This window comes from Sinocyclocheilus grahami, unplaced genomic scaffold (assembly GCF_001515645.1).
Source record: "Sinocyclocheilus grahami isolate Dianchi unplaced genomic scaffold, SAMN03320097.WGS_v1.1 scaffold1653.1, whole genome shotgun sequence".
Classification (NCBI taxonomy): Eukaryota; Metazoa; Chordata; class Actinopteri; order Cypriniformes; family Cyprinidae; genus Sinocyclocheilus; species Sinocyclocheilus grahami.
This window is the reverse complement of record NW_015506832.1, coordinates 90,381-162,469: the sequence shown is the minus strand read 5'-3', so window position 1 is coordinate 162,469 and position 72,089 is coordinate 90,381. Positions and strand designations below refer to the sequence as shown.

General features: G+C 41.9%; 2 protein-coding genes across 2 annotated transcripts; both read right to left on the bottom strand.

Moving 5' to 3' along the window:
- Window positions 1–12: 12 nt before the first annotated feature.
- LOC107571806 (F-box only protein 30-like) lies at window positions 13–6,082 on the bottom strand. Its single transcript, XM_016258184.1, has 3 exons — window positions 5,908–6,082; window positions 2,649–5,036; window positions 13–1,602 (listed from the first exon to the last, which is right to left on the bottom strand). Exons 2-3 carry the CDS (start codon window positions 4,986–4,988, stop codon window positions 1,399–1,401), a joined length of 2,544 nt encoding a protein of 847 aa, XP_016113670.1. The 5' UTR covers window positions 4,989–5,036; window positions 5,908–6,082; the 3' UTR covers window positions 13–1,398.
- An 11,522-nt stretch (window positions 6,083–17,604) lies between these two features.
- fndc7b (fibronectin type III domain containing 7b) lies at window positions 17,605–70,723 on the bottom strand. Its single transcript, XM_016258183.1, has 58 exons — window positions 70,673–70,723; window positions 70,520–70,541; window positions 68,862–69,122; window positions 68,402–68,662; window positions 68,042–68,311; window positions 66,163–66,423; window positions 64,726–64,998; window positions 64,369–64,635; window positions 62,337–62,597; window positions 61,993–62,253; window positions 59,853–60,116; window positions 59,496–59,756; window positions 58,543–58,803; window positions 58,163–58,423; window positions 57,791–58,051; window positions 56,223–56,489; window positions 55,865–56,125; window positions 47,252–47,506; window positions 46,706–46,966; window positions 45,952–46,212; window positions 45,563–45,826; window positions 43,822–44,079; window positions 43,427–43,690; window positions 43,080–43,340; window positions 41,656–41,916; window positions 40,080–40,343; window positions 39,352–39,612; window positions 37,904–38,164; window positions 37,564–37,824; window positions 37,201–37,461; window positions 36,854–37,114; window positions 36,342–36,605; window positions 35,903–36,166; window positions 35,092–35,352; window positions 34,527–34,784; window positions 34,189–34,449; window positions 33,799–34,065; window positions 33,420–33,683; window positions 31,125–31,382; window positions 30,742–31,002; window positions 30,337–30,597; window positions 29,935–30,195; window positions 28,985–29,251; window positions 28,564–28,821; window positions 27,735–27,995; window positions 27,351–27,611; window positions 26,999–27,256; window positions 26,514–26,777; window positions 25,470–25,730; window positions 22,637–22,897; window positions 22,299–22,559; window positions 21,903–22,163; window positions 21,550–21,810; window positions 21,044–21,331; window positions 20,849–20,901; window position 20,810; window positions 19,967–20,032; window positions 17,605–18,465 (listed from the first exon to the last, which is right to left on the bottom strand). Exons 1-58 carry the CDS (start codon window positions 70,721–70,723, stop codon window positions 18,188–18,190), a joined length of 14,118 nt encoding a protein of 4,705 aa, XP_016113669.1. The 3' UTR covers window positions 17,605–18,187.
- Window positions 70,724–72,089: the final 1,366 nt, after the last annotated feature.

The following is a 72,089-nucleotide window of genomic DNA, read 5'->3' as shown; positions in this document are numbered from 1 at the left end:
AGTCAAAAACCACATGCAACTCAATCAACAGCTGTACTGGCAATTCACCTGCTTAGATCATAAACAACAACCTAATAACCAGAAAACAGACTTCATATAACAGGGCTTCAGTAATACAATATATGGACTGAATTACACACACACACAAAAAAAACCGCTTCATTTTGATTACATGGAAATGAACACAACATTGGGTGACACACAATTTGAGAAGCCTAAAACAGCTCCTGACTCGTAAATGCTGCATAGCTTTCCATAAACCGTTAAGGTTAAAAGAAACACTTCTGTGGTGGTTCACTAGCTGCAGATCACACCTTCAAATATTAGCCTTCACAAATTCTCACAGCACTCATTTAAATGCAGACAGGTTAAGACATGTCACACATCACATATATGCAAGTTATAGAGCTCTTCTTTGTACTCAAATATAGTATTACCCAAGCTTTTCCTGCTCACTCAATAGGAAACACAATAGCAGAGCATCTGTTTACTCCAGGTTAGTGAGGATAGTGCGGATCAGAGTGCAGACAGCCACAAAATTCAGTAAAGTGCAAATATTGACTCTAAATGCTGATATATGGTTGGCATGCTGATATTGATTGATATAGTATTGGAGAATGAATTCAAATAGTTCAAGGTGTTTTAGAGCGTACGCTTCAGTACAACGAGAGCGTCCAAACAAATACATTTGACAAGTCCATTGGTGCCATTTCTGGATGAAGTCTTTAAGAGTGTGGCAATTGTAAAACTGCTGTTAATGGAAACCTCCTTTCCTATGATAATGTGATAGGAAGAACAGCTCTCTTACTCTGAAACCCAATATAAATCCAAGCCCTTGAATTCTTAAGCATGACAGCTGTTCCCGGGTCAGGGTGAAGTGCACCTGTCTGCGAGGTCACCATAAAATGGAGCAAGCCTGAATCATCCAAAAATAATCATAGAAGGTGTCCTTTTTCAAAAAGTATCTTAACCAAACCATGCAAATATACTATAGTGTGGATATGTACTGACAGGAACCAGAACTCATTACCTGATAATCTTTACAGAGATTATCTTGCTGTGTCTAGACAAATAAATAAAGTGCTATAGGTTGAGGCTCATATAATCCCACTGAATTAAGCCTTGTTTCACCAATGTTTACTCTCCTTTAAACCAGTCCTTGGTCTTGATAAAGAAAGCATGCTGTGTCAGAGGAAGCCAAACCATTCTTCTAAGAGAAACCATTAGCATCACACACCTTTAGACCAAATTATTCTTTGATATATTAAAAAAATAATCTTAGCATCAAAACAAAAAATATTTATTTTCCTTTTATTTACAGTGATATTATATTGTAGATCGAAGAGGTTAGATATTGTAGTGTTTTAGTTATGTTTTGCAAACTAAGTTTCTGTAGCGTTATGATACTGGTTTGAGAACAGATCGAAGCGATCTGCCGTCTCGCGTTAGCTCTCTGGTCGTGCACATGCAGGGCAGTGGAACCGCCTCCACTTGTCGGAGGACTTCATTGTATGGGCAACGTTTCAGGTGGTCTGCCATGCTAGAGATGTCCGCAAACTCCCACCGGTTAACCGGGCTAAAGGCTGTGCTGAAACGCCAAACCTGCCGGAAAACAAAACAGTTACTTGACTAACAGCTTAACAATCATTTAATGGTAAACGTGTTATCTGTTTAGATAGTTTCGTCCACTGAGTTTGGAAAAAAGAGTACAGTCAGAAAGAAATAAACAAACTGTTTAACACATAAAAAAAAGAAAAAGAAAAAAAAAAGATATATATATATATATATAAGAACTACCTACAATCACAGAAACCATCTTTGGGGAAAACATTAGTTTGAAGTGTAATTGGATTTTATGGTTTAATTAATTTAATTATTTATTTTTTGGTAATGTCCAATTAGTTTACATGAAGGCCAGGGTTTATAACCTATACTACAGCCAGCCACTAGGGGCGATCAAAATGTTTTGGCTTCACTTTTCAGGACATGTGTTGGGCACACTTGGGGTGTGTCTCAATCAGCTCCCTAGTTCAGTAGTCATGTGCACGGTGACTTTCACTCCCTGAAAAATTCCACAATGCACAGAAAAAAAAAAAAAAACAGGGAGCATCAATGCTCACTATGCTCCTTTACCAGAAATTGTCACACTTCTGAAGCATGAAACAAAATGCATGAGCCAACGCAATAAATATGAGACACAATATAAGATTTGAAAAGACAAACCTTTTTTTTTTGTATATTTCAGCATAAACACACTAGCTAGACAGGTAGTGAACACATCTAGTTAACATTTATAATTAGTATTTGGCTGAAATTTTGTAAGGACATAATAGAACATATATAGTACATTGCAATAGAACAATGTGTTTAAAGAGCATAAAAATAATATCAAAAAGGTAGGGGTTCTGCCTGTTGTTGATTAATAACTACGGTGACACTCTACAATGATGCATGCTGACATTGTACGTAGTCATGTCACTGGAAATTGAGTAATCACTGTCCCCATGTGTAGTGAGCAAGGGGCCATACCAGATGATGATGATGACCAGATTTGTATACACAATATACTGATTTATGAGCTCGGGAGCTGATTGAGATGCACCCTTGGTTTAACATTAGCATGCTGCTACCTTTTAGACATACTGTACCTTGTCTTTTATCTGCCAGGTTCGTCTTCCATCCAAATATAGCTTTTTTTCCCATTGTACCACCACCATGCCACGAGTCTGCAGCAGACTAGCACAAACATCCCTCATTGTACGGGACACCATTGACAGCTGACATAGGCTAAAGCCATCCAAAAATCGGGCTACATGTTGAAGTACTTCAAACGGCAATCCACTAAGGTGATCGCACTTGGGTTCAGTCACAGGTTCCGAGATGGGTTGCACCCCGAAGGACCTGAGGTGACGGTCGTGAACAACCTTCGAGCCCTGAGTGGATGGGCAGAATCTGCGTTGGGAGTATGTGCAGCCATAATACGCTAATGGACAACGGTGCTCCATCCAGCCATTGAGTCCAGAGTGGATATCTCCATGAACATTGCGAAAATGTGACAGGAACTCTTCTCGACGGAAGAGCTGGCCGCACTCAAAGGTAAACATGGAGCCCTCGCGTGGAGCCCAACTTGGACGAGGCACAAGCTGCTCCAGCGTCAGATCAAGCCGTAGAGTGCAAAATGGACTCGGTTGTGAAAGGCGTGGTGCGGCTCCATCGCAAGCAGAAGCCGATGGAACCTCGCCGACCATCGTACTTGTTGCCAAGATGGCAGCGGGGAAACTAAACGTCTGGGTGCCGAAGTCAACACGTGCGCCCCCAAACGCATAGACCGTGTCGGATATCCTCCGAGCTCGTGGCGACTCCTCCAAGCAGAACAGAAGAGCAGCTGCCGTAAAGTCAATTTCGCCAAGTCCCATTGGGTCATCCATTGGCTCCTGATCCAAATCCGATGTGTCCACAGCTTTGTCCTCCATTTTGCAATGTGGATTTCTATGAGGAACAACTTCTGTAAACGACCCCTTCCGTCCATTAAGTGCAAGTGGCATAAAGTTGCGCAGCAACTGAAGGTTTTGGAGTTTCCTCTCAAAAGCCCTGTCTTCAAAATCTAATGCAATCATAGGTAGTGCATTGTCTCTCTGGACGGTCAGAGTCTGAGCATGTATAGGTTGCTGCAGCAATGGGGCTTGTGATCCAGAGGCCTCCTGGATCAAGAAAGCATGGTGATCGTGTCTGATCTCTGGCCTATGGGGAATTAATGGACCAATAAACTCCCAAGAACCTTGGGACTCTTGGTTTTGATGGTGTTCGGTGGTCGATTCCATTAAGTGATCTACAATACTATGAGAGCCGTTACAGAAACCTTGCCTATCTATGTCTTCCAACATGACTGGGCGACACTCACCTGTTGCCTCATGAGCAAGAACATCTAAAGCGGTTTCTCCAGCATGAATTCCCCCAACAGCCCCAGTCTCACCATCAACCGCCGATGTAACGTCCTTCACATCAACATCTGCAGACTCCAAAGTTTCTGACTGACTGGGCCTGCCATTGCCGTTTAGTATCGCGCCGCTAATTGGCTCGTTGCCTTTGACAGCATCTCCTAATGCACCGAGAGCAGAGGCCAAACTCCTGCCAAGTTCCATGAGTTTCTGGTGCTGTTGAGGCTGTAGCTCCTCCTTTTGGCCATTGACTCCGCTAGCTATTTTATCACAGCTGAGCCCGACGTCTTCTCTCATCTTCACCTTTTCATGCAGTTCCCCATTGTGTTTAGTAAGTCCAGCTGATGCATTAGTGGTTGTACAGTCTGCTTCTGAAGAATTAAGGTGGATCAGGACGTTGAGAGCTGCGGCCAGGCTTTTGGTTGTCTCTACCGTGGTTTGGTAGAGCTCCCCGTAACGTTCTTCTTTTAGACCGTTAATCCCATTGGAAATCTTGTCTTTCGAGCAGCCAGCCGTAGGCTCCATCTCAATGGTCTCCACCTGCACACATGGCGGCTGAGCATTTGAGACTAGGCCAGGCTTTATGTTTTGTCCTGCTGTCCGAGTCTTTTTCTCCGGGCCACTAGTGGGAGCCAGAGAGACGAGTTTGAGTGACGCTAACATGGTGCGCTGGTCCTGAAGGGCAAGCGCCATGTCAAGCTGATCCACCTCCTCTGCTTCTTGACTCAGTCTCTCATATGTACGATAAGCTTCGTCGTTTACTGGCCACCTATTCCACTCCATAGTGCAGCACACCACACCTGCAGGACACACCTCAAGGTGCTCTGCCATCTGGCCACGGGCCAGTGTAAAAGGGCATCCAATGCTTTGGTTAAGACATGGCACCCTTTCAAGCGGGCACAGCAGCTTGTGTTCAATAGCCTTGCAGCTGTGGAAGACGGCACCACACACAAGAGGGCAGCTGATGAGGTCACAGGAAGTGCCGGGTTCAGGTTTGACCATGCATCTTCTGCTTATGCAGGACACGCAGTGAACATGAGGCTCCTCCATTATTATAGATGACAGCAGCAAGACGTGAAAGAGCAGGAGTCTCAACCACTGCAAAACAATGAAAGAAAAACTGAGATAAGATTCTCCAACATGCAAGCGGTGTAAGTCGATTTTTACAGAAAAAAACGTAGGGGCATCATCTTGTAAATGTAATATTGTAAATCTTAACAGTTTATTGTCATATTATGAAAATTCATGTGGCAAACAGACATTACTTTAGCAGGGATGTGCAAAACTACATATTAGCAACACTGAGTAATAGGTGGGTTGTTTGCACAGCTGGTAAACTAGTCATTAATGGCACGGCCAACAGACATCAACAGGCGCAAAGACAGCACAAGGACACGTTTTAAAATGTTTAAACACAAGCTGGACATCCATAGTGGCTGTCATTTCTCTCATTGATGTTTCTTAGCTATGTAGTGCACACTAAAAAGCTTTAATTTAATAGTGAAAACCCTTCTTGAATTCCTGGCAGGCTCCCCTCCAGCTTTAATGCGGTCTTGCTTTTATCCAGCACAGCTTTCCTAGCTAGCATAAACAAAACTGGCCCACTTGACTCATGTGCTGCTACTGTTCTACAGGTCTTTGTGGCAATGACACCACACTGCACCATGAACCAAGAAGACAGCAAGAACCTTCAGGAGTTCATTAAACTTACTGTTAAAGTTGCCCCAACACACATTGGTTTGAAGGTTTACAATAAGTTGATAATTTGGCAGAACTGAAAACCTTACAAAAACTTCATGACACTTCATATAGTACAGAATGAAGTTAAGAAGTGTCCTCAGGATTATGGTAGTGATCGTTATTTTGCTTAAGTTTGACTTTGATTTACTTTATTCTTTTCTGCTTAGGTTAGCCTGTTAGCTAGCTGAACTTTCTACCTTCGGTCTACATAAACGGACTACTCACTTACCCACACGCTATGTCAACTAACTCCCCGCGTTACTCACTCACGCCCCTCGCCTGTTTCTTGCACTTGTCCGATTTTACGGTGAAACGGGACACTTTAAAACACTGCTGTATGACACCGTACACAACCATCCCGTTCGTCCAGAACCGCTCCATCCGGCGGGACGCGCGCCGATGACGGCATCACGCACAACCGAGCGTCATGACGCTGGGGTCTATTTTGACTCCAGAGGAGTATCTGCGGTGGACCGCGACAAACCAGAGGACGGTGTTTAACACTCGTCTGTGTTAGGAAATCAACACATGTTAGTTTGACATTCATTAGACATTCGGGTTGTTTGCCAATTAAACTCTTTGCAGCTTTTATGTTTTGAGCCCAAACTAACTCCGATAGACATAAATATATGCCCTTAATGTTGCACAAGGCTTAATTTCTAGGAATTAAAAAAAATATATAACCATTTAAATTAATTAAACAATTTAACTACGTGACATTATGATATAAAACCAATACTAAAATGTTCGGGAAAACATACCTGTTATCGCACAAAGCTCCGTTTTTGGAATTACAATTTTATGTTTTTTATAATAATTTTACTATTTTTAATGTATGCAATCATATAAATCCATTAAACGACAACACCATTTAATCTAAATGTATGAAACCAACTGTAAAATATTCAGAATATTATTCCCTTTAATGCACAAGTCTTGGTTTTTCAGATTATGCCTTTATTGTTTTTATATACAGCACTGAAACCATATTTTTCATATGTTTTATATACTGTATCCACTTAAATGAATTAAACTCTGACACCGTTTGAGATAAATGTATCAAAACAACTGTCAGGGCTAATTTATCTATTGAAAGCATATGAAAAGTAGAGATGCAAAAGCCCTTAAAACGGTGTCAGAGTTTAATTCATTTAAGTGGATACAGTATATAAAACATATGAAAAATATTAAATATAAATATAAAATATACGAACATTTTAGTATTGGTTTTATATCATAATGTCACGTAGTTAAATTGTTTAATTAATTTAAATGTTTTTTTTTTTTTTTAATTCCTAGAAATTAAGCCTTGTGCAACATTAAGGGCATATATTTATGTCTATAGTTTGGGCTCAAAACATAAAAGCTGCAAAGAGTTTAATTGGCAAACAACCCGAATGTCTAATGAATGTCAGACTAACTTTACCGCCGTGAAATACATTTGGAACAAAAACATGGCAGGGACGCAAGTGGAAAAAGGGCACTTAACCTATATTTATTTTAATTTAATTTCTAAACAAAACATTAAATATATTAGGGCAGTCATTCTTGAGAAGTGGGCAAAACAGGGTGCAAGATTGTAGAAATAAAACCCTGTACTCAGACAAATGAAACTACATTTATGTATCTTATATGTACTAAGCTACTGAGCTATGCTTTGACACAACCTCCCAACTTTTCTCTTTTTTAACAAAATGTGCTTTTTTACCTTGGACTGTGTAATATAATTTCAGCTTTATCTTTAACAGCATTCAAGATGTTTTTAACATTTCAAAACACATTCTGGTGTTAGCAGACACATTACACTTTCACATGTGACCGACAATTCCACAACAAATATAAAATATCATAATGAAACATTATCAAAATATTCAACTGACGGAGTTAACACATCTGACGGAGGTGCCACAACTGACGGAGGTGACACATCTGATGGAGTTGACACATCTGACGGAGGTGACACAACTGATGGAGTTGACACATCTGACGAAGGTGAGACAACTGATGGAGTTGACACAACTGACGGAGGTGAGACAACTGATGGAGTTGACACAACTGACGGAGGTGACACAACTGACGGAGTTGACACATCTGATGATTATTAAGTGTTGCTTTTGATAAAACAAGATATTTTTCATCATTAAAAAAACATTTTAATCCATTTTATTGCATATGAATGATTGAACCCTTCTCTGTGGACACACAGTTTTAGATGTAGTGAGAGGACATTAAGAAACATAGATTTGGTATAATAATGAGAAAATTAAATTGAAGGTGATAATTGTGTTAAATACATTCTATTATTAATCCCTCGTGACATTTAAAATTGAAAATATTTTTATTTTTAAACCTAATAGCAGTTACCCTTGCTGGATCTGTTTTGTCCCACGTCTCAAGAGTGACTGAGGGGTGTGTGATATTGACAAAAAATATATTTCTCAATATTTTCTGGGATTTTACCGATAACGACAATTAGACAATATTTTGCTGAGTGTGTTATTGTGCTGGTATCTTAAGGACTACCGTGCACAACTAACTCCTAAAGTTTGTGATATTCTTCATATTCTGTGTGGTGATCAGTTCACAGCAGTGATAGAAATTTATCTTTTCCAACAAGTTTAAATACATTTTTTTACCTTTTATGGGCATTTTACCTTTATAAAGCCATTTTTTCCAAAATCATGTTTTCAGTCAAATTCTTAATTTGAATCAGTCAATTAGAATAATAAGTCATTTGGGCTGTTACCAAGCAAATTAAATCAGTATTGACTAAATTAATCTTTGCAATGCAGAGAAAACACAGAAGCTGCATCTGAAGTGTCATTTAGATGCATTTACACACTGTTTAATGCAGGACATGAAGGCATTTAACCTGCAGTTACAAATGCATAAACACGGTTTTGATATTTTAAACATAAAACGTTGAATACTGATATTTGAAATTATTTAAAAAATATTAAAAGATACATTAAATGTGAAATTAAAGCTGCCAGTAGGTGGCAGCAAGTCACTGTTAATAAGTGAGTCAAGTTATCAATTGGAATTATATTTGTTGGCGAAATAGAGCAAAAACAGGCTATATTGTGTCTAAAACGTAAGTGTCTTAATATGAAATTCTTGTTTATTGAACTGCTGTATAAAATCAATATCACATTTGTAATCACGCTGCTTTTTGGTGGAAAACACGTCAGTCTTCGCGTGATACTGATTCATTATATGAAATTATATAAATATATACATTTCTGCCCCCATATCTTGAATTTTGTGATCATTCTAAATGCATTTTAATAAACTGAATCATGCAGTGAAAAAACGCTCACTGGTATAACCTACTAGACCTATTTCCCTTAGCTATTTACCTATTTTACATGGTAGCTCTCTCATGAGTCATGGATGTTAGCAAGACAAATTAACTATATTTGTCTTTTGGATAATAAGCTGTAAATTTGAGGCACAGGTAGCTTAGTCTTTTGTTCATCACCACTCAGCTCCACACCAAGACAAACGACTGGAAAGGGAGGGAGGGCTTCACTTCTGCAGGGAGTTCGGTTACAGAATGCAGTTGTCATGCCCATAAACAACCGTACTGTGTGTAAACGTAACCGTATTAAGAACTCAAATACAGGACTGACAACCGTATTCTGCTGCTGTGTGAACGTGGCCTGTATGTAGTCAGAAGGCGTGTTCGGCTTGAAGCAGCACTGTGCAGACCGATCTCTGATCAAAGTAGGCACGAGAGCGATTCAAAAGCATAAGAGTCATCAGCTATAGGGTTCTCTTTGATGTCAAACACCGATCGGTCTGCGCAGCGCAGATGCATCTCGAACAAGCCTAACTAAATTTAAAGTCCCACTGTAGTGAAAAAGTTTTTTATGTTGTGTATTTGTCTATGTAGTGTTAATATGCTTTTAGACAAACCATGTGCAAATCCATTAATCAACACCATTGCTGAGTATTTTCTCCTTAAAACTGTAGTTTCCCAAAGGCTGACCCAGAAATGCGGTTTGAAACAGCCCTCGGTTTGCTACGTCACAATCCAATAACCAATCACGTCAAGGGATAGATTCCTATCACTAGCATGCAAAATATACCAATACCAGCACAAAACCAAAAATGAATTAGAGCAAAAAACTCATGAAGCTGTGGTTTAATGTAAATTTAGAACCGCTAACTTGCATTATAACCCGTGGTAACAGTGTAAAAGTAGCCCGGAGTCAGACCCACCTCTCCCGCATCGGCGTCTGCACGTCACACGTGTATGTATGCTCGCGGGTGCGAATTAACAATCTCAAACGGCAGCATTCGAGTCTTCAAGGCGTTTTAGGACACAACATCGTCAAGTAAGTAACTTTAACGAATGTTACAGTATTCAATGTCGTTGTCCGCTAGTAAAAACATAGTTTTATCAGTCATTATCCGTGTATGCCATTGTTTTGCATTTACTACAGTTCAGTGGATCAGGAGGCGCAGGCTGGTGTGTGACTGAGTGGAGGCGGACTAATTTGCATATTCATAGCTCCGCGTATAGTAAATGTTACATTCAAGCTATTTTAAGGCATGAGAAAATTACTTTCACAAGAAAAAACATTTAATTATGTAATTTTGATGATCAAAGATAAGTTTTAAGAGATAAAATATTTGACCACAGGGGGACTTTAAGTGACAACCTTGCGGCCGCGGGGCCCTCCCCTTAAGGCGGGGCCCTAGGCAACCGCCTGTACCACCTGTTGGACGGGCGGCACACTTAAAGGGGTCATATGATGCGATTTCAAGTTTTCCTTTCTCTTTGGAGTGTTACAAGCTCTTGGTGCATAAAGAAGATCTGTAAAGTTGCAAAGATTAAAGTCTCAAATCCAAAGAGATATTCTTTATAAAAGTTAAGAGTCAACCACACCTACTTAAAACGGCTTGTTCTAACACGCCCCCACATATCTACGTCATCATGTGGAAATATTAGCATAATGCCACCCAAATGTGCACGCAAAGAAACAAGGCGTGGTTTCAGGAACAGCAGTAGTGTTGATGCAGCCATGTCAGCGAGACGCTGTGTGTTTCAGTGCGAAAGCAAAAACACTTTATTTGGCCTTCCGGAAGTAGATGCAATTAGGAATCATTGGTTAAGATTTATTTACAACAGAACAGCACAACCCAGATGTTCGAATTTGTGCAACGCATTTTATGGACGACAGTTTTTTTAACCTAGAAGAGTACAAGGCTGGCTGCGCACAAAGGCTATTTCTAAAAAATAAAATAAAATTCCGACTTTGCTATGACAATCTGGCGCTTCTGAATCAGCGACTGTAAGTATGTTTTGTTATTAGTTTAAGTATTTGCTATTGACTGTTCAAATGCGGAGTTTTGCGCAACACAGAGTAACGCGTTGTGTGTGTGTGTGTGTGTGAGGGGAACAGGGTCACATCACAGGAGAGTGAACTGTCTGTCACGCGACTCTGTTCCCCTTTCGGGCTTGAACTGATGGTAAAACTAACGACATTATTAACTGTCTTGATATTTACTTGGAAAGCTGAAGCTCGTGATTATGGTAAGGGGCGTTACATTTCCGACGGGTGCTTGTGGTGTTCGGCCAATCACAATGCACTGGGTCAGCTGGCCAATCAGAGCAGACAGGGATCTGTCAAAGGAGGGGGCTTTGTTGAAAACTACATTTTTGAGAGAGGCGGGGCATAGAGGACCTACAATAATGTACAGTATTTGAAAAATAATGTGTTTTTTGAACATTAACATAAATCCACAGTATGTTGGATTTAGTGTTATTCACCATCCTTACCAAAGGCATCCATCTCCAGAGATATCCCCATCTTTTTTTCTGATTAGTTCACGTTTAAAAGATTTATAACATAAAAACCACACATAACACAGCTGACAAAGTAACAGTTGACAGGTAAGAATGAACTTAGTATCCATAAAGCACACATATTATAATACTATATATTATAACGTTAATAAATATATATTATATTATTATAAAGGTAAATGAAGTTTTATAATACTTCATGACACATTATAAAGTTGTAAGGACTTATACAATAACATCATAACACTTTATCAGTCATGACTAAGCAGAAATAGATATATGCCAAATCTATAATATTATATAGGTTTAAGTCAATCATGAGGAATTCTGAATGCTTTATAAACCTTGACAAATGTGAATATAATGTGTATATAATATTATGGATACAGAGTTCATAGAAAGTGTGGCCGTGATTAGATCAGTTAAGTTTATTCATTGCTTTCCATGGTTTTAGGTGATTCCTATGTCATTTCTGTGTAATGACAATAGTTTGTGAATATTTATTTTTATCAACAACACTCAGTGGGAGCATAAATTGACACTGAATTGCCAACATTGTCAACCGTGTTAATCCTTGTCAACTGTGTTACAGCTGATGGGTAACACAGTTGACATTATAGCCATCTAGGGCCTTGTGCAAACTGCTGACCTTGGACTAGTTAGTACATGACCTTGATTAACTTTTGTTTTTATATTCTTTCTCTACATATTTATAAATATAACATGTGACGCAAGTTCACCAGAACATGCAGATAAAACAGTTGACAGTCAGTTAATCTACTCTATGTGCAGACAATAATCTAGATAAAATATTGAAGAGGAGAAGTTATGACTTTCTTAAAATTTCCCTCCAAAAAAGGAAAATACGTCACATGATGTTGGACATGTGACTTTGGAACAAACCATTGCTGATTTTATAGGGAGTAACAGTTGACACTGATTTCTCGCACATACACAAAATTGATGATTTAATGTAGATGCATGAGCAAAATATTTTTTAAAACACCTTTCTGATAATTTAATGATTCTTTTGGACAAATATTTATAAGAAATATATACAGAAACATGTATTTTAGAGCTAATCTGAAGAGCAAAACCTCACATTTACCAAATCGGACAGCACAAAAACAGCAAATTCCAGTATAGAATATGCCATTTTTGCAAGTTAAAAGATGGATATATTTTTATTAAATGAATTAGAAATGTCCCCTGATATAAAATTGATCATTGTTTGAAGTGAAAAGTTATTGAAAAATTTGTAAAATTGATAATAGAGTCCATGGACATGACATGGAAGGCCTACCCCTAATTATAGAATGACTCGGTTCAGCTGGTACCGTTCTCTGTTCAACCAGCTAAGCTTTTTAAATTTCTTAGTTAATTTCTGAGTTTTATATTAAAGCATGTCAACATATTCTGTTACACCAAATACACAAAATAATGATCTTTAAAATAGCATCATATGACCCCTTTAATATTTCGGTAGTACAACCAAACAGCATAGATCATTCTTAAAAATGTATATAAAAGAATGCACATGCTCAAGTGTCTACGCCTATAAGCTCTGCTGTATTATATACCAATGAAATTGGGGGTGGGCGACATGTTGCCCCGCCCCATCGTCCAGACTGCACTCTGGGGCTACTCAAAATTTCCCTTGACCACATTAATTTTTCTTACATTTAATCACCTAGTTCTCAACATGAGAATATCCAAATGTAATATTTGTTCCCTAAAAATATAGCAAGATTTCTATCAAACGATACCGACCTTTTGACTTTCCTTGCTACAGTCTTGGAGTTATGAGTCATTATTTTTGTTTATGTCAATCAGAAAAAACAGCACCTTTAGTGAGGCAAAATGCCTTCAGGGCTTAAAGGGTTAAAGAAAAGTATCGTCCTTCATAATAGATGGGGGCCACAGTACGCCCATTATGAAGCCCCAAATTCATAATTTCAAATAGATAACAGATAACCTCAAAAACTCTGGTGAATAGACTCAAAAACCTTCAAACAAATGTGTAATTGTTAGGGTTCTGGACTGTCTGTGTGTGTTTTGCTCCCGGTGACCCATAGGCGGAAATAAAAATATGATTAAAAACCACGCTGTGCATTGTAAATAACAATGTTTTATACTTTAATCAATTGTAAGTAGTAAAACAACACAAACGGGGCAAAAATTAGATTTAAGTTTAGAAACATTTTGAGTCTCCCCCTCCCTTGCCTCACTTTGGTCCAAATGCCTGATTTCGTCTTTTACATCACCTACACACACACAAGTCCGGTGAGAGAGAACAAAGCCAATAGTTGAGGAAGTCCAGTAAGTAGGCTGTCAAGGCTAAGTTCTTTACTTAAACATCGGATGAAGTGATTAGTTTCTCTTTAATACAGCCAGAGCCCACCGATGCAGGTGCGAGAGCCGGCGACAATGCCAGCCACGAGGTAGAAAGCCACGGACGGTGTGAGCAGGGAGAGGAGCTCCGCCCCCTGCACCGCGGCTGAGGGTGAGCTGAGTATGGCGTGGCGAAAGTGCCAAAGCGAAGAGGAGAGGGCTCAAATCCCAGAATCCAATCTAGAGCGCCCTCCAGTGCCCGCTCCTAGAAAGCGCCCTCCAGGACCAGCTCCTTGTAAGCGCCGTCCTGTTCCCATGTTCAGCCTAGAGAGGGCTTCCGATCCAGAGTTAAGCCCTGAATGTCCGGAGACTCACAAATAGTTAAGCCCTGAATGACCGGAGACTCACAAATGCCCACCCTCCCACCCACTCCTGCCTCCTCCACCGCTGTCGTCTGGCAGCTCCTCTGCTTGCCCTCAGCCAACCATCATTACTGTGAGAGCTCCGCGGGTCTGCCATCCTCCAGCGTCGCATTGGCTGGATAATCCCTCACCTCCGCCTCAGCCCGTAGACCCAGCGGCTCCACCTCGGCTCCTAGCTCCCTCGCCTCCACCGTCACCCGTCGATCCACCAGCTCCACTGGGCTCCCTTGTCCCTCCAGGTCCACCTTGGTCGGGCGTCGACCCACCATCACCTCAGGACTCCGCTCCTCTGGCTGCACCTCGTTGCTCCGTCCCACCGGCTCTATTGTGCTCCTCTCCCCTCCGCCTCCGCCTCCGCCTCCAGCCTCCGAGGCCCGGACTCCACCTCGGCCCGTAGACCCAGCGGCTCCCCCTCGGCTCCTAGCTCCCTCGCCTCCACCGTCACCCGTCGATCCACCAGCTCCACTGGGCTCCCTTGTCCCTCCAGGTCCACCTTGGTCGGGCGTCGACCCACCATCACCTCAGGACTCCGCTCCTCTGGCTGCACCTCGTTGCTCCGTCCCACCGGCTCTATTGTGCTCCTTCCTCCCGCCAGCTCCACCTTGGTCCTCAGTCGCTCCAGCTCTGCCGCGGATCTCTGGGCCTCCGCCTTGGTCACCAGAGCCCTCATCTCCACCCTGGCCCCCCGGATCCTCGGTATCCCCCTGGCTCGCTGGCTCTCCGCCTCGGGCTCACCTGCTCCGCCGCCATTGGTCGGCCCCCTGGAGTCCATGGCCATTCCTCCTCCATGTCGGCTCCACCGTGGACCGTCATTATGGCTGTGGCCTGGGTCCAGCTAGACTCCTCCTGCGGTCACCAGAGCCCTCATCTCCACCCTGGCCCCCCGGATCCTCGGCATCCCCCTGGCTCGCTGGCTCTCCGCCTCGGGCTCACCTGCTCCGCCGCCATTGGTCGGCCCCCTGGAGTCCATGGCCATTCCTCCTCCATGTCGGCTCCACCGTGGACCGTCATTATGGCTGTGGCCTGGGTCCAGCTAGACTCCTCCTGCTCCAAGCCCCTCCTGTCTCCTCCCTCCTTCGTCGCCTCCCTGGTCTCTGTCTGCTGGCCCCCTCCTGGGTGTCCGTCCTCCTCCGGAACCACCTCCTTAGTTCCCACCCATTCCCCCCCTCTGTTGTTCTACGGTGCGAGGATGCACCTTCCGGGAGGGGGGCGATATGTCAGGGTTCTGGACTGTCTGTGTATGTTTTTCTCCCCCTGACCCAGTTATCTTCGTGTTAATTTGATTATGATTCCATTCACCTGTGTTCCCCTGATTGCCCTGTGTTTATTAGCCCCAGTCTGTGTAGTCTTCCTTTGTCGGTTCTACTTGTTGGATGTTGTGAAATTCCCCTGTCATTCCCAGGATTAAAGACTGTTTATGTACTCCACATCTCCTTGTTACTTGTTCCACGCTCCTCCTAGTACAGATCGTGACAGTAATCAAACATGTGGGACTTCATTCATGTTTCATTTGACACAACATTTGTCCGTAACACAGTTGACAAAATAATGAATCAATTGTTAATTTTCATTAGCATATTTAAAAATTCATTAGAGCTTAAGCTTGCAAAACAATTAATTTAGCACATTAAGGGGATATATTATTCAACCACCTAATTTATTTATCAAAAAAGAATACAGATTTTCTGACTTTTTGGCTGACATGAACTGTACCCCTAAATATAGAATGACTCAACCCGGAATGACAGCTCAAACGATGCAAAGTTGGATAGAATTAATTACGTGCTGAAGAGCTGACGCACCATTTAATGTATTACATTATTAAAAAAAATGTTCCTTGCAGAAATATATGATATATTGTTACATCACTAATGAACACCAGCAATAACAATGATTGAATTAACCAATCAGTCAATGATCTGTTTATTCACAACAAATTTGTGAACAAAACAGATTTGTGTTATGTGTCAATGTATTTAAATATAGCTTTATATCTGTGATTGATTGGGTGTTCTGACAAGATCTAATTGGGTTTTTGAAATAATATGGTAAAACATGTATTTTATCTGGCAATATGTAATTTGTCTGGAAACAGCTGCTACAAACCAATAGGTTTTCTTGCTGACAGTGGGACATTTTAGTTCAATATTTGATGGGCTGTTGAATATATTAAATTTTTGTTATGGACAATTTATTGTTTATATTTTACTGCCCTTGTAACAGAAATTTTAATGCAACATTTGCATGTAGATTAAAAAAAAATCATAAAAATATAATACGTTTGATTAGCATCCAATCTTAGTTTTAGCTTTCCTGTGCTGTTAACAAGGTGGATTGCCCACAGAAAACACTTATGGGGTTAAAAGGACAACACCTGTAGTGCATGCACTTACATACATCTAAGCAATTATAATGTGTCATTATTCTGTTGATAATCTATCTATTTATTGGCTATTTTAAGTTAGCATATGTATTTTAAGTATTTTAGGATCACCTGTGTACAGAAGCATAGTTATCAGCAAATATATATAAAAAAATAATAATAAATAAATAAATACACAGGATGATTTTCTCATTTCTAATTAAGATGCAGGATGATATTTTATGTGAGGGTCCATGCTCACCTGTAAAGACCATTTGTGGAGTGCATTACCTCAAAATATTTATTGGTATATACACCTTTCAGATAACCATAAGTTTAAATAAATATATCACAGCTAAGTCCCAAAGTCGACAAAGGTTTTGAAAAAGAAAAAAAAAATACCTCAAGTATTTCAATTACGCATTAGGTGGCTCACTTTACCTGAATTCAGCCTATAGCAAAGCATTGCTTCACATTGTAACTGTCAAAATTGACCCAGTTTAGTTGCTGCAATAATATGTCGTCCTTGTGGTTGTCTGGATATTTTTGCTGGAGAAAAGCTGCAACACATTTTTTTGAGAAACACTTCACTTCAAATGATTTACTTGAAATGGACACTGAGATAATAATGCTAGGTAATGATGATAATTAACATCTTCAACATTTTTATTTTACAGATAATTAAAACAGGTGATTTAATATTTTTTCATCAATCATGCTAACTTTAAATTATTCAATAAATAATATTGCATTTTTTAAGTGTACATTTTTATTTAAGTTAATTTCAATTGTATTACAATCTCATGCACTTCTAGGGCTTTATGGCTGGGGGAAAAATCTTAATTTCAGATTGTTAAAGAAAAATCATGCAGCATGATTTTTTTAGAAGAAAAAAATGTTGCGTTATACTTAGGTGATTATAAGAAAAGATGAAGATTCTAATTATTAGTACATCGCGTGTGATGTTTTCATTCACAGACTTTAAACCTTTCATATGGCTTTATGTATAAAAGTACTATTTCAGATCGTTAACAGCGCCACGTATACATCAGAAAATACAATGTATGGTTTAAAAAAAATGCTGGATAAATTAACCATTTATTTGATCTAGCTACACAAACATTCTTGATTAAATCATTTTATGAGCTGGTTACAGAAAGTGACTTGTTAAGATAAATACACAACTTTCTTTAAAAACTGTGTTACAGTATAACATGTTTCTATGGCCAATCAATGTATATTCTCTTCACATCTATTCTTCATTTTAAGTGACCATGCCTATGTTTTTCAATCAACAGAAATGATTATATATTAAATATAACCATAGAAATTCAGTAGTTTGTTTTATTATGATTGGGTTCATTGGAAAAGGATTAGTTAAGGAGACATAATCAGTCAATAATTCTTAACTAGTATATTTGTTTAGATTTTCTGCTACGACAAATAGGCTGATTTTGTTGTCTTTTTAGTAGTAATCATGGAATATAAGAAAGAGAAGATGCTAGTTCAGAGAACTCAACACCACTTTGGTTTGTTTTGTATCTACAGTCCTGTACAGTCCACCCTGCAGGAAGCAAGTTTACTCAGAGGCATCAGTAATGACACACACAGGCTGGGAATAGGCACTCTGGATGTTGTCGTTTTTGGCAGACACGATGATGCAGTAAAGTGTTGCATGCTCTAGCTCAGTAACTGTAGCAATCTCAGTCCTGTACACGGACACAACCTCCGTCAGCTGTTCTTCGCTGTCCTCGTATACAATCAGAGTGTAGGACTCCGCCCCTGTCACCCGAGACCACTCCACCTGTAGTGACTGTCCTGTCACAGCAACCTTCACCTCAGGGACGGCCAGCTGTTCTGCAGAGGCAACAGAATTTGACTCAAACAACTTCAATCTGCTATCTATCTTGGGCTGGCCACACACTAGACGATTTTCAAATCTTAAAGGGATAGTTCACCCAAAAATTCTGTCATTAATTACTCACACTCATGTCGTTTCAAACCCGTAAGACCTTCGTTCATCTTCGGAACACAAATTAAGATCTTTTTGATGGAATGTGAGAGCTCTCAGACCCTGCATAGACAGCAACGCAACTGTAATGTTCCCAGGTCCAGAAACGTAGCAAGGACATTGGTAAAACAGTCCATGTGACATCTGAGGCTCAACTTCGCAAAGAAAGCAAAAATAACATAATTTATTTAACAATTCTCCTCCGAGTTACGTCTTCCGCCATATTGGAGAGTACCCAAGAGCATAATCGGCGTAATCAGCGTTGTTTACGTTCGGGGGAGAAAGCGCGCGCATGAACGTAATCGGCGTAATCAGCGTTGTTTATGCTTACGGGAAAGCGCGCGTATGCGTTGTGATACTCTCTAAAACGGAGGAAGACGTAACTCGGGGAAGAAGAATTGTTGAATAAATTATGTTATTTTTCTTTTCTTTGCGCTCAAAAGGTATTCTCGTAGCTTCGCAAAACTGAAGTTGAGCCACAGATGTCACATGGACTGTTTTACCAATGTCCTTACTACATTTCTGGACTTGGGAACATTTCAGTTGTGTTGCTGTCTATGGGAGGGTCAGAGAGCTCTCAGATTCCATCAAAAATATCTTAATTTGTGTTCCGAAGACGAACGAAGGTCTTATGGGTTTGGAACGACATGAGGGTGAGTAATTAATGACAGAATTTTCATTTTTGGGTGAACTATCCCTTTAAGCAATTTTAAAACTACGGGAGACCAGATAAACAAATGGAAGACAATCGACGTTGTCAGCTGGCTCTCTTGGCATACGTTCTGTTTCACAGGGAAAAACAGAGTATAAAAAAAGAATATGGGTGATGTTCTTTTACAGTACTCTGCTTTCGGGGCATGTTTGTGGCTGCCAAGTTTCAGCAATAGAAGCATGCAACATCCGGTGGGTGTCGCTCTCATTGGGTATTACGTCTGAGGCAGCCCTATCAAGAGTCATAAATATCAAACGTGTTTTATATCTACGATTTGAATTCGGGGACACTCCGTCTCGATCGGGAGCAGTTAAATAATCATAATGACACCACACAATAGAGGATTTTTTGGACAAAAAAAATAAAAATTTGCTTACGATAAGCCTCGAATCCCCTCGGGGTGCAAATCATTACGGTTATGTGAATTTGGGGGAAAAATGTGCTCATTTGTAATAAAAATGCAAAAATGTTATGAATGGTCGCAAAATTAACTTCATTTTCTTTATACAAAACTGATTTATTTCTTTCTTTCTTTGACCCCCCCACACACACACACCTTAAACTTCATGAAATATCTTTATATGCTCTTAATTGTTGTGTAAGTAAGCTGTGAATGAGTCTGTAGTTCATCTCACCAGGGGTCAGTGATGCATACATCCTTGCATATTCCAGATTCCTCTTCCGACGGTTTGAGGTTTGACCTGTAAAAACAATGTGTCAAAATGTTTTGTTTTGCACATGCAAAAATGTAATAACGTACCTGGCAAATATGCACATACTAACTTAGAGTTTAAATAACAGCTGATCCCTATTTCCAAGAAATAAAAATCCCTATTTCCAAGACATTTTCTCTCAGTTCATTAAAAAAATAAAAATAAATAAACTACTAAATAAATAGTCAGTACAAGTTCAAGCTATTTTATGCAACACTATGATAAGTATTTCTTGCAAAAAAAAAATTAACTACTGAGTGAGAACATTCAAAAAAAAAAAAAAAGACATTTTCAACTGAAATCAGTGCAGAAAAAAATATCTCACATTTCCTCTGGGCTATAACCCACAGGTCCATTTTTTCTTACCAGTAGCTACTCTAGATGCAAAACTTTCTCCTGCACTGTTCCAGGCTGTCACAGCAACATTAGAGGCCTGCAGGCCAGAGACCTCACAGCTGAGGTTTGAGGTGAGACAGACAGGCACCCTGCCGTCAGAGCTCAGCTGGTAAACCCTGTATCCTGTGGTAAGAGCTGAGGACCTCCAGGCCACTGTGGCAGAGGAACTGTCACCCGTGAAGGTGATATTCATCGGTGGACAGGGCACTGAAGGAGAGTACAGAGTAATATATCAAGAGAGAATATTTATAGCATGTTCTATACAAACTTCTTATTCTTCTGAGACCAGTCTGCTTAATACAACCTTAGACTGTTTTTTTTTCCAGCATGGCAAGTTTGACTTGTTATCTGAGAGCTCAGCTGGTAAACCCTGTATCCTGTGGTAAGAGCTGAGGACCTCCAGGCCACTGTGGCAGAGGAACTGTCACCCGTGAAGGTGATATTCATCGGTGGACAGGGCACTGAAGGAGAGTACAGAGATATCAAGAGAGAATATTTATAGCATGTTCTATACAAACTTCTTATTCTTCTGAGACCAGTCTGCTTAATACAACCTTAGACTGTTTTTTTCCAGCATGGCAAGTTTGACTTGTTATCTGTTACCTGTGACCCCAGTAACAGCCTGAGATGGTCTGCTGATCCCTGCTGAGTTTTGTGCAAACACAGTGACACTGTAAGAGGTGCTACAGGGAACAGGAAACTCAAAGTAGTTGATGTCTGTCCAGTAGGATGACACGTCCATAAGGGACTCTGGGTTGTCCTGGATATCGCCGGTCACCTGTACCAGGTATGTGACGTCAGCACATTGCACAAAATTCCAGTAGACCCTGATTAGAGTGGCATCAACCATCAGATGGGTCCTCACCCTCACGGTGGAAGGAGGACATGGGACTACAGGAGAGATCAGCAGAGGGTTAATTAGAATTAGAGTTATTGTTGTCAACTATTTATTGAGAACAATTTTCATTAATATATCATTGGTATGCAAAAAATGTTTGTGGTAATGTAAATATCATGCATGACACGTGTATAACGGTTTTGTGTTTTAAGTTCTATAATCTTCAGATAAACAGATCCTGTAATATGCTCAGACATATCTGGTTGTATACCTGCTCCTCTCTGGATTGGCACAGTGAGGGAGCTGTTGCAGGTTCCATCTGAAGCCAGCGCACTGAAATTGTACAGCGTCCCACAAGTCAGTCCGTCAATGCTACAGGACGTGCTCGTGGTGTCGCAGTGAAGCGTGTGCCCATCCATGGTTTGAGCTGTTGTGAAGTACTGCAGCGAACCCTGGCCCTCCACCCAAGAGAGTGTGGCAGTCCCGGTGTCACACTGCACTTCCACAGTCATGTTCTGTGGCTCACAGGGCACTATGTAGAGCAGAAGAAATATAGTATGGCATGAATTTCACACCAACATATAATGCTTTTCATTTTGAGTTCAAGCCAACATGTGGTCTCACCAGTATAGAAGGTGACCTGCTGACTGTCCAGGCTGGTGCAGTTTCCAGCCGAAGCGGTTACGCTAACATCATAAATCTGTCCGCAGTGCAGGTGAAGCAGAGTGCAGTTGTTTGCGGTGCTTCTGCAGGTGCGGACATCTCCGTCTCTACTGCTGGCTGTGAGTGAGTATGACTCGGCAACCAGAGAAGGTGACCATGCTGCCGTCATGCCGTTTGAGTCACACACTGGGTTCACTGTTATATTCTGAGGAGCACAAGGTGCTGTAAGAGAATTTAAAAGAAAGATTATACTCTAGATGAGTGTGAATTATGCAGAGTACATGTAGCTCTCAAATCTCACACATATGCAGTGTGCCTTGACGCGACAAGTTAGTGTCGTGTTGAGTAGTTGAGTACCTGTGTGCATCTTAAGAGGGGGACTCCGCAAGCTGCTGCATTTGTCGGAGGACGCGGAAATTATAATGGTGTACTGCATTCCACACTTTGCTCCGGAGAGGTCACAGGACGTGCCAGTGCTGTTGCATATCAAAACACTTTGGTCATGACCTTCAGCGGTGGCCACATAGAAGGAAGATACCTCATTCAGCTGCCAGCTAACTGTGATTTGGCTGCTGTAACAGTCCGTGTGTGCAGTGATGGAGGTGAGGGCACATGGAGCTGCAGACAGAAACCACAGAGATCTAGCTAGTCCACATTTCAAAATGGAAAACAAGACTGTTTGAGTGTGCTTGCACCTGTCTGAATCTGGAAGGCATTGCCTGGTGCGCTTCTGCAGAATGAGTTCACAGCAGTAATGTGGAAGGTGTACGTGGCTCCACAGAGCAGGTCGGGAACATTGCAGTGCAGATCTGCAGCAGAGCAGCTGGAGTTGGTTCCGCCCCTTTCCACTGCCAGTACAGAGTAAGACTCCGCCCCCTTTGCTAGTAGCCAAGTCACCCAAACTGAGTTGGTAACGCAGTCCAGGTTTGCCGTCTCTCCTTGAGGAACACAAGGAGCTAAAAATACGCAAATACAGTTTGTTAGCATCGATAGGCATTTCCACAAATACATTCAGTAAATTTAACAGTGTTTTTTATTATTTTCTGTGCCAATACAGCACATAAGGTACAATACATGTGCAAGTTACAAGGAGAATCGTCGACTTTCCCTTGTCTTACACTGGACACAAGTAATGCAACACAAATCAAAGAGATCCCAAGATACTGTCTACATTGGATGCGGCACAATGGTAAACGAATACACTCCTCTATTTCTGATTTCGAGTTTGATACTTTTTAGGCACCGACCAAATTTCGAGTATTGAAAAATGTCTCGTCGTACGGTACCATATTTCGTTACCTAAGGGGTTAATCTTAAAGTCAGTGAGCCAATAAGCATGCCTTATATGCCTAAATCAGTGATTGGCTCTGGTGAGGCATCAAGAAAAAAATGCATGTTGCGTTACTATTCATTCACACAGTAGCATCATGCTACATAAGACAATTTATAAAATGTATACTATGCTTTTACTCATAACTCACTTTAAACCATCATCGTGTGTTTGTAATAACTTCCGATTGCGATCTAATGAGGGTTTTTTGGTCATGTAATGTTGCGGAAATATGTTATTTGTAGCCTTTTATATCAAGCTAGTCACTACACCTGCTTACTTCTCATGTAAGCACTGTATTGCTATAAAAATAGGCAGAATCTCATGAAAATCCCATACAAATCATACACTGCCATAATCGCGTGTTTATTAGCTTCATGTTTCATCACTATAAATGTTTTTCTGGAAGTGTAACACATGTTCGTCATCAGAGACAGGGCGGGTTATGAGCTTCCTCTGAGTCAGAACAGTAATTGCGGAAGAGAAAACACAATCAGACAGCGCTAGAAGCTTAATGCTAATCAGATTGCGTAAATCAGTGGAAAATGATTATGATTCTGTCATCAGTGAAGAGAGGGCTTTTCTGTCTCCTGAAAAGCGGACATTCTTTTTTTTTTTTTTAAAGACTTAAAACTGTTCATTTTAATAAATAATAGATTTTATTTTAAATAGTGCCTTTAAAAGTTGATTCTCAAAGCGCTTTACACTAAAAAGGATACAAAAGGTATGGTAACAACAACAATAACACACAAAAAAAAAACAATAAGCCCCACTCCCCAACAAAACTAACAAATCACAAATAAGCAAGTTTAAAAAAGTGAGTTTTAAGAGAGGATTTAAAGACAGATTTTGCATGTCTAATATCAAAAGGTAAGAGAGTTCCAGAGTTTTGGAGAAAGGGAAGAAAAAGCCCGGTCACCCACAGAATGTAGACGAGTTGCGGGAACAGTAAAGAGGCAAGAATCAGAGGAACATAGATCACGCCTAGGAGAGTATAGAGTTAAAAGTTCCAAAAAGTAACGAGGTTCCAAGCTATGCACGGCCTTATACGTAAGCATCACAGTTTTAAAGTCTATACGAAACCTAACAGGGAGCCAGTGTAGGGATTCCAAAATTGGAGTCATGTGCTCTCTAGTTCTGCTTCCTGTCAGGATTCTACCAGCTTTTTGGACATACTGTAATCTATTTAGGGTAGTTTTTGAAACCCCTGCAAGCAAAGCATTGCCGTAATCAATGCGGGAGAAAACAAATGTATTGTTCAGTTTTGCTGCCACAGTAAAGGACAGCATGCGTTGCATTTTGCACTGAAAAGTATTTGAAATTTATTAAAACGATTTGGACTGATTTATTGTGTTGTTTACATTTTTGTTCCTTTGTGCAGTGGCTCAGGAGATGAGCCTTTGAGTCTGTAAAAACCTCAACAAACTGGAAATAAATCGAGGTAATGTAAGTCTTTTTAAAGTAATGTGTAATGTAATCTTGGTAAAATGGATTTCATGAAATTGGTATCGAAAAAAGTATCGTTCAGGAACCGGTATCGAAATCAAGGTGTCGGTATTGATACCCAGCCCTATTTCTGATATACTTTATGTGCCTGCGCTACTTCCAACAACACAGTACAAATGGATTCTGAACTGAACTTTCACTTGGACTAGGATGCTAGTATGCTTTATCCATTAGATTGTTTTAAAGCAAACAGTTATACAATATTAAACATGGGAAAAAACGGTGTCAGCGTAGCTTTCAGTTAGTATTACAACTAGATTTTCTGCTGTAAAGCAGCTCTACATGTACAGTACATTAATAAAACAATAATTTAACTAATTAACAAAGCTGAATAATCAATTAAAGCTTATTGAATAATCTGTGAAATAGTCAACGACTAGTCGATTACTGTACATCCTGCGTGATCACTGTTGCATTGCACTTTAAAACTATTTTTGAGGCTCTCAACACTGGGGCTGCAACAAAGGATTATTTTGATCATCGATAAATGTAACGATTATTAGAACAATTACCGTAGACACAGTGGTATTGCAGTTTCAACATCTCAAATCAAGATGTAGATTGATTGTGTAAAACAATTAGTTAATTTAACTGTAGAAACTTTTCATTTGCTGTCCTCGAATTATTTTAGGTATGTATCTACATCCCATATCGGCAGACTGCTGGTAATTGTGCATTGCTGTGAAGATTACCTGAGGTGACATTAACAGCTGTGCTGGGCTGGCTCTCACAGCCACCCCTGACAGATGTTACAGTGACAGAATATGACTGTCCACATGGCAAGCCACTGATTGAACAGCTGGTGCTGGTGGAATCACATGACAAGACAGCTCCTCCACTGGTTTCTGCCCTCACATGGAAAGATTCTGCATCTGGATTGGCTGGCCACGTGACAGTCATGGAGCCAGCAGAACAGTTCACCTCAACATCAATGGTGTGAGGAGGACAGGGCGCTAAAAAAAGAAAAACACCTTATATATATCTGTTCTAATGAGGTTTAGAATGTACTTAAACCCTCATCCTGACTTGGCGGTCAAGGGTGTAATTTCTATGGCAAAAGTAATTAGATGTTTACTGAGGAAAATTAGAATAATTCTTGCACATGCAAACTTGCCACCGCAATGCTAGGATGTTCTTGGTGGTAGCTGCCAGGGTGTTTCTATGTGTTACTAATAGGGTTGCAAAGGGGTGGAACATTTCCGGAAACTTTCCAAAAATCCCTGGAATATTCAAAAAAAAAATCCTGGAAAGTTTCCAAAATTTCTGGAATGTTTCTGAAATTTACTGGAAATTTTCCAGCTTTTTGCAACCCTAGTTACTAAGTGGTGTCCTAAGTGGTTGTTACAATGTTGTTATGTGGTGCTAAAGTGTTCTGAAGAGGCTTCTTTGAAAATACCACAGTGTTTACACCAGCAGTGTCCAAAACTGTTCCTCGAGGGCCAATGTCCTACAGAGTTTATCTTCAAAATTAAACACACCTGAACCAAAGTAACCATGGTTTTCAGAATCACTAGACGCTTCCAGGCAAGTGCATGAACTTTGCATGATATTGGCCCTTCAGGAGCAAGTTTGGACACCCCTGGTTTACACCCTTAAAAAAATCTAATTACAAATGGCTTACTGACAAACTAACTCTAAGCATGGGGTATACAAAATTATTTCAGCATTTAAAAAAAAAAAAATCACACATCTTTAAACTCAAATGTGCATTTTAACAGTCCGAGTGTGCCACTCACCAGTATGAACTTGTGTGAACAAACTTTCTTCGCTGCTGCATGTGTGGTCCATAGACAGCACAGACACATTATAAGTCTCCCCGCAGAGCAGATACTCCAGGTTACAGTGTGTCACACTGCTATTGCAGTAGACCATATGGGTGCCGTCTACAGTGATACCCTCAGCCTGGTAGGACAATGCCCCACTGGCACTTTGCCACGTCACAGCTGCAGAGTTAGACAGGCAAACAAGGGAAGCCTGCACGCTGGTAGGTGCACATGGAACTGAGGAAGTGGTGGAATATGAGGCGTTAATGTCCATGGGCATAGTGAAGATCATTCAAAGATTGTTTGGACTTGTCAACAAAGATGGATATCAGCTGATTACATCAGAAAAAACTACTGTCTATACACAGTGCTGTTGCTGTACAGCAGTGCCAGAAACGCTGCCATATTTTCCATCCCATGTTGCTGAAGAAGTGGTGTAATGTGGAAAATTTCCTTACCTGACTGTAATTGTGAAAAGGCGTTTTGGCTGTTACAGTGGCTGTTCTGGGCGGTGAGTGTGAGGTTGTAGGCTTGGCCACAATGCAAGCTGGCTAATCTACAGCTGGTGGTGGGGCTGCTACAATATACTTGGTACCCATCTGGACCGGATGCTTGGACCAGGTAGGAGGCAACATGCTCTCCTTGTTCCCAAGACACTACACCTGTGTTGCTGGCACACTCCATTTGAGAAACAATTCCATGTGGCTCACACGGAACTGGGATGAAAAAGGAATGGACAGGCAAAATTTAGTTCGTCTCAATGGGAATTCAAGTAAATATCTATGAATTATGTGTGTAAAGTCATCATACCTGTGTCCAGCTGCACGCTATGACTCGGTGTGCTTGTACACACATGGTCGGAGGCAGTCACGCTGATGCTGTACGTGAGTCCACACAGTAGATTACTAAACTCACATGTGGTGCTACTGCTGTTGCATGAAGAAGCAAAGCCCCCGCTGCCCTGAGCGACAGCAGTATAAGAGAAAGCTCCTTTGCTAGGCTGCCAGGACACATCAACCACACCAGATCCACAGCTCAGGTTTGCCTGAATGTGGTTGGGAACACATGGCACTGGGGACAAAATGGGAATTGATATTTGGTTCATTGTAAAGTTGTGGTGGGAGATGCTAGCACTCACTGTCATATGGATAAAGTTCAACTGCAATGTATTGTGTTTTATCAGGGGTCACCAACCTGAATGCAGTGTTGTGATCTCACTCTTTGACACATTACACTGGTGGTCAATGGCAAGCACACTGATGTTGTAAATGGAACCGCATACAAGGTTAGGCATAACACAGGAAGTATTTGTGCTGTCACATCCTGACATCTGGCCGTCTGTGCTAATGGCATACACCTCATATGATTCTGCCCCTGCACCAAGATTCCACTGCACATGGGCAGAGTTTGAAGAACAGAGCAAATTCGACTCCACATTCTCAGGTGGACAGGGCACTGTTCATATGAGAGAGAGAGAGAGCAAAAAGTCGGAGAGAGATAAGATTTGTGGATTTTGTTCACTGACAGCTTTGTCATCAGATCTACCATTAAATGATGCTAGTGGTTAATTGCAGTTCTTTCATGATTTAACAGGAGGGGGCAATTAATTTTTCTCAACAATTTTTGGACAACTTTTTTCCCTTAATAAATGAAATCATCATTTAAAAACTGCATTTTGTATTTACTTGCATTATCTTTGTGTAATATTTAAATTTGTTTGATGATCTGAAACATTAAAGTGTGACAAACATGCAAAAAAATAAGAAATCAGGAAGGGGGCCAACACTTTTTCAAAAGTTTTTCAAATTATGAATTTGCTCTGCAGTAAATCGCTGAGCCATGTCAAAATTTGCTAATGATACTTGAGTATTCTTTTGTTTTATGTCTGCGGTAAATTTTATGTGTGACACAGCACATGGCCTTACAGACTGCATCATATGGACATTTCTGATCATTAAAAATGTCACAATTACTACATCGCTACATGTAGGTGCTGCATTTTAATGAATTTTCTCCTCCTTACCCGACGCCACTGCCAGGGCTGTGCCAGGCATGCTGTGACAATGTCCATCATATGATATCATAGTAACATTGTATGTTTGTCCACAGGCTAGTCCCCTCAGTTCACAGTTAGTGGAGTTGCTGGAGCAGGTGGAGACGAGCCCCTGTGGTGTCCTGGCATTAGCAGTGTAGGAAATAGAACCATCAGTGGGAGTCCACTGCAGCAGTACAGAGTCAGTGTAGCAGTCAAGTGTAGCAGTAACATCCGGGGCACAGGGAACTACAGGAAACATATAAATATACATGTTATGCAAAGTACAACCATATAAGACACAAAGTTTAAAGTAAATAATATAATAATAATAAAGTTTATAATATACAAAAATCAAAAGATAGAACAGATTTCTTTAATCTAGAACAACAACAGAAAAACATAACTATACCTGTGCGGAAGTTTTCTGCCTGACTGGGCAAACTGGAGCATTCATCTCCAACAGCAATCACTTGAACAGTGTAATTATCTCCACAGATGAGAGCATTAAGAGTACAATGTGTAACAGGCCCAGAGGTCTCACAGGACATGAAGTTGAATGTTCTGCTCCAGGCATAAGCAACATAGTTCAACGCCCCCATGCTTGCATTCCAAGACACATGTGCCTCAGCAGTGGCACAGTCCAGCACCACAGACACACCTGTAGGAACGCAGGGCACTGCAAAAGAGAAAGAGAGGGAGAGAAAGAGACAGCTTAATTCTCCAAAGCCAGGAGGAAATGAAAAACAAAACATTCCTGTACGTAGATGGCATAACTTTACTGACAAACAGAAAAGTGTAAGCTTCCTTCAATTTGTCGTTGTGCTATACAATTTAGTTGAATAGAGCAGTGGTTCCTAACCATGTTCCTGGAGTATCCCCAACAGTGCACATTTTGCATGTTTCCTTAAACAAACACACCTGATTCAACTCACCAGTCCATCTGTAGAGAGTCCAAAGACTGAAATGGGTGTGTCAGACAAAAGAGAGATGCAAAATGTGCAATGTTGGGGGCTCCAGTAATGTGATTGGGAATCACTGTAAATAGAGAATAATGCCTAAGACAGTGGGATTTGATGGCTGAAAATTCCTGGAGAACCTTCTTTGTGAATGCAACTCAAAGACTGGAACTATGGAAAATTTGATCCTAAGATTAAACCACAGCAACATTATCCAGTTTAGTACCAGGAAGACACAGAAAGGATCTGTGTGTGCATGAACAAAATCACCCAATGCCAGAACAGTTATGGAACATTTTTTCTACAAATGATCCAGAATCTTTATGTGGCTTCAGCGCTTTAGTGTGTAATACTTGTGTATTTGAGTCTTATATTTATGTTGTTGTTGGTTTGCTTGCATTACCTGTGTTAAGAGCACTCAGCGCACTGGGTATGGAGTTACATTTGCGACTGGAGGCAATCACGCTAACATTGTATATTTCACCGCAGGATAGTTTGGGCATGCCACAGCTCGATGACCAGGACATGCATGTTCCCAAAGGCCCATTTGGGCCATGCACTGTCGCTGTGTAGTATTCTGCACCTTCAGCTGGCTCCCAGGATACAGTACCAATGTTGGAGATGCAGTCCGTAAAGCCAAAGACAGATGTGGGAGTGCAGGGCTCTGCAGGAAGACAGAGTGGCATAATCCGTAGTCAACAAGTGGGACAGCGTTGTGCCAAGCATGTGCTGTACTTTCAAAAGCAAAAAAGATATGTACTTCTTTTGACAGCATATCTTTTGGTGTGTGCGAGAGGGTCCTAACCTGTCTGCAGTACTGAAGCATTACTGGGGTGGCTCCGACATACATTTCCCACAGCTTGCACAGTCAGATAATACGACTGACCACAGTTAAACTCAGAGAATTGTGCACTTGTGGTATTGGTTGAGAGTTCCACCCGGTGACCGCTATCAGATTCTGCAGACACCAGGTACATCTGAGCATTTTCACTTGCTTCCCAGGTGAGGGAACCCACTCTCATGTCACAGTGGAAAGAGGACACCAGGTTTTGAGGGATGCATGGAGCTGTACAAAATACAGACAATCTCGTTAGATTACCAAAAACATTTTTGTAAGCATATAGTCACTTTACAGCTATAGAACTGCAAAATAGTTTCATTTATTGTTGTCTTACATAGAATTCTTCCTTATTTTTTCTTAGACACTCACCCATGTGGATGACTGTGCCATCACTGGGCCCGCTGTTGCAGATTTGGTCATTGGCGATGACTTGGACAAAGTAAATTTCTCCACAGTGCAGTTCCTCCCAGATACAGTAAGTTGTATTTGTTATGCAGACATGCGTGTGGTTATCCTGTCCTATGGCAATGGCGGTGTAAATATCTGCGCCATCACTGCCAGCCCAGCTGACAGCTCCAAGGTTATTCTCACACTCTGCATAGGTCTCAATGTGGTATGGCACACATGGGGCTATAGAAAAAAGCAGTGATTGATACAAATGTGGTATAAATGTCAGAAAGTCTTTTCTTTAGCAGTTTAGTCTTTTGTGAGTTTGGCCTTTCACTACAGCCTTTATGAGTGTTGGGTCTTACCAGTGGTAAAATGTGCGGGAGTGCTTGGTATGCTGTCACAGACATCATTTTCCCCCAGTGTTGTGAAGGTGTAGGTCTGTCCACAAAGAAGCTCCACTGTTAGTGTAGATTCAGATGTCTGGAAGGAGTCGCCGTATCCTAGGTTGCTTGCTATGTGCACTGTGTAACTTGATGCACCTTTGCTGTGACTCCAGTTTAAGACAACCGTGTTGTTATCACATGATCCTGAAACTGTCGGTTGAGTTGGCTGACAAGGTTCTGAAGAAACAGATATGGTAGAGATTTCATTGTGATGTAAAAGTCTAGTGGACATTAAAGGGGTGGTCTAATGCCGTTTCATGCATTCTGACTTATTTACACTGTTAAAAAGTTGGATTCTCATGCTAAACATGGCCAAAGTTTGAAAAAACGAGTTGGACGTATGACTGAGTTCATGTGCCAAATACAGTCCTTCACGGTTCATATAAGTCTCTGAAAGTTTTTACGAGTATGGCCCTGTATGACGTCATGAAGGGTGGAAATTCTTGTATGGGCACTTCTCCCGGAAGAGCGCGCCCACGCACACATCGACCAGAGCGAACGCACTTCATTCAGGATACTGAAGTCGTCTGCAGCGCTGCACAGGACTTGCTTGAAAATGACTTTTCATTTTGTTTTTAGACCACGAAATCAACAGTCACTAAAGAAGTGTGTTTTTGGTTGTGAGGGGAAAGATAACCTTCTTCAGCTTCCCAAAGAACCCAGCATTATGGGAAGAGTGAATGCAGTTTGTTTCTCCAGTGCAACAACGTTTTTTTGCTTGTTTGTTCTCGGCATTTTGGCGACAAATGTTTTATAAACAATTTTTAAAAATTAAGTCCATAGTTTTTGTTCCTGTTTTATTTATGTCGATGTCACAGCTTGCAGACGATCGCTACGCAAAAGCTTCATGTAATCGTGACTTCTTAGCTCCGCCCACGACCACACCTCCAAGATCTCGACTGTTTTCGGAGAGAAGCGTAAAGCTGTATCTGTCTTTTATCTGTCAGACTTCTGACACAAGTCTGATAAAACTAAAGACTCTTCGCATATATTAAGGATGCAATGCTACTATATCGGTACTCAAGATTAACATGACTGGCAGAAACTGTGTGTGTTATGTCCCCTTTAAAGGTGCAGTGTAAATTTTAGCAGCAGCAGTGAGGTTGCGAATTGCACATACAGAAGCTACCCACACAGGACAAAGTTGCCAGTCAAGCAATGAGGTTACTTTACAAAGGTAAATTACGGAATTATAGTTACTTAATTATTCAGTAAACCGATATGTTATTGCGAATATTATTGTTACTTGTTCATCATTTTGTAAGTGTTTTACTCGCAAGAATAACATAGTGACGAAACACGCTCTGTAGAGCAGTTTATCCATTTAGGGCTGTAGAAACATGGAGGTGTAAGGGGGCCCGTGGTTTATGTAGACAGAAATGGTTCATCCCAAGGTAATAAAAACATAACGGTTCATTGTGTAAGGTCTTTAAGCACCTCTGAAATCATAGTTGTGTATGTTATATTGTAGTTCTGTCAGTAGATTATCCTAAATATTACACACTGCACTTTTATCTTTTTTTTTAAGCAAGTTATTTATCATCTGGTGTACGGGACTATGTGGAGTCTACAATCTGGCACTTTTGGTTGCATGCACGTAAAAAGATAAACGTGACAATTTTCTGTTTTTTTTAGTATGCTAGGCTGTAGTGTGACGTTGCATTCTTGTGTATCAGGGGTAGCCAGCCTTGCTCCTGGAGGGCTACCTTCAAGCTGACTTCAGTTCCAACACACCTGCTTGTTTTTTCAAGTAATCCTGGAAACCTTAATTATCTCAATCAGGTAGGTTTGCTTAGGGTTGGATCTGAACATTGCAGGATGGTAACCCTCCAGTGGCCTGTTAACCAACTTGATTGAACAAACTCTTGAGTTTCAGATTTAAGCTTCGAGTTAATAAAACCAAAGAAATCAAACCCAAGTTTTTTAGGTCAAGTTCAGCAGACTCACAGCCTTGGGTGGGTGCACCAAAGTAAAACCTGCAACAGAGCAGGTTAGCCTTGTAGCGAAATCTACCATGGTGATGCACACTGCTGAAGATCAAGCCATCTTCTTGAACCCAGAAAAACAGGAATCTTCTGAAACTAAACTCAAACTTACCTGGGTAGCCACTAAAACCAACTTTGTGGAATAGGCCTTAGAAGCAGGGTTGGCTACCCCTGTTGAGTTATACATATATAAATCTCAAAATGAAATTTGAAGGATAGCATCATCTACCTGTTGTAATGTGTACAGTGCTGCTGACGTCACTATGGCAGTGGCTACTGTAGGCAGTGACGGTGAAGGCATACTCCACTCCACACTGCAACCCACTCATTTCACAATTGTCAGTTGTAGAGTTACAGGATGTATCTGCTTCTCCTGTGCTGAGGGTGGCGCTAACAAGGTAGTATAGCACATCGTCCCTTTGTTCCCAAGTTACTATGGCTGTGCTTGGCTTGCACTGAAGGTCCACGTTCACAAACAAGGGAGCACAGGGGCCTAGAGGTCAAATGACAAATTAGTTCAATTTGATATTCCAGTTATCAGCTGTATTTATTTTCTACAGCTACACTGCAAGTCTATCCCTTTTGCAAATAAAAATATTGCGACTCACGTGTTTGGAAGGTCACTCCTGTTTCCTGGGTAATTTGACATTCATCATTGATTGCTGTGAGCCTGACCGTATAAGTCTGTCCGCAGGCCAGTTTGCTGATATTACAGAAATTCTCTTGAGAGATACAGGAGGCAATGTAGCCATTGTTACTGATAGCAGTGATTTCATAGGATGCCGCTCCACTGCTCCAAGCCCAGCTGAACAATGCAGTGGCATTCTCACAGTTCACATCAACAGTCACTGAATTGTAAACTGGCTTACAGGGGGCTGGACACAAAAACACAGCAGCGATGAACAGCTCGGTAGATGGCACAATTGTCTGTTTTTTAAACATGTTATGCCAAAGAATGTAAATGGATCCTAAATGGTGTAGTTTCTTAGATGTCTAACCTGATGTGAAGAGAACTGTCTCGCTGTCTGTACTGTTGTAAATTTCTCCAATGGCGCGTACTTGAGTGTTGTAAACCGCTCCACAGATCAACCCCGTCACACTGCAGCTGGAGCTAGTTGTGGAGCAGGACAGGCTGTGTCCATTGCGACCCTCCAGGAAAGCCATGTATGCCACTGCCCCCAAACTCTCCTCCCAAGACACAGTCCCTACGCCACTTGCACAATTCAGATGGGTTTGCACGTTCTGGGGCGGGCAGGGTTCTGGTGAAGCATACAGAGTCAGTTATTGGATGCCTGTGCAGAAAGCACTAAAATCATTGGTATAACGGCAAATTTACCTGTGTTTAGAGTAGTTGACGCAGACACAGCAGCTCCTCGGCAGACGTTGTTGTGTGCTGTCACAGTGATGTCATATGTCTGACTGCAGGACACGTTATATAGGGCACAGGAGGTGTCACTGGTGGAGCAGGACAGCACTGATCCCAGATCAGTGGCAGCCTGTGCTGTGTACATGGAAGCACCTACACTTCTGTCCCACGACAGCTGGCCAATAGACAGGCCATACTGAACTCCAACATTCTGAGGTGCACAAGGACCTGAGTTCATAACAAAGAGAAAGAAATCGCTTATAGATGTGCAAGATACATTATAGTGGTACAAAATTTAGTGGTACTAGCAATTGTGGGCGGTTGCAAGGGCATTACTATGCAATCAGGGAGTTGTTCTTAGGTAATCAACATGCTATTATGTGGTTGCTATGGTGTACTGGGTTGATGCAAGGATGTTGCTACAGTAAAGGCTATGGAAGGTGGAGAGCATTTTTAGGTGGTTGCTAGGGTGTTATGTGTAGTAGGGTGTTTGTTAGGTTGTATTCTAGGAGGTGTTCCCAGTGGTTTTGCTCACCTGTATTCAGGTGTCCACTCATGGTTGCAGTGATGTTGCAGGTCTGTCCTTCTGCTAACACAGTGATGTTGTAGCTCTCTCCACAGGCCAGTCCTGTCAGCTCACAGTTAGTATCGTAGCTTTCACAGCTGAGCACGTGGCCAGATACACTTACTGCTTTGGTCATGTATTGCATTGCTCCAGTGCCTGGCTGCCATGACAGTACAGCCATACTAGATTGACAGTCTATTAGTGACCGAATGTTACGAGGCATACAAGGAGCTGAAATACAGACAAATATCTGCCAGTCAGACAATGTCATGCTACATCTAAAACACAAATGTACTAAACATAAAGGGTCCATATTAACTTTTTTGAAAAAAATCACTGCATCTATCAATGGCATACACACACACACAAAATCAATGGACCATGGTATTTTGGAGCATGTGTACCAGTGTGCGGAGTTCAGAATTTATTTACAAATGCATTTTAAATTCCAAATTAATTTCAAAATTTGTAATCAAATTTAAATGGCAAGTACTGAAAGTCATAGAAGTGTAGTTTTCAAAAACAAGCAAAACATGTAATAGGATACAGAAAAGTTTTATTTCAAAATGTCTGGGACTGTTTCTTGAGTTACTGTGTTTAATATCTTTGAACTGCTATTCAGTTCATTTTTTTGTATTCTTGTTCCAATTCAGAATCCAATTCAACATACTGTGAGGTATAACCCAATAAGAATGTGAATTCTGGATTAAAAACATTTAAAACAGAAACTTTTAGGTAAATTTGACTGTGTGTGTGTAAATATGTTCCCACTGGTTTCTACCTGAATGAACATCAGTGACTGCACTGGGCAAGCTGTCACAGTATCCGTCTGATGCTATCACACTGACACGGTAGGTCTGTCCACAGGCAAGTCTGTTAACTGTACAGGTGGTGTGGTTCATGCTCTGACAGCTGGTGAATTGGCCATTACTGTCCTCAAGCACAGCCGTGTATAAGTCTGCTCCTGCGCTCTCCTCCCAGAACACAGACAGATCATTCCCTTGGCAGCTCACATTAGCAGCCACATTATCCGGCACACAGGGTGCTAAAGATGAGAGAAGTGACTGTCAGTAAATCAAATCCATGATTGTCAGAAAGATAGACTGATTAGGAACAGGAAAGTTTGAGGTTTGCAGTGATTAACTACTGTATAGTAGATATTTCTGCACCATATGGTTCATTAGTGTTTCTAATGCATATCGCAATAAAAGCACACTTACCTGTCCTGATTGGAGCAGCTTGACTTGGCGCACTGGTGCAGATGCTGTCTTGTGCTATTACTGTGGCAGTGTATGGCACACCACACATCAGTGATGTGAGCTCACATGACTGACCAAACCCCGAGCAGCTGTCAGAGAATAACCCATCAGCACTGAAGGCCTGGACTGTATAGAGCTCACCGGCTTCATTGCTCACCCATGACATGGTGGCTACATTATCACCGCAGCTAGTACTGGACACCAGACTCTCCGGAATACAGGGAACTGCGGATTGAAACACACTGTGATGACGGGAAAAGCATTCCCAAGATATAAAGCATTTTTCACAAAATAGGGTTTGAAACTCTTCAAAATGGAGGACTTGAGTAATGTTTTTTTCTATTATTTTATGAGAATTTAAGGTTTTGCAACTTCGTTACCAAAATTATACTGAATGTCAGTAACAATAAATAAAATGAAAACGTATATAAATGCAGCATTGGATACAGGGTTGAATGATCAGTGTGTATTACCTGACCGTACGATGACCTCAAGGCTCTGAGAGCTGTTGCATGTGCTTCCCTCAGCAGTGACTGTCAGGACATACATCTGGCCGCAGGGAAGGGAAGTGACCTCACAGGAAGTGGAGCTTGCCGTGCAGCAGGTGGTTTCTCCATCTGTACGCTCCAAAGTGGCAGTGTAGCTTAACGCACCAACGCTCTCATCCCACAACACACTCACCGTACCAGTGTCACACCCCACAGACGTGATCACGTTCTGAGGTGGACAAGGGGCTGAAAGATAAATTGAGACAGGAAGTGTGAAATTATGTAGTCTGTTTTTACACCGAAAATCATCCTTTACAGTCTCACTCTCTTGCCTGTCTCGCTCTGCAACGTGTTGCTCATGAGGCTGTCACATTGACTGTTAGATGCAATGACACTAAAGTTGTAGAATTGTCCGCATTGTAGCTGTTCAACTGTACACTGGCTCTCAGTTGAGTTACACTGGTATTCAAATCCATCACTGTCAGTTGCTGTGGCAATGTAGAGCTCCGCCCCTGCTGACTCTTCCCATGTCAGCCAAGCCGAATCAGACAGGCAGTCCATTTCAACATCCAACATGAAGGGAACGCAAGGAGCTTTATACACAAACACATATCCCAAAAGTCAATTTTGTGACAAACACAGTTAAACAAATGGATATTTAGTGATATGTTTAAGTTTCATTAAATATGACAAACCTGCCGTAACATACTGGACCGGTGAATTCTCCCCAGTGCAGCCATCCCTTAATGGCACTACAGTCACATTATAATCCATGCCACAGGTCACAGTGATATCACAATTGGTTTCTGTGGTGTTACACATGTAGTAATCGTTGTTGTTATTGGAAAAGGCCTGTGCGATGTAGAGGACACCATCTACACTAGAGTCCCAGGACACTGACACAGTGTTTAAATCACAGTCCAAGATGGCAAAGATAGCATCTGGTGGGCAAGGGGCTAAAGAATGCAGAAAAGAGATGTTAGAGACATCCAAATATTTAAATACGAAATATTTTATTTATGAATATATGGGTACCTGAGTTGACATGTTGCACAGAGCTTTGGGAACTGTTGCAGGTTTGGCTATAGGCGACCACTGCCACACTGTAAGTCAGTCCGCAAAGGATGTTGGGTACTTGGCAGAAGGTTGTATTAGAGTCACACCCCAGCACTTGACCATTGCTGCTCCGCACTGTGGCGTGGTAGTGATGGGCTTGACCTGTCTGCTGCCAGGTAATGTTGAGAACAGTAGCTTGACACTCCAGGATAGTTTGCACGTTCTGAGGTACACAAGGGGCTGAAGGGGACACAGAGGTCAAAGGTCACTACAAGTGGACCACCCACCTAAATGCCTAGATACACTAAACCTGACATCAAAGAACTAGTGCACCGATAGTCTCATGGGCAGCACACCGACATATAGTACCATTTTGGGGATCCCGCTTTGGGATCCTGAGTTTGAGTCCTGGCTCGTAGACCTTTCTTGATCCCACCCCCCTCTCTGCCACATCACTTCCTGTCAACTCACTGTCCAATCATAATTAAGGCAAAAAGATTTAAAAAGAACTAACTAAAGCAGACTGTGGTGTTGCCTCATTTCGCTTGCACCAGGGCCAAAAAGTTGAGACTCTAGTCAACTGTATGTTCTGCACCTGCTTGAGAAGAAATAACTCTCCATGCCAGCAGGTGGCAGTGGTCTTCATTCGTCAATCAGTGATCTGTCTCACCAAAGGCCTGCACTTCCAATTCAACATGCTCCTGGGTTGACAGACACTCAACAATGGTCCATTGTTGGTCGAAGGTCAGTTTTATGTGTCACGGCTAGTGTCAGCCTCAGACGTCACGCCCATGGGCCGTTGGCTGAATGTCTGATGCATATGGCACACAAAATTAGAAAACACTTAAGGAGTTTCGAAGCCGTCATCTGATCAAATTCATCGGTCGAATTCTACTGGAGATGTGTGCGTCGCTTTCTATAACATTCTGCCTGGAAATAAAGATGCCGTGTCACCAAACCCCTCTTGGAAGAAGAAGGCCGTCATGTTTACAACTGTGATGAGCGCTTATCAGGATCAACTAAACGCTGGTTTTTCAAAATATATGAAATATGCAGAGTTCGCAGCTTAAACTCTTTAAAATACATCCAAGAGTTTTACACACCGGCCTGTTATTGTGGGGACATATCCATGCAGCTAAACATGATGCAGCACAAAACAAACGTGATTGATTGATTTACCTGTCAGCCCTTTCAAAGCAGTCAAGGTTCCCAGACCTTCTGCCATCAGTCTGAAGGTCTGGCTACATGAGACTAGCAGTAGGTGATTTATATGGTGAGTATAGCCTGTGCATAACTCATAGTCAAAATGGGAGGGTGTTTTGAGTGGTTACAAAGGTGTCGCCATGCAGTTTCTAAGGTGGTCTGAGAGGTTTTTGTTAGCAGCATTAGATATCGCAAATGATCGTAAAAATGACTGTAATTCTCACCTGTTTCAAGAATGCGAACTTCACTTCTGGATCCAATACAGTTGCCATCCACACCAGAAACATACATTTGATAAGTCTGTCCACACTGCAGGCCTGTAATATCACAGGTGAGATGGCTGGTGTTGCAAGTTGCCCTGTGACCTTCACTGCTCTCGGCAACAGCCATGTAGGACACAGATCCCTGAGAGGTTTGCCAGGAAACGGACACAGTGTCTGAGTCACAGGATGACTGGATGGACACCTGAGTAGGTGGACATGGTGCTGAAGAAGCAAAAGAACACAAATGCAACATGCTAATCAGTAATGTTGACATTTTATTTCAAGGAAATATTATTTAATTAAAGACATCTCATCGAGCTAAATCAATGTTTAAAACAGGCCAGATATTGTTTTGTTGTTGTTGTTGTTGTTTTAAAGTTGACACTGTAGGGTGTAGGCCAAAGGACAAGTGAATTACCTGAAGCTAATACTATCTAAAGTATAGAAATTATGACTAAGTCCACTTAAAATGGAATTTGCAACTCATTTTACGTCTAAGTAAGAATTAAGAACTTTTAAGTATTGCTATTGAACTATTAACCAATAGCCCACAAAGCCAAGGTGATGTAATTGAATGAAAAGTTTTTTCAGAGGCAAATTATTTCATACTTTACCAGGACCATTTATCGTAAGCACTGATGAACTGTGTACAATAAATTGTATAAATTAGTGGCTTATGAGGTTGTTACCTGTCTTGAGGCCAATCCAGTCATCTGACTGGCCGGGGCAGGTGAGCCCTTCTCCTCTCACACTGACTTGGTAACGGCTGCCACATTGCAGGTTGGTCACATTGCAGGTGGAGCCAGGTGTACTGCAGCTCACTTTGTGATTTACATCAAAGCCCTCGGCAGAAGCGTTATAAATCAGAGTGCCCCTACCGGGTGTCCATGAGATCAGAGCAGAGTCAGTGCTACAGTCCAGAGTTGCTTGTAGATCAGAGTGTGGACATGGAACTATTAAAGAGGGATACAAACACGTAGTAGTTTTGTTAAAGCTGCTGTGTGAAATTTCTGCACCACTAGAATGGCCCTATCCCAAATGACACACTTCATATGAACTTGCGGTCTTGTGGACTTACTGTACAATGTTTTCTGTGTACACTTGTCTGTTAAGTCCTGGGGTGGCCAACGTCCATCCTGGAGAGCCACGGTTCTGCAGAGTTTTGTTCCAACATTGATAAAAACTAAAGGTTGTCTGTCGCTTTCTAGTAACTCTTAGACCTTGATTAGCTTGTTCAGGTGTTTGATTAGGGTTGGAGTGAAACTCTGCTGGATGCCCCAAAATCAAAGTTGGCCACCCTTGGTTAAGTCTGTGAGACTGTAGGGTGTCCCAACTGTCATTTTAAGTTTCAGAAGGCTGCTCGCAAATACCCCCTTTGTTGCCACTTGAACACGAAAAGTGTGGACTCAGAGGAAGTCTGTGAGGGCTTATGGTGGCATTTGGGAAAGGGCCAATGACAACTGGACACCACTCACATGCAGCATGATGACAACAATGTGGAATGGAATTTTTTTGGCTCATCTTCAATTATTTTGGACTTTATACTTTAGTTTAGTGTTGTGTGCCCGAAGCGTGAATCCATTTTCAAAAAGGCACGGAAAACGAATAACGATTGCTAACGGTTGCCTGTTACATTACAGTACATATAATTTCACTTACCACATAAACAGAGTAAGGAGAGATGACTGAGGATGATGGCGAATGATTTGCAGATCCTGAGCACCACTGATAAACATCTAATCTTGTAAAATGTGTGGTAAGTACTGCCGCTCCATAGTATAAACAGAGTACGTGCGAGCACGAATCTCGAAAGTAAAAGTGAAACTAAAAAGCGATCATGCATTCAAAAGCAGTTTCAATGCCAGGTATAATAGCAGTTCCTTGATGCCCTCAATTTAATATACAGTTTAATTACCCAATAATATAACTGCGAGAGAAAGTAAGCTATTGAAATATATATTTTCCTCCCATCTCGTATTTATTCCCTTTAGGGTTTCCGTATACACGTCATTTTCTTTCCAAACACAGACGCAGCGGATTGCGGGGGGTATGGGGGTATTGTGTGGGGGGGGGGGGGATCATGATGCCGGCTCAACATCGTGATTTCTATCAGCCATCGGCGATGAACGATGGCATCGTCTATTGGCCCAACCCTACTAACGAATGTCACTTCACAGCAAAACTGTTTGCTTATGTCCTTGTACTAAACACATCCATAATATAACTCCATGAGTTTATCCCACTGTAAGTATCTGTAACCAGTACCTGTTGTGACAGTGATAGGTGCACTGGTCAGGCTCACACAGTTGTCATCTTCAGCTGTGACTGTTATAGTGTAGTTTTGTCCACAGTCCAGGTCTGGGAAAGAGCAGGTGGTATCTGTGTTGGTACATGTGCTGTTGCGCCCTGAGGTGCTCACGGCATGAACAGTGTAACTGCTAGCACCACGGGCAGAATCCCAGGTTACAGTGGTAATGGACGTGTCACAGTTTGTGGTCGCCACAACAAAAGTTGGCACACAGGGAGCTGAAAGAGACAGTAGTGTGTGTCTTAAGAAAGCCATGGTTCCACAAACATGGACATAAAATATATTTGTTTAAAGCTGAATGAAGAAAGGTATGTGGCTACTGTGTGTACACCAAGAGTTTGGAAAAGATTTTCAGGATTAAACCCAATAATGCCATATGGTGTCTTCATGAATATTGCTCTGTAAACTGAATTTTACTTTTTAAAGATGTGATGTGCTTTTGGTTACCATGTAAAGAATTTCTGACTTTGTGTGTTGTATTTTTATCATTGCCTTAAGGGGCACTATAGTAGGCATGAATGCAAGTTACCACCTTCTATGGTCAGTTTTCTCTCTCTGTCATGGCAAAGCAACAGTTTGAAGAAAATCTTGCTGAGTAAGTTAGTTTAATTTATTGAAACTGTCAACATGGCAACTCTGGGCTATCACCCCCTGGAGTACTGGAGCTTATTACCACCAGAGCAATGCAATAATATATAATAATGCCACCCATACACTACGTTCAAAGCCTTTGGATTGCTGTTTCGTTTCACACTGAACAACTATCTCTTGTCACCAATGTTAGTTCCAATTAAAAAAAAAAAACGTTAGGATTTGGATCGCAGACAGGTCTAGATATTCAACCTGCTGAATATCTCTCAGGCACCATAGATAAATCAATGGTTGCATCTTTGATAATTCAAACAAAGTGATCATCACTCATGTGAATGAGCACTGATTTGCATCCAATTTTGAGGCAAATTATCTCAATGATCTCCGTTAACTAATGGTGAGTGGAAAATCAGAGCTAATGTATGAGTGGCATAAGTATACTTGAGGACTATGGCTTGCCATGCATTGGACAAGTGCTCATTTCTGCATTTGCTTTCATAAAAAAACAAGCTGTGTTACGCTTGTACTTTTGAAACAATAGAAGCCCTGCAGGCTTTTATGGTAAGTTCACCACATGCATTTTTTTATTATATTCTGTTGCCAACTGAGTTTGCATTTAAGTTTTATATACTTTGGAATATTTCTTTATTTTATCACATTTGTTTGTAGGACAATTCTTAAAACTGCTGTATTAATATAGCAATCAGCTATATCAGTCTCTGTCTTTACTAGCTACAGTATATTAGTCTCAGACTAAAGTATCCTTCACCTGTGTGCAGATTTGTCTCACCTGTATTGAGATTGAAGCTCTCGCTGGGTTCACTGGTGCAGTTTCCATTGAATCCAACCACACTTAGTGAGTACGTCTCACCACAGCGTAGCTGTGCAAACGTGCAAGACCTATTTGTGCTATTACACACCGTCGCACCACCGGTAAAGTTGAGTGCAGTCACCATGTCAAACTGATCTGCTCCATTATTGTCCCATGTTACCGTAGCAATGTTAGTGCTGCACTGCAGTTGAACAGTTGGGCTCTGTGGTTGACAGGGGGCTGATGGGATACAGATGACAGACAGCTACATTGATACATTTTAAGGGGTTGGGGTTGGTTTAGAATTTAGAATCTAGTCAGTTTACCTGTCTCGATTTGGTAGTCTGAACCCTCAATGACTCCGCAGTTAATGTTGGATGTGGTCACGGCAATGCTATAGGTCTGGCCACATCTTAAGTTCTGAATGGTACAGGACGTAGAGTTTGTGTTGCAGGAAAGTCGAGTGTCATCCGTACCGATAGTCAGGGCTGTATAGGAGTCAGGGTTGTTTGCACTGGCATCCCACTGTACAGCTAGCATGTCAGAATTGCAGTCTAACTGCGCCATCACATTACTAGGCAGGCAATCCGCTGTGAAACATGTGGAGGTTAGACATTTTATGAAGAGTAAAATGTTATACCAATTTTGTCAGGATTGCACAAAAAACTGCTTAAAAGTAACTGCAGTTTGATTAGTTAAGTAGATCAATGTTTTAAATTACCTGAGTCAAACTGGATGCTGTTGTTAGCCGTACTGTTGCAGAGGCCAACTGTGGAAACCACAGTGGCTGTATATGCAAGTCCACACTCAACCTTCACAGAACAGGAGGTGGTGTTGGATGTGCAGGATACAGTTTGTCCATTGATTCCCACAACACTGGCAGTATAGGAGTGTGCCCCTGCACCATTCAGCCAGCTGATGGTGACCCTGTTTGTGCCACAGCTAGCAGTAGCTGTCAGGCTACTGGGTGGACAGGGAGCTGTGGATCAATGGATGAGACTCATATCAACACATTTCTTTAGTGAACTTTATTATGTGACATTATTTAATATTCCATTCATTTTCTTTGTGTGGATTTAGTAAGGAGTTATAAAGCCCTGTTCTCACTCAGCAACTTGTAAGGACACTGGAATTCATTCTTCTTCAGCAAGAGTTGGAGTTTTCTGTGTCCACCAAAGCGTTTTTTCTGAGGCTAGCATATTTTTTTCAATTGTCTTCAATGGGAGCGCATTGTTTTTTAAAATGGCAGGAGCTTGGCGAGGAGCTGAGCGTTTATCTCACACTTTTTTTCTCGGCGCCAAGAGTTGAAGAATGTTCAAATGTGGGTAAAACGCAACGCACATCACTTTCACTTTTTAGCCAGCTAACCAATCACAGTGGAGGAGGGGCGGGACTACTACCACACCGACCAACCATCAAAGCCTGCTTGTACTACAAATGAACAACAATGGAGGAGTCGTTAATATTGCTTGCCTCCGAGTATTCATATCTTCAACAGATGGAATTCCCAGACTACCACAATTTTGTTTTCAAAAATAATGCTTGGAGAAACATTTTGTTTGTGATGTGTCAGCCATTTTACTTTAGCGGATATTCCATATCATAGCATCCAAAGCACCTCAACTGAAAATGCTGCACCACAGAAGTGCTCTCAAGCGCTTACAGCTAGGTGTTTTCAGCAGAGATCCTGGTGCTTTGAGCTGGCTAAAAACACTTTGGTGGACACATGACCTTAGTGACATTGGCCATTTGCAGCATAATGTGGGCATGTCAGTAAACTTGACTTTAAACTTTATGCAATCTAGCAGGTGCATGATGCAGAAACTCCTGTTGTTCAAGAAAACCGGTTTCCTGTATAGCTCACTCCATGGTTTCTTCATGGGTCCCTAACCCAAATCCTTTTAAAGACTCAGTCCTTTCACTTAGAGGCCATATTTGTGACACCTATTGAAATTTCAAAATCAGCAATAAAATCTAATGAACTGTATTGTTTCTTATGCTCAAATAGCATTAAAAAAGCATATATGTGAGGTTGTACCAGCCAATGTGCATGTGCAGTCCTAAGTGTGCACCTCAAGACACTGTTTCAATGAGAACCAGAGCTTCAAATGGTAGCTGTAATGTGATGACTTGACCAATTTGGTGATTGGCTCTTTTATTTAGTAAGCAAGACTCCTCCATAATGCATGTTGCAATTCATTCATAGTAATGTGAGTGAGCCAGCTTTGCTCTATCAATATTTGTTGTTGTTACACCTATTTGGTTTGTAGTCTTGTAAAAAACAGGATAATGTACAGTCTGCATAAAATAAACCTCTTCAAGAACCTGATCATCATGTCTGGGATTATTTTGCCATAATATATGGATTCCCGTACATTTTTCCTTACATATTTGACAACATAAGCAGACCAATGCTGTTTGTAGCTGTTGTGAAGATAACTGAAAATGTTTGGTGTTTGTACCTGTGTAAATCTGTGTTGGGCTTCCGTAAGGACTGGTGCAGGTGCTGTCCTGAGCAGCCGCCTGTACGATGAAACTCATTCCGCAGTGCAACCCTGTCAGAACGTATGATGTTTGCATTGTGTTGAAGGTGGAGTTCAGCCCATCCACTTGATGGATGAACAGGAAGTAAGTGACTCCGGACTCTGGGCTGGGGTCCCATGTAATGCTGATGTCATCCGTAGCACAGTTGGTATGACCGGCCAGATTCGAGGGTGGGCAGATAGCTAGATGAATGAGGAATTGGGTCAAAATCAAAGGTCCTAACTTTTAAACTGATTAGACAGGTTCATTTGTGTGTAATGCCACATACAAGACAATTCTTATAATACTTTGTGTTGTGTTTCCTGACCTGATTTTAGATTGACAGGTGTGCTGGGTGGACTTTGGCAGCCACGTTCCACCGTGGCCACTGAAACGGTGTAGTCCTCACCACAGTGCAGATCACTGAAGGTGCAGTTGGTGCCACTGGAGGTGCAAGTGTGGGTGTGGCCATCCGTACCCGTTGCCATGGCAATGTAACTTTCAGCATTCTTAGCGGCAGTCCAGCGGACATGTCCCACATTATCATTGCATTGTAGAGAAGCTTGAACATCACTGGCAGGACAAGAACCTGAAGGGGTGGTAAGGGAAGAAAATGGTTTTCTTAGTACCAAAATTATAGAAGCTAAACTAAAATAATGCAGCAAGATCCCTAGAATGTCTTTCGTAACTGTAACTTTTCAAAGATAGGGTACAAAAACTAAGCTTGAAACTCTTATAGTACACCCAAAAATGAAAACAAGTGGTTTTTCAATGCTCTAACTGATGTCACAATGATATCAAATGGAATCTTTTTTATTTTTGGTAATTAAAAAAGATTAACAATCAAAACTATTTTTTCTTCAATTTAAAGAATTAGTATGTTTTATTGTTGGACACATTTGAGATACATCTGTCGAGATGTTCATTTATGTTAAAGTTCAGCTTATGTTAATTTGATCTTACATGATAGTTTATCTAGTAGTTCTCACTGCAAAATACATGGTGTTTGTCCTTTTATTATTTATTACAAAAGCAATAAGACAGCAATTTGTACCCCATTTGTGGAAGCTACCAATACACACCTGCATTGAAAGTATAGGGAGCGGTTGGGAACCCAGTGCACGTCTGAGAGAAGGGTGTAATTACAATGTCATAGGTCTGACCACAGTGCATGTTGGGTAGTTGACAGCTGGTGCCAGTGACGGTACTGTGCTTGACATCCCCATCATGGCCCACAGCAGTGACGTTATAGCCCACGGCACCAGGACTTCCCTCCCAGGACACAACGGCGGTGTTGTTCAAACACTGTAGTCTTACAGTCACATTATTTGGGGCACAAGGGGCTGAGAGGACAGGAAGTACCATTATTGTCTTCTCAGAGTATTTTCTCTAAAAAGTCGTACTTATTAAAACTAATTTCATATGTAATAAGGAAATTTACATAGAAATCTTAAATGTAAAAACAGGCCTGTTTAAATTGTAAGAATCATAAAGACTGTGGAAAATGGTAAATTAAAAATGAATTACACATGATATGTCATCATTAACGTACAGTAAATATTCAGAGAAAGATTTGCATATTTTCGCACAGTGCATGCTGCACGAAGGGTGTGTTTATGAGTGATCACCTGTCTGCAGCTGCGTGTGAACTGCTTGGGTGCTGTTGCAGTGTCCAGAGATCGATTCCACAGCGACATTATACAGACTTCCACATCTCAGCAAACTGATGGAGCAGTGGGTTTGGACTGTGCTGCAGGAGCCCGAGTGACCGTTTGTCTGTGCAAGCACATAGAAGCTCTCTCGGCCCAGACTGTCAGTCCAGCTCAGCTCTGTGCTGGTGCCGCAGCTGTAGTTAGCGCTCACTTCAGTAGGGGTACAGGGGGCTGGCAAACAGTAAAAGAAGAGAACTCGTATTCAGCTCTGAATGTTTGTTTTGACCTGGTTGATTTATCTGTCTGTCAGTAATGAAGTAGACAGTTGACTTTAAGTTTAATTGTCAATGAATTATACATTAAAGGTACAGTGTAACTTTTGGTCCTCTAGTGGTTAATAAAAAAAACTGCATGTGTCTTATGGAAGAACACTGTAGCCAAATCTAATTCACTTTGATTATAGATATTACCAGTCACACAGCTGTGCATAGCGGTTTTCGTTCTGACAGGTTTAAAATAGTCTGAATATAAACACTTATTATTGGCGTACCATAGTGATTCAGGATTGATTGATTCATGATGTGCTCACACATTATATTAATTTTGAACAAAAAGTTACATAGTGTACCTTTAATGAAAATATAGTATACAGTATATATCAATATTGTACATTGGTGTCAACTATTGAGCCACTAAAACATTTTAAATAATAACATAGTTAATGGTAAATTATGCATAATTACAAGTAACTAACCCTAAAACTGACCCTATAGTAAGTACCTGTTGTTGATTAATGATACTGTTATATTATGTAATGTCTGTTATTATTATGTTATGTAATGTTATATTATGAATATACAGTATATACAGTATTTGTGTAAATACTCAGGAACAAGGGCACCTTAAAATAAAGTGTAAGTCCACGTGAACCGGAAGTTGCTGCCGACTTTATTTCAGTGTAGTGACGTATTTCCAGCTGAAACGGAATATTGAGGAGAGGGCGTCGTTTTATTGTTGCGCTCCTCCTCTCTGTCTCTCACTCATAGCAACCTAATGGTTGGAGGGGTGTATTTAAGGATATTCTGCCCAAGCCGTCAAACTGACGCCATCAGAGAAGCAATGCCATTCCAGAGTGGAAGCAAATGTTCAGATTTTGATTAAAGATTACCAAAACAAAAAAATTTTTTCAGTGGATTAACTTGCACAGATTACACAGATTTTTCACATCCAGACTAGCAATGTGCGCTAGTAAAGTAAATAAAGTCAATTTTGATTTCATGTGGACTTTAAACTGCTATAAATTACTTTTGTTTTCCCACATCAATCTGCACTCCATACACCATAATGGCAAAGCAAAAACAGAACTGCCACAACTTTGTAAATTTATAAAAAGTTTATGTGTTGTTTGTTTGGGAGCGGAACTCGCACAGGCAGCTCTCGAGGGGGCTGATTGTGCTTCTGCCTGCTGAAAACGCTCCGCTCCCGCCGGGCACGCTTCGAGGAGTGTGTCCGTGTTTGTTATCTTGCAGTCACGGTCCCGCTGCTGCTGAAGCACGGCGGCGATTGAGATCGCGGGGATCACACATGGATCTAGCGGACGGGTTGGAGACGGGCTCGCCTTTTCTCCGCCTTTTTTCCCTAGATCTAGCACCCTCTCTCTCTCTGGGTTCGGAAGCCCGCCCTGCAGTCTCTTCCCCCTCTGAGTGAGAGCTCGCTGCTGCAGCTATCTTTCTCCAAGGAGATTGATGTTGTTTGCATATGACAGACTGCATTTTTAGATGGCTCGTTCTCCCTGCCCTCGCTAAAATAAGGGGTGGGGATGCACGCGATTTATGTGTGGTTTGATTTGGAGCAGAGCACGCACAGCCAGCTCTTGAGGGTTGATGCTAAAAATCCCTAGTGTAATGAAAACAAGTGTGCATTACCGCAGATGTTTAGCTCTGCTCTCGCTGGCATTTTCTCGCTGCAGCGAGCTCTTGGAATTAATTGCTCGAGTAAGAGCATGGTGTTATACCTCTCTTCCTCTGAGAAGGTTTATGTGGTCATTAGGGGCTGCTGGGCGGGAGCAGCCCCAGCCGTGTTTCAGCTCCTCATTTGGTGAGCATTGCTTCTTGTACTCCTCCAGAATATTTGGAGTCAGAGCGGCGCTCACAGGCTGAAGGCTTCTAAGCAAAAGTTGGATCTGTGGACCATCATTCTTGCTAGATAGTCTTCGGCTAGAATGTCCTGACGTCTTGGCCCAGGATTTCTGAGGGCGGGCCCCTTTGGGGAAGAGTGGTGTACACCTCATAATACAGTGCCCGTCTCTCCTCAGTGCCCTCAGGGGATCGGTCTGTCAACCCTGCCACCCACGGTGCTTCAGGGCACAGCAGTCTCCAGCAAGCGCTTCTCTGAGCTTCCGCCCAGAAACGTAGCGGTTCTGGGAGGCTCGCTACCTCCAAGGAGGTCTCCAGAGCAGTTAGATTGGCCATTCACACTACATCCGCTTCAGGACACCAAGCTAGCTGCTCTAAGTACACCAGAGGCCAGTCTCGAGAGACTGGTTCCCTTAGTAGGTCATCTGGTGGTATGAGAGCCCCTGCCAAATGTTTCTTATTGGGTCCTGCCTCGAGCAGGCTCTGGTTGTGTCAGTCTAAGTCTTCCAAGAAGATGACGGGTCTGAGGACCGTCATTCTCAATAGGAGACTTTGGCCAAAGAAAAAGAAAAAAAAGTCCTGATGCCCATGGCTCAGGACTTCTGTGGGCAGGCCCCTCTGGGGAAGAGTGGTACACCTCATTATACGGTGCCCGCCTCTCCTGAGCGGAACTCGCACAGGCAGCTCTCGAGGGGGCTGATTGTGCTTCTGCCTGCTGAAAACGCTCCGCTCCCGCCGGGCACGCTTCGAGGAGTGTGTCCGTGTTTGTTATCTTGCAGTCACGGTCCCGCTGCTGCTGAAGCACGGCGGCGATTGAGATCGCGGGGATCACACATGGATCTAGCGGACGGGTTGGAGACGGGCTCGCCTTTTCTCCGCCTTTTTTCCCTAGATCTAGCACCCTCTCTCTCTCTGGGTTCGGAAGCCCGCCCTGCAGTCTCTTCCCCCTCTGAGTGAGAGCTCGCTGCTGCAGCTATCTTTCTCCAAGGAGATTGATGTTGTTTGCATATGACAGACTGCATTTTTAGATGGCTCGTTCTCCCTGCCCTCGCTAAAATAAGGGGTGGGGATGCACGCGATTTATGTGTGGTTTGATTTGGAGCAGAGCACGCACAGCCAGCTCTTGAGGGTTGATGCTAAAAATCCCTAGTGTAATGAAAACAAGTGTGCATTACCGCAGATGTTTAGCTCTGCTCTCGCTGGCATTTTCTCGCTGCAGCGAGCTCTTGGAATTAATTGCTCGAGTAAGAGCATGGTGTTATACCTCTCTTCCTCTGAGAAGGTTTATGTGGTCATTAGGGGCTGCTGGGCGGGAGCAGCCCCAGCCGTGTTTCAGCTCCTCATTTGGTGAGCATTGCTTCTTGTACTCCTCCAGAATATTTGGAGTCAGAGCGGCGCTCACAGGCTGAAGGCTTCTAAGCAAAAGTTGGATCTGTGGACCATCATTCTTGCTAGATAGTCTTCGGCTAGAATGTCCTGACGTCTTGGCCCAGGATTTCTGAGGGCGGGCCCCTTTGGGGAAGAGTGGTGTACACCTCATAATACAGTGCCCGTCTCTCCTCAGTGCCCTCAGGGGATCGGTCTGTCAACCCTGCCACCCACGGTGCTTCAGGGCACAGCAGTCTCCAGCAAGCGCTTCTCTGAGCTTCCGCCCAGAAACGTAGCGGTTCTGGGAGGCTCGCTACCTCCAAGGAGGTCTCCAGAGCAGTTAGATTGGCCATTCACACTACATCCGCTTCAGGACACCAAGCTAGCTGCTCTAAGTACACCAGAGGCCAGTCTCGAGAGACTGGTTCCCTTAGTAGGTCATCTGGTGGTATGAGAGCCCCTGCCAAATGTTTCTTATTGGGTCCTGCCTCGAGCAGGCTCTGGTTGTGTCAGTCTAAGTCTTCCAAGAAGATGACGGGTCTGAGGACCGTCATTCTCAATAGGAGACTTTGGCCAAAGAAAAAGAAAAAAAAGTCCTGATGCCCATGGCTCAGGACTTCTGTGGGCAGGCCCCTCTGGGGAAGAGTGGTACACCTCATTATACGGTGCCCGCCTCTCCTCAGTGCCCTCAGAAGATTGATCTGCCAACCCTGCCACCTACGGTGCTTCGGGGCGCAGTGGTCTCCATTGAGCGCTTCTCACAGTCACCGCCTGGAAATGTAGCGGTACTAAGAGGCTTGCTACCTCTTCAGAGGTCTCTAGAGCTAGTTCGGCCGTCCCCTGCCAGTTCACCGTTTCAGGGCAACGACCTAGCCGCTCTGATTACACCAGAGGTCAGTCTCGAGAGACTGATTCCCTTAGTAGTCCTTTTGGCAGCATGGAAAATTCTGCCAAATGTGTCTCAATGGGTCCTGCACACTGTAGATAGAGGCTACCGAATCCAGTTCGGTTCTCTTTCCCCTCGTTTCCACGGGGTCATTCCCACTCTGGTGGGCCCCGAGCAGGTTCTCTTAATGGAACAAGAAGTACATACTCTCTTGAGGAAGGAGGCCATCGAGGTGGTCCCTCTTCTCGACAGAGAGTCCAGGTTCTACAGCCGGTACTTCATCGTTCCAAAGAAGGATGGAGGGTTGCACTGCGAGAGGCCTCCTCTCGCTTTAGAGTGTTGTCATGCTGAGGACAATACCGGGTTCTTCCGTTCTCCTTGCACTTTCACCCCGCACTTTCACAAAGTATGTGGATGCTGCTCTGGCTCCTCTGTGACTCCAGGGCATCTGCATACCCAACCACATCGACAATTGGTTGTTGATAGCTCAATCTGAGCAGATGGCGGTTCGGCTTCGAGATGTCGTTCATTCTCGCTCACATGAAAGAATTGGGGTTAAGACTAAACGCCAAGAAAAGCGTGCTTACTCCAGTCAGAGAACCACTTATCTGGGCGGGGTGTGGGATTCGACAATGATGCAGGCACGTCTGTCGCCTGCTTGGATCGAGTCGATCCTCACGGTAGTCACGAGAGTGAGAGAAGGCCGGTCACTTACTGTCAAGCAGTTCCAAAGACTGCTGGGTCTGATGGCAGCTGTGTCCAACGTAATACCTTTTGGCCTGCTGTACATGAGACCCCTACAGTGGTGGCTCAAGACCAAGGGGTTTTCCCTGAGGGGAAATCCGCTTCACATGATCAAGTTCACTCGGCGATGCTTTCGTGCCTTAGACATGTGGAGGAAACCTTGGTTCTTGTAACAGGGCCCAGTGCTGGGAGCTCCTTGTCGTCGCGTAACATTAACGACGGATGTGTACCTCACTGGTTGGGGTGCGGTCATGAGTGGCCACCCTGCCCGTGGTCTGTGGAGCGGCCACCATCTCACGTGGCACATCTACTGCCTGGAGGTGCTGGTCGTGTTTCTAGCATTGAAACACCTCCTCCCGGACCTAAGAGGCTACCATGTGTTGGATGCACCGACAACACAGCAGTGGTTTCTTACATCAACCACCAGGGAGGTCTGTGTTCACGCCCCCTTTACAGGCTGGTGCACCAGATCCTTGTGTGGGCCCTCCTTTCGGTCACTGCAAGTGTTGTTAAGTCTCCTCTTGCTATGGAGAGTTTTCGAGGCCTCTGCTCGCCAGAGCTCCTCTAGGACAGTATCTGTAAGTGGTGGTCTCTATATGAGCCTCCTTACAAGATGTCCGGAGTGTGGAGTGTAGTCAGGCCTCCTCTTGTTGGGGAGTTGTCATGCTAAGGCCTCCGCTCCAAGAGCTTGACCGTTTCTGTGAGTGTCGTCAGGTCTCCTCTCGCTATAGAGAGTTATTGAGGCCTCCGCTCGCAAGAGCTCCGCTAGGACAGTGTCTGTGAGTGGTAGGCTCTAGGTGAACCTCCTTACAAGATGTCCGGAGTGTGGAGTGTAGTCAGGCCTCCTCTCAGTTTAGAGAGTTGTCATGCTGAGGCCTCCGCTCCAAGAGCTCGACCTTTTCTGCGAGTGTCGTCAGGTCTCCTCTCGCTACAGAGAGTTATTGAGGCCTCCACCCGCCAGAGCCCCTGGGGGATGGGGGCTCCACCCCGAGGTGGTGGAGCTCATCTGGAAACAGACTGGCCAAGGCTTCGTCTGTACGCCTCCCCCAATCGCTTGGCTCACGGGAGTTCTGGAGAGAGTGCGCAGGATGGGTAGCTCCGGTCTGGCCAAGCCGAGTATGCTTCTTGGACCTGATTTTCCTTTCTCCATGGCTCTACGTGGGAGATTTCCATCAGGAGGGATCTCCTCTCTCAGGCGGGGCCTTCCCCCCACACAGAGTTTTGAAACTGTGGATTTGGCCCCTGAGGGGGCACAGTTCATAAGTTCCAGTCTCTCAACTGAGGTTGCTGAGACCGTTCTCCAGTCCAGAGCTCCCTCCATGAGGAAACTGTACTCCTTGAAGTGAACCTTGACTTCTTGACGTGGCAACTGCCAGCTCAACCCAGTTAACTGCCCAGTTGATTCAGTGCTGGAGTTCTTGTAGGTACGGTTCTCCGCATGGCTATCCCACTCCACCTTGAAGGTTTCCGTGGCGGCCCTAGCTGCTTACCACGCCCCTCTCGGTGGTCTGTTTTTCGGGAGAGACCCACTAGTTACATGTTTCCTCCACGGTGCACTGAGGCCTCCGGCCAGGAGAAGCTTATGCTAAGTGGTAGATCGGGATGCTATCCATAGCCTTGATTCCTCTGATCTCCCCTCTCCCTTGGGGGTCAAGGCTCACTCCTCCAGAAGTTGGCCTTCAGGACGCTGCGGAATGTCCATTCCGTTTACTTGTATGATTCTACACCTGCATTTTGCGCCACTCCTGACTCCTTTTCTCTTCGCTTAGCTGTGCTCTTCCACACTAGACAGGGACTTGCAAGTCTGGCAGTGTGGGCATACTCGTTCCCAAAGCCTCTCGACGCAGCTCGAGTTCCTGAAGGGGAAGGCCTCAAGGTTACGTATGTTACATATGTATTACCCTAGTTCCCCGAGGGAACGAGACGCTGCATCTCCTGCCATACTTCCGGCATCCCTGCGAGCGCTTCCCTCATTCTACCAGAAGCTGCGCCTGTATCCACCGCACCTGCTTTTAAGCTCTCTGGTCTCTACGTCACCCCACCCGTGACATCTCGCCCATCCATTGGACTGATTACACACGTGATTCAGAGTGTGGTCACACTGAAGGCATCTCGTTCTCTCAGGGAACTAGGGTTACATACGTAACCTTGAGGCGTTTTCATGCATCTTCACTGAGGAGAGGATTGCACCTGGCCACACCAGCATAAAGCACAGATTGTTGGAGTGTTGCAGCGATGTTTGTCCTTCTATAGATTTCTCCTATCTCTTCATATGATCATGGAGCTCAACTAGAGTGACCATCAAGATCTTGGTCACCACTCTAACCAAAGCCATTCTCCATTAATTGCTCAGTTTGGCCAGGAGGCCAGCTCTAGGAAGAGTTCTGGTTGTTCCAAACATCTTCCATTATGGATAATGGAGGCTACATGCTTCTGTGAACCTTCAATACAGCAGATTTTTTTTTCTGAACTCTTCCCCAGATGTGTGGTTTGATGCAATCCTGTCTCTGACCTCTACAGGCAGTTTTGTTTTTACCTCAGGGCCTGGTCTTTGCTCTAATATGCATTTTCAGCTGTTAGACCTTTTATTAAGAGATGTGTGCCTTTCCAAATCATACCCATTCAATTGAATTTGCCACAGGTTAACTTCACTCAAAGTGTGGTAACAATTACAAGCAAAATGAATGCTCCTGAGCTAAATTTCAACTGTCCCAGATATTAATATTTATGCAATGGAATCATTTAAGTTTTTTATCTTTAATAAATTTGCAAAGATGTTAAAAACCTGTTATTTGCTTTGTCATTGTGGTGTATATAGTGTAGATTGATGTGGGGGGAAAAAGTAATTTAAAGCAGTTTAACATAAGGCTACAACATAACAAAAAGTGAAAAAAATGAATACTTTTGCAAGGCACTGTATATGTTTTCTCATATTAAATATATAAGATATTTTAATTTAAAAAAAATACTCTGTATATATAGATCTATACATAGCCAAAAGAAAGAAATAATTTTTTATTGCAAAATGTAATATGTGAAATTCAATGTGCAGATCATGGGACCATAAAAATACTGATACAGTGAAAAAAATGTTTAAGTCTAAAGTTCCCTTTTTAACATTATTGAGAACCTGAGTAACCATGTTACGTGTCAAAAGTTGATTGATAATTAGCACTTCCATCAGCAATATCTGTATATTTTGATAACCTTTTTTGAAAAGAGAAAAAAAATATTTGGAAGAAAACTTGGCTAATGATGCCGTATTTAAAGGTGTTGTAAGCAATTTTAGCTGTTTTGGTAACCAGAACTGACCACTTACTGTTCATGCAGCATTTGTTTAAAAAACTAACCAATTATCTTATTCAAAGCATAAATATAAAGAAATATGTACAGTACTCTGAAACAGATTATTTCTAACTCATTTGATGCTGAATTATGAATATGTGGTATACCTACCGGTGGTAATATTGAATGGAGCGCTAGGTGTACTTTCACACTGAGGGCCCTGGGCCACACCATACACAGTATACGTCTGACCACATTGCAAGGCATCCAGGGAACAGTTGTTTGCAGAAGAGCTGCAGGTGACGGTGTGTCCCAGGACAGAGGCAGCATTGACATGGACACTCACAGCATCTGGGTCCTTCACCCAGGACACCAGGGCTGCATTAGTGCTGCAGTTCAGTGAAGGAGACCTCATTGTTGGAGGACATGTTGCTGAGACATTACACAGGAAGAGAAATGAAGGGAAATTAAGTCAGATTAGGCTACACTAAACCAATCAAATCTGAAGTTAAACACATGCTCTTCATACCCGACTCCAGTGTAGTGCTGGCCCGTGCTGAGCTGTTGCAGGTTCCATCATCAGCAAGCACTGTGACATTAAAAACCTCCCCGCAGTGGATTTGCGTGAGGTCACAGGAAGTGGCTGAGGTCTGACAGGAAGAGGGAGGAATGCTCTGATTCTGTGTGTGTGCCAGGACCATGTATGTGCTGGCACCAGCGGCAGCAGTCCACGACACATTTACCGTACGAGAGTCACACTTGAGCACTGCAGTCACGCTCGCAGGGTCACAGGGAGCTGGAAAAGGTCAAAGGTTAGTGCAGTCCAGTGAGAGGCCTACAGAGACATTATACACTCTTCTAAGCACTGTTTGGCCAATTGCCAAGGCAGCATCACACGTATCACTGTCTGAGAAGACAATCCCAGAAAATTATGAGTTTAGGGGAAAATATAGTTGATATAATTCATTAAATGCTAAAAAGTATTAGTTCAAATAGGTCAATATGATTAAAATGTGCAAATACCTAGTGTTTATACTTAAGTATTGTATTGTTAGCTTAGCAACATGCTAATATCAAACTAGCAAATTTAAATATCAAATCTGCTTTGTCTTGATGCATTTGAATACTTAACTATTAAAGATCTGTTCACACCAAACAAATATTTAGTGTGAAAATTTGGTGCGATAAACATTTTTATTAAAATGAACAGCAGTTAATGCATCTGTTTAGACAGAGACAAACATTTGCATGATATCAATGCATTTTGTTTTATGGACAGGTTTTCTGTGTGAAGAAAAGTGGCCAACCAATAGAATTTGCACTATCGGTCAAATGCTCAGTGTGACTGCTGAGTCACAGATGCTCACAGACAGTTTTGTGAATAACAGAGGAAGAATTCAGAACCGTCTCTATTGTTATTTCATATACAGTATGTGTACATTATTCTTCTGTTACATCATATTGATATTCACACTGGTATTTAATGCCATAGTTTAATGGGTATATAAATAAATCAGAGAGAGAAATTAAATGAATTAATCAGAGAGAGAAATTAAAAAAAACACACACAAACACTCCAGGCGTTTATTTGTGCATGAAACATGAATTGATCAATGGATTGTGTGGTGGCTGTGGTTGAGGCTAGATGGTATACAGATTCAATAATTATTGTTTTTTTCATTATTGTAAGGAGTAGGTTTAGGGTTGGGGTAGGTGTAGACATTAATAAAACATAATCTAATAGGTAGAACATTTTATTTATTGTTAGCTTCCAGTTTTAGCTGTATCCCTTCTAGCCACAACCGGTGGCCGTTTCTTTCACAGGCTTTTGGCTGCTTTATTTTTTTACTAACCACCAGATGGAACTGTTTCTGTGAGGCTTCATTTGCCCATCACTACGTCTATCCATATTAGACAGAGCTGTTAAACAGCGGAAGCAAACAATAAAGATGGAGAATTTGAGTGCTTATGCCAATATTTGCCAATATTTGAAAAATGCCAAATATCGGCCAATGCCTTGCCGATATATCGGTCAACCACTAATCATTAGCTTAGCAACGTGCTTATGTTAAGGTGAAATGGATTGTGGTTTCCTACCAGTTGTGACAGAGATTTTGGGGCTGACTGGGCTGTTGCATTGGCTGTCGTGAGAGATGACATTTAGCGTGTAGGTTTGCGCACAGGTCAGGCCCCTGAAGGAGCAGGAGAGGCCAGAGGTCAGGCAGGATTCATTGTAATGGCCCAGGCCGGTCAGAACACCGGTGTAGGACACAGCTCCAGCTGCCGGACCCCATGATGCCCTCACTGTGTTACTCGCACACTCCACATTGGCATGGACTGACGTTGGAATACACGGCACTGCCAGAGGAGAGACAGAAAGTGTTTCTCATTTGGAATGTTTTGTTTTGATTTTTGGGTTTTAAATTTTTCTGTCATGTTGTCATCGGATCTGTGTTCCAGAAATCTCACCTGTTTGGACAGGACGGGTCACGCTCTCTGGCCCTTGACACTCTCCATTGTTTGCTGTGACGACAGCGGTGTAGTTCTTACCGCACTGCAGATCAGTGATGATACAGCTGGAGCTCGTTGTGTTACAGCTGAGCACAGCGCCACCTGTAATCCTGGCGAGGACGGTGTAGTTTAGAGCTGTGAGACCGAGAGCCCAGCTTACGTTCAGGCTGTTAGAGGCACAGTCTAGGAATCTGGACACACTCTGAGGGGCACACGGTGCTGGAAAAGAGCACATTGGGAGAAAAAGAGACACTCTATGTAATGTTCTGGGTTTTTAACAATGATGGTGATTGCTGAAGGAAATGTAAACATTATTATTATCATTATTAATATGATACCTGTCTCATGTCTGTTCTCAATGCTGTCTGGACTTTCACAGCTTCCGTCAGAAGCAGTTACAACAAACACATACTCCTGTCCACAGTGCAAGCCGTTTAACTGGCACCCTGGAGTTCTGACATCACACGTCACAGTGTGGCCATCGCTGCCTGAAGCCCTGCCTCTGTAGGACACTGCGTTAGGACTGGCAGTCCAGGACAGAGTGGCGGAGTTGGTACTACAGTTCATAGTGCTCTGGACGTTAGTTGGTGGGCAGGGAACTATTAAACATGAAAAAGACGGGAAAGAGAAAAACAAGAAATTTGAGTTTGTCAGTCTCACTTTAGACAAAAGTCAATGAAATGCCCTTTTCATCAAGATGTTTGTGCCCTGTATTACAAAGCCCTAGAATTTTTGTTATTTTGTACATATACAAAGACATTTTGGCATTTATATGAATTCATACATTGAAATCTAAAACTTTTAAAAAGCAAAAGAGTCATATTCACGTGTGGAAGACTTAAATGATTTACTTACATAGACATTTAATTATATAGACATACAAAATGTGTGAATTTTGAGTAAAATTTTGTGTACCGAAATTAAACTTGTATTTTTAATTTATTTATTTTAATTTATTTGTGTAAAAAAAAATCATAATAAAACTAATTTTATTCATATTGCAATTTTTTATTTTTTTTAATTATTTTATTTTTTACTTTTAATTAATTTTTGTCATATAGGACAACATAAAAAGGGCCTCATGAAAGCCAAAATATTCTTAAAACTATCAAATGATCAAAAAATAATAGCAACAAAAACTGGAGAAACTATGACTTCTTATAGCACCCTGAAGTTCTGATGTTGCTGTTTTTTTGTTGCCGAAAGCAATTCATTTTAGTTTCAGTTAACAACACTGCTTCGAAAAAGCGATTTGTTTGCAAATCAGACATCACTACCCTTATAGCCTCACCTGTGTGCAGGGTAACGCTCTGACTCTCCCAGCTGGAGCAGTTGCCATCTACAGCCACCATGCTGATGGAGTACACACTGCTACAGTGCAGGTCAAGGATGCTACATGTTGTTGTGTTGGAGGAGCACTTTGTACGATGCCCGTCATCACCCACAGCAACAGCGACATAGGACTGAGCACCACGGCTTGCACTCCATGATACCTCCACTGTGCTGCTGCCGCAGGTTCGTCTGGCTGTCACATTTGTGGGCACACATGGCACTAGCGAGGCAGAGTCAAAAGCATTAGCATAAAACTCAAACGGCAGCACTGAAGTCAAATAATGATATAAAACTAGTGATGGAATCAGCGCCTCACCCTCTCTAACCACTAGATGTGAACTCAGCATGCTCAGACAGGAGCCGTTGTACGACCTGACCTGTACAGAGTACGAATCGCCACACTGCAGATTGTTCATGTTACAGGAAGGCGAAGTAGAGTTGCAGTAAACCAGCTCTCCAGAGGTCTCGGAAACTATAGTGGCGATATAACCCTCAGCATCTTCTGTTCTGTCCCAGCTGAGTGAGAGAACACCTGACGGGCACTGCACCTCAGCCCGAACATTTGTTGGACCACATGGCACTGTGGAGAAATAATTTTATCTACATTAGAATCTAGTGGTATAGAAGGAGTTTGAAAGTTCTTCAGTGAACTCTTCAGGTTTCCCTGATATTAAAGTGCATGCTGCAATTATGTTCATAGAACATAGCCGAAGTGCATGCATCGAATAAAAATAACATTATCATCCATTTGTATAGTTATAGTTATCATTCTTGTTGTGAACAAGTCTTTAAAAATAAGCAATCTCTCATAAAAATGGGCAATCTCTCTCTGTCCTGATTCATTTGTATATTCATCTGAAAGTCTAGCATTGTTGAGACTGTTTAAAGGTGGGGTAAGCGATTTTTCAAAAACGCTTTAGAAAACTGATTCGGGCCGAGTACCAAAACAAACTGGTAACACTTTACAATAAGGTTCATTAGTTAACTACATTAGTGTTAGAAAACACTCTCTGTCTTGAGAATGCCTCACCCCTCCTTTTACTCCCCTCTCTCTTATCACCCCTCCTTTCTTTCTTCCTCTCCCTCTCACTTTCCCTCCTCTCAGGATTCTTCGCCAGGAAGTCTATTCCTAATATGTACATGTTTTTCTGTATATGTGGCCATTTTATACAAAACACATGTTCTTGGCCAAAACATCCTGTATGTGTATGTCATCCTATCCTCATTGGTTAAGAGGGTAAAACTCCCCTCGACATATGCCTATATAAGATCTGTATTTCTATGAATAAATTGAAGTATTGAGAATACATTATACTGTGTGTTTTCTTACTTCCCGGCCGTATCTACCCTTTAAGAGAATGAGAAAATTTCACGGTGGCAAAGAGAATATCGAGGGACAAATTGTTATTTATTAACAATTAGTTAACATGAACTAATAATGAACTGCACGTATACAGCGTTTATTAATCTTTGATAATGTTAATTTCAACATTTACTAATACATTATTAAAATCTTGTTAACATTAGTTAATGCACTGTGAACTAACATGAACATCTGTATTTTTATTAACTAACGTTAGCGTAGATTAGTAAATACAGTAACAAATGTATTGCTCATGGTTAGTTCATGTTAGTTAATATATTAACTAATGTTTAACTAATGAACCTTATTGTAAAGTGTTACCAACAAACTTGTAGCCAATCAGCAGTAAGGGGCGTGTCTACTCATGATGTGGAGGAGAGAGCGTTCAGTGCACAGGACGGACATTAGCCGAGCGACAACAGAAAGATAGAAATGGCGGATAAAAAAACAAAAGAGGAAAACATCTGCGGAACAAAAGAAGGCAATAAGGCAAGAAGTAGGATCAGTGTAAATATCGGATCAGCTTTCCAGCGCTGGAGAGAACTCAAGGAGCGGAAGGCCTGCAATCTGACGCTCTGTTTCTTCTCGATAGGTGAGTAACGCCGTGTCTGTAACATTGGTTTTGCTTTGTTTCACAGAACTAATCGTTGCCCGGAATGGTACGTATGTATGGGGCGGAGCTATCAAAATAGGGGCGAGACACATTTGGGGTAGGGGTTTTTGTTTTGGTGATTTCAAATGTCAACATTGGCTACCAGAAATCGCTTACCCCACCTTTAATATTGGGATTGGGATAATATTAACATGTTCTTGTGGCTGTGCTCTGCAGGACAATGGACTTAGAGGGCTAGAGTTGCAGTACTGCAAGAAAAAAAAGCACTAAAATGTTTGAATTCTTGATTAACAATTTAAGTTTACGCAACTTAGCAGCATTGTAGCAATTACCATCTGGAGTTTACCTAGATCAATCAGAATGCCCACTAGAAACCAATAACGCAGAGACCGGTGACCTCCAGTGATTTATTCTTTATTAGTGTGAGCGCTAAAACTCAAAAACTCATAACAGAAGTTAAGTTGACTAATCCTTCCTTACCAGACTTCATTTGTATGGCATGGGAAGGCATACTGGGACAGATTCCATCATGGTAAATTACACTAATGTCGTAAACTTGACCACACTTCAATTCGGGGATCCGGCAGCTGTTGGCAGTAGTGCTACAACTGAGAAGACCACCATGCTGGTCCTCCATGGTGGCAGTGAAAGATATCATACTCCGAGTTCCCAGCCAGCTCACCAGCGCCTGGTTCTCTTGACAGTCCAGAAGAGCTTCTACACTCCCAGGGGGACAGGGAGCTGAGAGAGGGGGCAGGAAGTTGGTTATGAGGTATCAGACATCAAAGGAACTGCACTCTTGTATTTCTTCATATGTGTTGTACCTGTTTCTACACTGATGGAGTCACTGGCAGAGCTGTTGCAGTGGATATTGGATGCAATTAAAGAGGTATTGTACATGGATCCGCAGCGGAGCCCGCTGAACTTGCACTTCGTATCAGATGAGGTACAAGTGTGAGCAGTCCCGAGCTGATCCACTGCTGTGGCAAAGTAGAGAAAGGCACCTAATGAAGCCTCCCAAGTCAAAGTGATGGAATCTGAGCCACAGTCCATCAATGCAGACACATTCTGAGGTACGCAGGGGGCTAGGAAGAAAAAAACAAATAAGAACATGTAAGGCATGTGTATATTGTCATATAAGCTGTAAACAGCAAAAAGGTGAACTTGAGCGCTGCCTACAAATTTTTAGCCAGTCAGAACACTCAGCCAATCAGAAATGTCCTCTGCATTGCATCATTTAGCACATTCTGGTTTGTTGCCATTTTTTGGAAGGTATGGTTTTGGGGAGATGGTGTGTTGATTAAATGATAGAGGGTGGTCTAATTCAGTGACTAAATCAGGTGCAGGTTAATCTAAAATAACTAAAGCTAACTACATTATTTATTCAAACACAAGCTACAATGGTCTAAGTATCTACATTCTCCAAATCACTTGTCCTATCCAGGGACTGGAGCCTATCCCAGTTTCTCAGTCTGAAGCAAGTCCATTCACACAAGATTTAGGACCAGATTTACTAACAAACCCTCTTTTGGCATTAAAAACTACTGTTAGGATTTATTAATGACACGTTGAAAAAATAGCGATGAAAAGGCATGGTTATTTTTGTAGCTGATGTTATTGCTTATGCATTTGTAGGAGATTCCCTTTCAGATGCAACATTTATGGGAGGAGAGTATTTAAATGAATCGTGCAAGGTGCTTTACTAAGGTTTGCGGCATTCAGTTTAATGGTATTCGCGCCATTATTTAACACCCAAAAAATGTCTGCGCCTGTGTTACTTATACCAAATTATAATTGGCTCTGCTGGTTTGGTACCCTATGCCAGTATGTGCGGCTCTTGGTAGCTTGCAGTGGTCATTGTGGATATGAGCTGTGACTGAATACTTTGATTTGTGCGTTGTCAGTATAAATGAATGAATGAGACATTTATATACTGCTTTATAGTGTATTGTTGTACACCCAAAGGGCTTTACAATCATATGGGGGGGTCTCTCCTCAACCACCACCAATGTGCAGCATCCACTTCGATGATGTGATGGCAGCCACAGGACAACAGCACCAGTGCGCTCACCACACACCAGCTACAGGTGGAGAGGAGAGAGAGTCATAGAGCCAATTAAGTGGATAGGGATTAATAGGAGGCCATGATTGACAAGGGCCAGGGGAGGGAATTTGGCCAGGACACCGGGGTTACACCCCTACTCTTTACGAGAAATGCCATTGGATTTTTAATGACCACAGAGAGTCAGGACCTCGGTTTAACATCTCATCCGAAAGACAGTGCTTTTTTGACAGTATAGTGTCCCCATCACTGTACTGGGGCGTTAGAACCCACACAAGCTGCAGGGTGAGCACCCCCTGCTGGCCTCACTAACTCTTCCTGCAGCAACCTAGTTTTCCCAGGTGGTCTCCCATCCAGGTACTGACCAGGCTCAACCATGCTTAGCTTCAGTGGGCAACCAGTCTTGGGCTGCAGGGTGATATGGCTGTGGCAGTAGATCACCCGCAGAACTTTCCACTCCTGTCAGTGCTTTTGTGGGATTTATGGGATTGTGCTCTCATGCTAATTTGCCCTGTTTAGTAAATCTGGCACTTAGTGTCTCCAATCAACCTGTCCTACATGTATTTGGATTATGGCGAAAACTGGAGCTCAGAGGGACTCGAGAACCTTCTTGGTGTGTGATGGAAGTGCTACTCACTAGCCACCATGACACCCATTTCACAAACACAATTTATTTTCCTTTTCCATTATTTCTGCAATTAAACTGATCACTTGAGCTAGCACCAAATTTGGCCCTGACAGTCTAATCATGTGTAGGCTCCCATATTTGTCCACCAGGGGGCTTTGACACTCACCAGTCTGACCTACTTCTCCCAGAGACAGAACGCTGGAGCACTCATCATCCGCAGCAGTGATTAACATGGTAAGGCTTTCTCCACAGTTTATGTCAGAGATTGTGCAGCTCTGCGTTAGTGAGCTACACATATAGTGGCTCTGATTTCCACGGTTACCAAAGGCCTCCACTGTGTACCGCAGCGCTCCATCTGCACCTTCCCAGCTGCTGGTCAGAAGTCCGGTCTGACAGTCCGCTGATGTGCGCATGTTCTTTACTTGGCAGGGCGCTGAGGGGTGAGATTATTGGAACATTACCACAATAGTGCTGTGTTATATTGTGAGTTTAATTAAGCTTAAAATCAAATGTTTAGTGTTACCGGTTCGGATTTGCCTCATTGAACTGGTTACAGTGCTACACTGCTCTCTGACCGACGATGAAGAACCAGAGACGGTGAAGTTGTAAAGGCGTCCACAATTGGTGTCGGTAAAGAAGCAGGATGTTTCCGTGGTCTTACATTCCATCACCTTGCCAGTGGAGTCCACACCCCTCGCATGGTAATAAGCTGAGTAATTGTTTGGAGCCCAGGAAAAGACAATGACATTGCTGCTGCACTCTCGGTACAGCATCAGATCGGATGGGGCGCAGGGAACTGTAAGTACGTGTGGAAAGAGAAGGATCAAAGTTTAGTGAGATAAGCATGAAAGTCAGATCAAAGAAAATAGGCAATACAAAGCACATCTTAGTCCCTGGTGTCTTCAATCTTTTAATCTTGTTATTTGAATTTCTGTAATGGGTTTCAGTGTATTGTTACTACAGTTTTTGCTGCTCTGGAAAGATCGATGCATGTAACAAAGACCATATGACTCAAAAAAAGATGTTCTCCTGGGACTATATTTTCCCTGGTAGAGAACAGGGTGTGTACCTGCTCCCTGCCTGAAAACACACAACATCTGGGATAGCTCTTGTCTGATTTTCAAAAACGAGAGAAAGAGAATCTTTATTTTGAGACTTAACTGAAAGTCTACGGCAGAACAAAGCACAGACCCAGTGGAATTATGTCACGTTTAAGGCCAGTTTTTCGGATGTAGAGAACTGAAACCATAGCCCAGTTATAGGCTTTTGCCCGAAACACATTCTAAACAAGTGCAAGAACGTAAACACTTCTATCTTCAAGCTTCCTAAATGTGTCACAACACAAATATTGCATTATCAGCATTGTCTCAACTTAAACAGAGCAACAATACTTTGTCAGGCCTTTTTTTCATCCATCCAAGGAACCATCCATAATACAATTATTTGAGAATTAATACTATTAAAGTGGATTAGCACCACACTATCAGTGCCTTCTCAAATGACGTGCCACCTTTCATAACTTCACAATCAAGATAAATGGCAATAACTTGGAAGCATCATATCTTTCATGTAACAAATACACCTCTATTGAATAAGGAACAATTTCTTGCTTCCCACCCAAACTGTGACCTGGCTCTTTGTCTATGAACACAAATCAATCTGAAATGGGTCAGTATAACAGAAAAGAGCACTTGCTGTTGTGAGACTATTCAAAAAAACCCAGCAGAGACAATGCGATCGCTAGGGAAAGTGTGACTTCTCTGTTCTGGATCAGGTGTCTTTAAACATCATGCATGAATAGAGGACATTAACAATCAGAATTGCAGTGGTATAGATATCCAGGATGCACACCACAATGCTGATTCTAGTTCAGATTAGTTTCCCCTGAATGCACCAGTAAGGTTATGAAAGCTGAATGAGAGGAAAACTAGTCTGAGATTCTGTTGTCCCAACATCTCACCTGTTTGGAAGGATGTGGTGGCGTTGCCGGTGCTCTCACAGTTGTCTGACAGGGCAGTGACGTGTACCATGTAGTTCTCCCCACATGCTAGATTTCTGATTTCACATTCTGTAGTGCTTGAGGAACAGGACAGAACTACACCGCTGTGACTTACGGCAGTGGCACGGTAGGTAGTGGCTCCAAGCACAGCTGTCCAGGAGACCACAGCAGATCCACTAGCACAGGTGTAGCTCACTGAGACGGCTGTCACTGGACCCAGAGCTGGCAGAGAGAGGAGTGTAGGAGAACTTCCAAATTAATGAACTAAGCTGACCTTAAAGAGAGGGTTGACCTTTTAAACATTTAACTAAAACGTTCACTATTATACCAGGCTTTGATCATTCAAAGCAAAAAATCCTTACAGTTTCCCAAAATGACTAGCATTTCCACTATAGCTGAACTTGATTTACCCAGGTAAAACAAGTTTATCTTTGTTGGTCCTGAAACAAATGATCAGATTTAAAGTTTATGGCTAGGTTTAGGGCTGGGGCTTGAACAGCATTTTTTTTTCAACCGGCCAGACTGTAGGGTTTTGGTAAGGGTTTCTATAGTTAGGTAAATGCAAGGATTTGGATGTTTATCTAAGGGTAATGTGACCATCTCAGAAGTAGTTCTCAATAAAATGTCATTTTCTCTCCGTTTGCTTCTCTGTACTTCTAGAGAGTCCACCTCTTGCGTACTAGAAGTGGTTTTCTTGTTCTTTATTCCACATAAATGGTACCTTACTATAATTTAAATGAAGGATCCTGAGCTGTGTTTGATAACCTGTTAAAATTCCAAAAGACAGCAGGTATGAACATTGTGTGGCAAGTTATTGTCTTGAAATCTAATATTAAAGCTCATACCACTTATGCCTATTACAGTTCATGCCTCTTTAACATGCCTCTTTTAGTTCTACACTGGGCTCTGGTTTCTTATCTAATATTCTTCTTATCTAGTACACTTTTTCCACTGTCCTATCCAAGGCCAAAATAAGTAAGGTACAACCAAATTAAAACCTGGGTTTGATAAAGAATTACATCTCGAAAACATTCCAAATAACCAGTCAGATTTGAAGGTTAGTTTTATAGCTGGGGTTGGGGCTTGAACCTCAGATTGAGGCACTGTTTCCACCTGGTAATAAGATAAGTTTTCAGTGATCCTATCACAAGCGGTCATTCGAGGTGCATTTCAATACCAGGTGGAAATAGTATGCGTTTCAAATGTGTCTCTTGTGATCACTTCTGTTCTGATTTCTTTCAGACCCTCCCCTCTTGTTTTGTTACACTCTACATCACTTTGGCGAATTAAGAGTTTATGAGTGATCGGGAAAGGAGGCGAATGGACAGGATAAAGAAAGCAGCTGCATTTTTTGTCCGTAATTACTTGTTTTGGTGCGCCTTCTCACAAAACATCCCACTGCTATTACACATGAAGTCAGTAGAATAGGTGGACCTTACTGTCTGTTTGAACACATTTGACCACACTATTGATTGTCTGCAATATGAACGCTATCTGGTGTGTTTTCAACTGCATCGGGAATTGGTCAAAAGTGAACAAGCTCAAAAAAGGAAAAAAATGTAGATCCCGTTTACACCTCTATTTAGCGTATTTATCAAATCAGTGAAAAAGCATCTTAATACCAGGTATGAACAGGGCTTAAGGTTCTTCAGTGGTAGCTTATGGTTAGGAGTCCAGAAATCGTGTTCCTGGACCAAGAAAAAGATGTTGTACTTGTTGTACTTAAATCCCACTGTGCACCATTTCCATTGTCAAGGGCATCTAGAGTGCCATCAAATATGACAATGAGGTAACTATAAAGCTCTGTTATAAATAAAAATTTTTTAACTGTTTTGCTTACTGTTTGTGGTATAGTTGACCTGCCTGGGTTCTCCAGATTCCAAGAGAGCATTAAGTGAAGACACTGAGATTTGGTATGAAGAACAGGGTGAAATATTCTGCACATCCAATGTGGTGCCAAACACAGTATTTGAATATATCGTAGTGTCTAGGGAATTCCAATTCTTGACTGTAACTTGGTAGACTAGAACCTTGTCCATAGGTTGCCAACTGATTTGGGCAGACTGGGGTCTGATTTGTAGTACTGTAATCACCACTGGAGGCTGTATCACTGAAAGTCAAGACATTGAAAAATGGGAATCGATAACTTTCTATTCGATTATTTCAGACTGATCGAAACAATGTGGTATCCTTTACTTACATGTAGTAACGGTGCGTATTCTGCTTCTTGCTCCCACACCTCCAGCATTAGATGTGACTACATAACAGTCATATGTAGTTGCCGGTCGAAGATTTTCAACCACTGAATTATTGTTTGTAAGAGACATGTTGTAACGCTCCCCAGTCACTGTTGAATTTATTAGCAGAAAGTATTGTTGTGCTGTTTGCACCCAGTCCCATTCTAGCGAGATGGCTGTACTTGATAGTGCTTTTGAATAGTTTATCTGAGATGTTCCTGGTGCTAAAGCAGGAACAAAAGGAAAAGAGTATTGTTATCGTATCATCTGCAGACAATATCTTGATGTTGTGTGAAGAAAGCCAAATCAAAAAATTTTTTCAGTTATCTATTAATTGTGTAGTGTTATTTTTTTTCCAGGATTGATGGATTGAGATTGTTGGCTTGCCATATATTTACGCACTGAAAAACCACAGCAAATTACCTGTTAATGCTAATCTTGAAGCCGTACACCAAGGAATAAAATTCAGAAACCCTTTAAGTATGACTCTGTACCACGTCCCCGTCTTCAAACCAAAGACCTCTTTCATTGACACACTCCCTGCGACCGACACTACAACTGGACTGGTGTTTGAGTCGTTTACAACCCGAAGGTCCAAAAAAAAATTGGTTATTCCCTGGAGTCTGTTCCATTGAACCAGCAGTGATGAAGCCGTAGGAGAGCTTATAGAAACGATGGTGCATTCTGGAATAGAAAAGGGTCATTCATAAAAGCTGTGTTCTAGAACAAAATACAGTACACTGCAAAAAAAAATGCTTTTCTTACTTAGATTTTTTGTCTTGTTTGCAGCCCAGATATCTAAAAAATTCTTAAATCAAGAAGGATTTTCTAGACTAGTAAAAATTATATTGTTATACAAGTCAAAATTAAGTGAGTTTTTGCTTGAAACAAGCAAAATAATCTGCCAATGTGGTAAACAAAATAATCTTGTTTTCTGTTGGAAATAAGATAATTTTGTTTACCCCTTTGGCACATAATTTTGTTTGTTCTAAGCAAAACCTATTTTTTTTCTTAAAACAAGACAAAAAAAATTTACTAGTCTAGAAAATCCTTCTTGATTTAAGAATTTTTAGATATCTTGGCTGGAAACAAGACAAAAAATCTAAGTAAGAAAATCATTTTTTTGCAGTGTAATTATAATTCATTAATTCTCCAGTCGTAAATAAACCTACAGACTGATGTCTAATCACATATATAAACAAAAAGGTGGACGGAAGATTTATATTTTTTACATACAATGAATATAGCTCACTAATCACTAATAATATTTGTGAGTATAATAATCTGAACTCATTCGTACAAATGATCGGCTGTAACATTTTGTTAAAAATCATGATTGTTAGGTTTCGTACAAATGTGAAATTAAAAGCAAAAGGTGCTATTTAATATCTTGACATTTTAAATTGTTATGCTGATATGTGACCCTGGAGCACAAAAGCAGTCTTAAGTCGCTGGGGTATATTTGTAGCAATAGCCAAAAATACACTGAATGGGTCAAAATTATTGATTTTTCTTTTATGCCAAAAATCATTAGGATATTAAGCAAAGATCATGTTCCATGAAGATATTTTGTAAATGTCCTACAGTAAATATATCAAAACTTAATTTTTGATTAGTAATATGCATTGCTAAGAACTTCATCTGGACAACTTTAAAGGCAATTTTCTCAGTATTTTGACTTTTTTTGCAGCCTCAGATTCCAGATTTTCAAATAGTTGCATCTCAGCCAAATATTATCCTATCCTAACAAACCACACATCAATGGAAAGCATATTTATTCAGCTTTCAGATTATGTATACATCTCAATTTCGAAAAATTGACCCTTATGACTGGTTTTGTGGTCCAGGATCACATATGCAAAATAGAATGATTTTTCTCATTTACACCATACACATGTATATGTATTTGTTTTCATATGAATCATAACTCCATCCCACAACCCCCTTGAGCATCTCTATTTTCTCAACTCTATAGTCTCTCTTCACAAAATTAGACCTGATAAAAATGTGACAGGACCCCTGAATAACTTGTCCTAAGCCAGCAATGAAACAAACTTGAAAAACTTGAGAAGTTAACTTACCTTGTGCCTGAGTGGTCCATATCTGCCAAAAAATAAGAACAATATAAAATAATAATTATACAAGGATTTTATATTAAAGACATGTAATCCATTAAGAAAGCATAAAAAGCATTCATACGTGAATATTGTATTTGAACAGAATTATAAATCTACCTGTGTTAGAGTCACTAAAACTACAACACCTAGTGTCTCCAGCACTCTCATCTTTGACAATACCTGAAATATTACAAATTCAGACACAAAAGGTGTTTTGGATTCTTTTGAGCTTTAGAGCAGGAACACCGGTGGCCAATCAGTAGAGCCCATGGGGCTGGGGCCCCATCCTCTCCTACTTAATTCCCTGAGGAAATGCGAGAGGATAACAGAAAAATAAAACGTCAAGTGGGAGGGACTGATGGGAAAAATGCAGAGAGAGAGGGCTAAAATGAGAGAAAATAAAAGTTGTTGTCACGTATTCGAGTTAGTCAGCTTTCATGAACTGGCATTTTAGTTTATGTGAAATCCTTCCAAAAACATTTGTGTGAAATAAAAACATCTTCTTCTACCATAGGTATGTAAGACATCTCCATAATGATCTTTCTTGAACATGGTCATTAATTTAGGTGGAGTACAGAAACACTGAAGTAGACATTTTGTGTTTGTGAGTCAGACAAGGAGCATAAAGAAAGGGTTACATGTCAAAGGGATATTTCACCGAAAAATGATTTTCAAATTTACTGAAAATATACTCACCCTAAGACCATCCAAGATGTAGATGAGTTTGTTTCTTCATCCGATTTGGAGAAATGTAGCGTTGCATCACTTGCTCAGCAATGGATGCTCTGCAGTGAATGGGTGCCGTCAGAACGAGAGTCCAAACAGCTGATAAAAACATCACAATAATCCTTAAGTAATCCACACCTCTCCAGTCCAGCAGTTAACGTCTTGAGAAGTGAAAAGCTGCATGTTTGTAAGAAACAAATCCACTATTAAGACATTTTTTTAACTTTAAACCATTGCTTCTGGCTAACACAAGTCTAAAATCAATATAACGCTTCCTCCAATCCCCTGTTGTCCATTGGCATGTTTGTTTAAAACTGTTTTTGACTGTTTTCGCTGATTCAGATGAGAAGACTTTTTTCACTGGAGGAAGCGTTATTATGGATTGGTATTTTAGCCAGAAGCAACAGTTTGAATGTCTTAACTGTGGGTTTGAATGGACAAACAAGCAGCTTTTCACTTCAAAAGATGTTAACTGCTGGACTGGAGAGGTGTGGATTACTTGTGGATTATTGTGATGTTTTTATCAGCTGTTTGGACTCTCATTCTGACGGCACCCATTCACTGCAGAGAAAGTAATCAAATGCTAAATCCCAGCCTACATTTCTTTATTCATTTCACTCGAGTATGTCACAATAGCGATTTTTTCCCCCCACAATTTCCATTTCATTCTGACATTAAGGAAAAGCTTGCATTAAATCGTTAAATTTTCTATTCTAAACAGTGAACTCAATATAATTGCAGCTTCTGTGAGCAGAATAAATTTGACAGCTAGTTTACCCAAAATTTCTGGTCTTTTTCTCACCCTAAT

Excerpts from the sequence above, each read along its gene's own strand:
- LOC107571806 (XM_016258184.1), bottom strand. The coding sequence starts at position 4,988 with ATGGAGGAGCCTCATGTTCACTGCGTGTCCTGCATAAGCAGAAGATGC. Across the intron at positions 1,603-2,648 it reads CCTGGCAGATAAAAGACAAG|GTTTGGCGTTTCAGCACAGC; the intron begins GTACAGTATGTC and ends GTTTTCCGGCAG.
- fndc7b (XM_016258183.1), bottom strand. The coding sequence starts at position 70,723 with ATGAGAGTGCTGGAGACACTAGGTGTTGTAGTTTTAGTGACTCTAACA. Across the intron at positions 27,996-28,563 it reads AGCCCTGGCAGTGGCGTCGG|TGCCCTGTCCACCTGAGAAT; the intron begins GTAAGGAGGAGA and ends TCATATGAACAG. Across the intron at positions 18,466-19,966 it reads GTATGCATCACTGACCCCTG|AACAGCTGGCCGTCCCTGAG; the intron begins GTGAGATGAACT and ends TTGCCTCTGCAG.